This window comes from Nicotiana tomentosiformis, chromosome 4 (assembly GCF_000390325.3).
Source record: "Nicotiana tomentosiformis chromosome 4, ASM39032v3, whole genome shotgun sequence".
NCBI lineage: Eukaryota > Viridiplantae > Streptophyta > Magnoliopsida > Solanales > Solanaceae > Nicotiana > Nicotiana tomentosiformis.
Genome location: NC_090815.1, coordinates 67,509,350 through 67,581,438, shown reverse-complemented (window position 1 = coordinate 67,581,438; position 72,089 = coordinate 67,509,350).

Genomic DNA, 72,089 nt, shown 5'->3' with positions numbered 1-72,089 from the left:
AGTCAAGAGATATCAAAGATGTCCAGATATCGGCCAAAAGATCTGTTTCCCATAAGCTAGGTTATGTATTTGTGGGTTTGGAATGGAGAAAATGTGAAATGCCAAGTCTGTCCAGAGCTGAAACCCGTTGACCGCACCTGCAGAAATAATCATCGCAGGTGTGACTCCGTAAAAACAGACTTTCATTCGCAGATGCGAATCTTGTGGAGAATTGCCTACTCCGCAGAAGCAGACATGTCGCCGCAGAAGTGGCTTCGCAAATGTGGACATTAACCGCAGAAGCTGTTCTGCAGAAGCAGATTCTTGGTTGCAGGTGCACTTCCAGAGCAATTTCTCCTATTCTGCAGACGCGGCCTTCTCTCGCAGTTGCGGGCCCGCAGAAGCGGGCACCCTTCCGCAGATGCGGTTTCACCGAAGCAATTTTGCACTTCTTTCCTTCTTTTTTGCTCAATTCAATTTCAATTGACTTCAATTCTCTTCAAGACTCATTGTACCTGAATATCTAGCAATGCACACCATAAATCACCTCATTTTTTAATTAAAGGACACAAAAACTAAAGAAAAGAGACTAAAATAAATGGTAAAATTACCACTCATCAACACTCCCAACTTAAAGCTTTTGCTTGTCCTCAAGCAAATCAAAACCAAATACTCAATGAGGCTCTATCATTTAAATCTCAATTAGCATCTCTATCATCTTCAAATCACATTTCCAATTAAGCACAATACTTATGGTTTTGGTTGGTACAAATAATTAGGCTCAAGCATGTGAATTTCAACCAAACAACTCTCTCATTTAAAACAATTTCAAGAATGCAATGGAGTTTCAATATAATCAAGTGACAACAACCAAGCTTCAAGAAGTGACTCATAAGCACTGGTCTACTACATATGCTCAATTTACTCAATTCGGAATCTATCAATGTCACCAATCCATCATAATCCATGTTCCCTCACAAGAAAGAAAGTTCCAAAATCACCATATTTACAATAACAGCACAAAGGGCAAATGCACAAAGAAACCCACTCTCAACAAAGAATTTCAAGTGTTACAAAATATCATGCCATAAGCTTGCCCTTATTTTAATTCTCCGCCTATTCAAGAACATTCGGTTGGAGATCCCATAAGGACTTTTTAAGCTTTTAATGTAGGCTTAGGGAAGGGTAGGATAAGCATTTGGGATACAAGTGACTACACCCTCCTTGAACACTACTCACATTTGTCTTTCTTTTTGCACTTTGCTTCTTTTTAAACCACATAGCCCTTATTGATATCTAGTTACCAACATAGAACCATCTTAAAGTACCTCTCTAATTTTCTCAAGACTCCATCTTTTTTTTATATAACTATTTTCTTTTGGAGCTTGAGCATCTTAATATAAACAACTTTGAGGTATATGTTTCTAAACACAATGTATATCTTCATCATTTCCCAATTAATACCAACACCCTCAACTTAGGCTTTTAGCCTCATTCTTAAGATTCAAGGAGGGACGGGTTCAAAATAGAGAATTATTTCACAAAAGGGTAAAGGTTTGTAATAAGGTAGCTAAAGAAAAGGTTAAATGCTCAAATGGAGTTAACTAGTGATAATATTTATGCAATGGTAGGCTCGAAAGGCTAAAGAGGCTTTTTTAAAGATAACAAAGAATGCCTAAGGTCATCCCTCCAACCAAACATAATTAACATTAGCATTGAAAGACCAACCGGCACTAAAATATTATGCATATATAGCTACAAAATCTTAGCTATAGATTTAAAAATTATGGCTAGTACCTAACAATAACCACAAAAATTAAAATTTCATGGCTATTTACAAATTTATAAAATTTCTTAGCCACAAAAATTAAATTGGCAAAGCTAATTCCTCATTTTTTCTATAATTGCTAACAATCGTAGCAATAATTACCTAAATAGCTACAAATTTATTGCTACAATAAAATTTCGTAGCTAATCATAATTGTTTACTACATGATAAAAGTACTGTAGCAATAGTAATCTTTTAGCCATAATAAATTATTTGAAGCAAAAATTAGTTGCTAAATACGTATTTTTGCTTCAAGTTATCAAAACTTTGTGGCAATAGTTAAATGATATAGCCATGGAGTTATTGCTATAACATAATTTTGTAGCTAATATTAATTTTAACTATGAGTTAAAACTTATCATAGCAATAGTAACCTTTTAGCCACAACAAGTTATCTAAAATAAAATATTATAGCTAAACAAATATTTTTTTGCTTCAAGCACTAAATTACCGTGGTAACAATTGGTTTAATAGCTACCGTTATTTGCATAATAAGATGATATAGCCACAAATGTATTTTTGAGATAAAATTCCGCATCTAATTATTATTTTTTGCTACAAGTTAAAACTTCCTATAGCAATAGTAATCTTTTAGCTACATAAAATTACTTAAAACAAAATCGTGTAGCTAAATGAATATTTTTGCTTCAAATTACCCACACAACAAAAATAATTAGCTTAACAATTACATAGATAGAACATAATATTTAATTATCTATCACTAACATTATTGTTCATGTAAATTTTTATATAATTTTCATATATCTAGATACATTTAGAATTAGTAATTTAATATAGTTAATATCTAAGTTCATTGGAAAAGTAATTATATTATATTTCTTATTAATTAAGTGTATTTTATAATTTCCAATTATAAATAAAAATAATGAAAGTATATCTAACTAATGATGAAATAATCAATTATATAGTAGAATTTAAACAACCATAATGTTGTAACACTTACATTCTATAGCAAATTATTTATATTAATCTATACAATAATAGATTATAATGATATGGTCCATTACTATCTCAATAACTTATTAATTATCATAAATTAAATTATATACTAAATCTAAAAATTGAGATTATAATATGATTTGAAAGGGAAGACCTCTCTTATGACGATTATTTTATATTTTGTAATACTTACATAATTTTAATACTTTTTATTTTAACTAGTGTATCACAATTAAAAACAAATAAAGTATTACTTGTAAGCTTCAAATATAATTAAAAAATAATGGAATTATATCTAATTAATGTGTGAATAACTAATTATATAGTAGAATTTAAATGACTATAAGCTTGTACCACTTAAATTGTATAGTAAATTATATATATTTAATCTAGACAATAAATTACTTTATAATGATATGGTCATTTACTATTTTAATAACTTATTGATGATCATAAATCAAATTATACATCAAATATAAGAATTGAGAATTTAATATGATTCGGAAGGGGATCATGTCTCTCTTGTGACTAGTATTTTATATTTTATTACATAATTTTGATATTATTAATTTTATTTGAAAAAGGTAAAGAATTCAATATCATTGATATAAGAGTGAAAAACAAAACTAACTAGTATATTATAATTCAATAATTACTTGTGAGTTTCAAATATAATCAAATAAGTATGCAATAATATTTAATTAAATTTTAATATATGAACACAGAAGATTTTAAAAGCTATATGCTTGTATTTGTATGTTTCTACGTTGACCACTAATTATATTCAATTTAAATAAGTTTAAAAGTTATTGATTTAATGGTCTAATATTATTTTAATAATTTAATAATTATCATTAATATAATTAAAAAACTAAAAATTAAGAAGCTAATATAATTGAAATATGATGATATAACAAATCTAAAAAAATCACATAGGACAGAAAAAATTGTAAAGATTATTTTTTTATGCAAATAGTTGTTTTTTTCTATCGTCCTTAATGTAAATTCTATATTTTTTATGCGTAGGTAATTTTCTTACACATTTGTTTTGTTATTTAATTTATTTGCATTTATAGATTTGCCTACATCACCGGAAAAGTAGTACACTTTGTATTTTGATTTGAGTAAGAAGTAAAAAAAAAGAAGCAACAATAGTAGTATATAAGAAAAAGTAAAGCAATACCAAAGACAAACCAAAACCTAACTTCATATCCTTCCCCTCTCAGCCGCCACCCCTTCCTCCCGTTTTTCCATTTCTTCTACCATTTAAATTGATGCCTTTTCTATTCCGAGTTATATTCATATCTCTATATTTTAAGGTTTTTGAATCTCATTATATTTATTTGACTTAGATTTTTGAGTTAAATTTTGCAGGTTATCCCAAATTAGGGATCGAGTGGCGACATTTTCAATTACATGATCAATTACTTAGAATTTTTTCTTTTTTGATGTGGAACTCCCTAGAATTTATAGATTAAAGATAAAATATCTAACCCAATGTACATAGTTTGTATTATTTAATTTGATAAATTTTTTAAATTTGAGTTCATCTTATTGTCTAGCCTCCCATTAGCTAGTTTTTATTCTTCAGATTTTATTGTGTCTCTTGTAGAATAGTTGTATATTGAGGATGCATCAACTTTAGATATATAATTGTATATTTTAGAATTAACTTTTCGAATTATTCATGTTACTTTGTATGAAATAAGTGATATCTAGAGCTTATTATGTTTCTAGTTTTAATAAAACAAACTATGTATGGATATGGAATATTAAAAAAAATTAAAAATATTTAGTGAGGTAAAAAAATAGCAACACATTTGCGATGGAAACATTTATTGTCACTAATAAATTAATTTTTCATCACTAATTAAAATATAATAGAAAATCTAGTCTGAATAAAATATATATAAAAATTTAATCATGGATATTGGTAATGATTTATAGCTACAAAATTTTGAATTCGTAGCTAAACATAAATACTACACTCCGTGGCTAATATGTGAGCACAACTACATATTAAATATTTTGTGGCAAAACATATTACATTTTTTGCCACAATATATCCCTTTGTGGCTAGTATAAAAGATTGCTACAAAGTTATTTTTTTGGAGCAAAATAATAAACTCATTAGCTACAAACATAAATTTTTCGTGGCAATAGTTTTATCAATATAGCCACGTCATAAATTTTCTTGTAGCAATATGTATTAATCCTTAGCCATGAAACGTTAAAATTTGTAGCTAACTTTTAGTTACGCTATATTTTGCTACGCGTGCTACGAGACAAAATATTGTAGCTAAAGTGTTTAGCCACGGAAGTTTTTATATTTAGCTACGATATACTTTGTAGCTATATATGCATAATGTTGTAGTGCGGGCAAGTTCTAGATGATAAAAGTAAACAAAATAATTATTTTTAATAAAAACTAACACACATGGCACATGAACTAATCAAGAAGGATCAATTTCACTTCTTATGAAGAACAATTAGAGCAATATCATTCCAACTAATGGGCAAAGAGTCATAGAATGATCCAAAACGTTATCACAAAAATTATTCTTCCCCATGCAACTTACTTTTTTCAATTTACATCCAAAATTTGGAGGGGTATTTGTAACGATACGACCGGTCATTTTGAGCTCTAGCGCGTCGTTCAGCGGGTTGAGACCCTGAGAACCTTCACTTCAGGTATTATGACTTGTACGCGTGGTCGGAATTTAATTTCGGGAAGTTCGGAGTTGATTTGGAAAGAAAATTTTAATTTCGGAAGCCTTAAGTTGGAGAAATGGACTAAAGTGTGATTTTTGAGTAGAAAACCTCGGAATCGAGATTTGAAGGTTTCAACAGGTTCGTATGATAATTTTGGACTTAGGCGTATGTCCGGATCGGGTTTTGGATGACCCGGGAGCGTTTCGGCGCCTATTGTGGAAGGTTGGCATTTTGGAAGAATTTAATAAATTTGAGTAGAAGTGCACTTCAATGATATCGACGTCCGTTTGGGATTCTGAGTCTGGGAATAGCTCCGTATGGTGATTCTGGTATTGGGAGCGCGTCCGGATGTGGATTTGGAGGTCCGTAGGTCATTTTGGGCGAAAGTTGGAAATTTGGATTATTTTAAGAAGTTTCACCGGGAGTGAACTTTTTGATATCGGGGTCGGATTCCGATTCCGATTTCGGAAGTTGAAGTAGGTCCGTAATGTCAATTAGGACTTGTGTACAAAATTTGAGGTCAATCGGATGTGATTTGATAGGTTTCGGCATCGAAGGTAGAAGTTTGAAACTTCAAAGTTTATTAGGTTTGAATTAGAGGATGATTCATAGTTTCGATATTGTTTGATGTGATTTGAAGGCTCGACTGAGTTCGTAATGTGTTTTGAGACGTGTTGGTATAATTAGTTGAGGTCCCGAGGGCCTCGGGTGGAATCCGAATAATAAACGGATCGAGTTGGGAGTTGGAAGAAGGGCTGAGGGCTGCTGTCTTATGGTGTAACCGCACCTGCGAGGTTAGGGCCGCAGGTGCGGAGCCGAAGAAGCGGCCATGAGGGTCACAGAAGCGGCTTAGGCCGGGGAAGGCTGGGACTGCAGATGCGGTCGAATTCCACAGAAGCGGGACCACACCTGCGCACGTGGAACCGCATGAGCGAAGGCGCAGAAGCGGATGGGGGCCGCAGATGCGGAGTTGAGGAGTATGAAAGAGGACCACATAAGTGGTTATGTGGCCGCACCCGCGGAACCCCAGAAGCGGTCAAGGGACCGCAGGTGCGAGAGGTCGCTGGGTAGATTGTTTTAAAGAGCGAGATTTGACTCTTCTTCTCTCATTTTTTATTTGGTTGGGCGAGTTTTGGAGAGCTTCAAGGGGAGATTTTCATCATCTATGTCAAGGTAAGTGATTCCTACCAATTGCAAGTTAAATACTTGGATTATATAAGGATTTAGACTTGAACATTTGTAGAAATTTGGGATTTTGAAGAAAAACCTAATAATTGGTATTTTTGGATTTGACCACGAATTTGGGCATGAAATTGAGAATAAATTATATATTTAAGCTCGTAATGCTATGGGTAGTATTTATCTTCAAAAATATTTGGAATCCGGGCATGTGGGCCCAAGGGTAATTTTTATTGACTTTTCAAGCGGAGTTAGAAATTGTTGTAAATTGAATTATAATAAGTATTAAAGCATATATTTATGGGTTTACACATTTATTGACTAGTTTTGGAGCGTTGGACATCGGTTCGAGTTGTTGGAAGGGCTTGGGAGCCGGTTATGAAATTTCGAAGCGAGGTATGTCTCTTTTCTAACCTTCTAAGAGGGAATCTACCCCATAGGTGAACTTAATTAATATGTGTTGTTATTTTTGAGGGGCTACGTACGCTCGAAGTGACGAGAGTCCGTACATAGCTACTATTCCTGTTTGTGTCCAAGTAGTTTTCGGTTTACACCATGTCTGTGGACATCGTTATTTGATTATATTTTTTAACTGTATCAAATGGAACTGAGTTGAGGATTTTCAAGGATTTAAAAGCTTCGCGTCGAATTGTATTTATTTGAAAAAAATCAAGAAAGGGTTATGATTTATTAATAAATTTATATTTGACCGCGTCGCATGTATGATTCGCGAGCGGGGTAATAGATGCATCTATGGTTCGCGCTGTTCGAGCCTCAGCAGTGCACAATTTACATTTAGTTTGGATCGGGCCGAATGTCCTCGGTGGTATTCGTGTGTGATAATAGAACTGGAAGTTCCTTTTGTAATTGGTATAAATTCATTATTTGAAAGATTATTTGTTTTAAATGAAGGAAGTGATTTGGGTCCTTAAATAGGGTGATGAATTGTTCAGTTATTTCTTGTTCTGAGTTTTATTGTTATTTATTCATGCTTAATTAGAATTTTATATTATCATATTGTTGGCCCTTAGTAAGTTTCGAAGTCGACTCTTCGTCACTACTTCTTCGGGCTTAGGCGGGATACATACTAGGTACGCGTTGATTTACGTACTCATACTACATTTGCTGCACATTTTTGTGCAGGTGTGTGTGTGTATATATATATATATATGTCTAGAGGCCTTGTGGGCGCAGAGGCACGTTTATTGCAGGGACTTAGGTGAGCTGCACTCTTTACTACGATCGGCAGCCAGCAGAGTCTCATTCAGAGCATTTATATTTCTCCTGTCCAAATTTGTATTCCAGGAATCGTTTTCCTCAGTCCATCCACATTAAGAACACATAGACGATCCTGGAGTCACAGGACACCATCCGCACCAATAGTAACTTCCTTGGAGCCACCTCGTAGTATCATTTCTCGAAGAACCAATAAGTGTGGGTCATCAAACTGGCAATCCTTGATCTGCTCAAATAGTGAAGACTGGGCTGCAACACATGCAAGAACTCGGCTAGGCTCTGAAATATCCAACCTCACAAGTCTTTTAGCCAAGGATTGAATATCCAAAGCTAATGGTCTCTCCTCTGCTGAAATGATAGCCAGACTACCCATACTCTCCGCCTTTCTACTCAAGGCATCGGCAACCACATTTTCTTTACCCAGATGATACAGGATAGTAATATCATAATATTTTAATAACTCAAGCCATCTGCGCTGCCTCAAATTTAGGTCTCTCTGCTTGAACAAATGCTGCAAACTGCGATGATCAGTGTAAACTTCATAAGAAACCCCATAAATATAATGCCTCCAAATCTTAAGAGCGTGAACAATTGCAGCTAACTCCAAATCATGTACCGGGTAATTCTTCTCGTAGGTTTTCAGCTGACGTGAGGCATATGCAATAACTTGCCCCTCCTGCATTAATACACAACCCAAACCAATGTGTGAAATATCACAATACACTAAATACATCCCCGAACCGAAAGGCAACACTAACACTGGTGTTGTAGTCAATGCTGTCTTGAGCTTCTGAAAGCTCACCTCACAATCATCAGATCATCAGAACGGAGGGTTAGTTTGGTCAAAGATGCTGCAATATATGAGAAGCCCTCCACGAACTGACGATAATAACCTGTTAATCCTAGGAAACTCCTGATCTCAGTCGCCGAAGTGGGACGATGCCAATTCTGAACTGCCTCGATCTTTTTGGGATCAACTTTAATGACCTCGCCAGATACAATATGCCCCAAGAATGCTACAAAATTTAGCCAAAACTCACATTTGGAGAACTTAGCATAAAGCTTTTGTTCCCGCATATGGGTTGTCTTATATTGAAACGCTTAAAAATATTATTAGTTACTTTGTAAATTCCATCTTTTGCTATTTAATTAAAGGAAATTATGATTTCGATATACTAAAATGAGAACCAATTTAAGTATTTATTTTTGGCTTGCCTGATAGTTGTGTCTGGCGCCCTCACGACCTTTAATGGATTTTGGGTCGTGACAATATGGTATTAGAGCACTAGGTTCACTTAGGTCTCACGAGTCATGAGCGAGTCTAGTAGAGTCTTGCGGATCGGTATGGAGACGTTTGTACTTATCTTCGAGAGGCTACCAGGTTGACAGGGGCACTTCCCTTCTTGATTCCTCATCATGCGATTTAATTCCTTTGAGGCTTATGCCTTCATTTCCTTCCTATTCAATCTTATGCGATGCGAAGCACTTGTTAAAAATTAGGAATCGAGGAATTTTAATGGCACTACTGACGTGGAGCGGGATGTTTCTCCCTGCGTATTCGATTGGGCTAATGTCGTCGCCTTGTGGAAGTATGCTCTGTCATTTCAGCTCAGTAGCTATATTTCTGATGGTTTTGGGGCTATGCACCAATTGCTAGGATGTTCATGAGTTATTATCGCACGGTATTAAAGTAATTGTAGGATACTTGTCTACATGTAAGGGCTGTGAATGAATTGAAAGGAGGTTTTCTCAATGCGTGATTCAGAGGTTCAGTGTTTTATTTCCAGCGGAGGGAAAGGCAATCGGACTAAGAATGTTCAGGTTGGATTGACGGAGTAACGAGACTTGGTATTTCGAGCATGGTGGAATTTTCATCTGTGATATGGTGTCGTCGCCCTAGATTGAATGTGTTAAGTTCACCGATGTTATGGTCTTTATCAATTTGCCTTCGGGGCAGGGTAGTGTGAAATAGTGCCGGAGAAGCGGCTGTCAGATGTCGCAGTGTGTTGTGGTTCAGAATCGAATCGGTAATCCTAATGTTGATGGCTCAAGGAAGATGATATCTGGGGAGGTTTACAGTTGGCAGCGATCTGTTGGTTCGGGTACTACAAAGATGAATTTTGAGTTAGGGCAACAACTGGGCAGCGAAGGATGAGGAAGGACATGTGGGAGCTGTCTTGTGGTGGTTAAACTTCTAGAAGGTCAAGTGTAAGGAAACATAAGTCGAGTAGTCGCTTAAAAGAGAGGGTTTGACCAAAATGGGAGAGTGGCAGAGTATCATACGGGTTCTGTGGTAGGATAGCCACACGCATTGGGGGAAGCTAGAGTGATTTGGGACTCATGGTGGATAGTGACTAAGTCTACGAACTTAGTTTGGAATATTGGCTACTATACGAAGAAGGGTTGGATACAACGGAAAAAAGTTGCATGATATGAATAAGGATACAACATGCCTTTGGATTAAAATGTATCATCGCACATTTAGTTGATGTCAATAGGGAGTGAACGGGCTTGTACGGCTGGTGAATGAGCAAAAACTTAGGATGGTTTAAGGATTTCATAATAATTGTACTCGGTGCAGCGTTGTTGGAAGATGCCGGCATGGAATTTCCACAGGTGGTTTATTTCTGGTGAGCAGGTTAACTGTTGCGCGATGTTGATTAAACGTCTACGAAGAAATTTACTGGCTATCTAGTAAGAGGTCGAATATGTAAGTGTGGCTAATGATTCAAGGTGTTCATGAAATGGTTAACATGAAGATTTTGAGGAATTTGGCGGGTCGATTGCGCAAGGTCATGACAGTAAGGAAGAAGGAATCTTGGTAGGTTTCAGAGTTATGCAATGGTAGCTTCAAGCTAAGTGGGAGAGCCCCACCGCCTATGGTTGGATTGCATGGTTATCTACTTGTGAGGTTTCTGGTTATCGGCATGTTGGTGGGTTATTACGACTAAAGAAAGAGAACATGAGTGGTGATTTGAGTTAAGGATTTGAGGAATGTGTGCTACAATTGGTCTTATCGATTCATGTTCACGCTTTAGGAAGACTCGGAGTTTATGCTTTGTGTAGAGGTGAGTTACAAGGAACGTGATTCAGCCGGGTGCTTCTTTGAGAGGGTGTTCATGTGCCAGCAGGGCCTTAGAGTTTGATCATAATTGGGAACAAGTCAGAGTGGATGACTCTCAACAATAGTTCTAGTGGGTTCAAAGTGCGGTGCCTAAGGATTTCGAGCCAGTAGTATGATTAAGTATCGAGCTGTTGTAGTGGAGTATGAAAGATACTTGGAATGTTTTATGTTATCATTGGGTATGCAGTGCCGTATTGGAGGAAGGTGAAGAAGTAACTTCGGATTCGCGAAAGGGCCTTGCAGAACGGGTGTACCAGTTGGCGATGCTATTGTTCGCTTAAGGAGAACATGAAATGGTTCATAGGTATTGAGACAATGTGGTCTCGTGAAGTGGGGTCACTTAGGATGAGTGCAGATTTAGTTCGTTACATTTGAATAGAGCTATTATTATTATTATTATTTCTAAGTCAAGTAGAGAATAAATTGGAAGAAGCGGGGTTGGTTAGTAATGGTTGAATTAGCATGATTGTGGCAGCGATCAGTTTCTTTAGCGTGAAGTTTTATAGGTGGTTGTGGCGGTACGTGCGAGGCTTGACGACCTCCGTAATTTGATTTATTCGAAGGTATTCAGTTATTATGGCCTGTTATGTGTAGATGGAGCCCGGAGGAATTATGGTGGTTTAATCCACCACTCGAGGTTTGTACTTTCTACGGTTATAAGAATTCAGTCACGTGGGGTAATGGTTCTCCTGAAATGAGTTAAGTGAGAAGTTTCTACATGATGAAGTGTGTACTCTATTGGTGGTTTGGGATTTATGATGAAATTCTGGTACTCTTGCGTATTGGTATGTTAGGTGCAGTGAGCGGCATGGGGATTGGAAGTTGAGGATCAAGGTTGCAGTTGATGTTGACAAGAATGTCATGAGCTCGGATGAGCGAGAAAGAATTTAGATGTTTAGAGTAAGCTGGTATTGTCTTTAGCTTCACTTGAGATCGGTGTCCTGTGTGTGAGGCTTTGTGTACTGATTGCGGATTCTTGATTTGCTTTATAGCATTAAAGTGGCCGGCTGTATGGAGGTGCAGACTTGTTACCTGGTATGGAAGGTCGTGAGAGTGCATCTCAAGAGAAGATTGTGTAAGTGTGACATGTAGTCACCTGATTGATTAAAGATTTAAAACTAAGTATGAAGATTGTGGTACCATCGGTAATGTGAGAATTTATGCCTGAAGGGCGCTTGGTTCGTTTGATTTTGAGTCGTGGAATTTAGTTCCGAATCCGATGGTGTTTCTTGTGTGCCATGGGAAAAAGGGCTATTCTAGATCCTTGAAAGGCTATTAGCCCAGTGCGGTACGATCAAAATCGGCTTGAGGTCCGTGGATGTATCTAAATGTGAATGTGGGCTCTATATCAAGCCGGATGTGTTCATTTCAGCATAGTGTTATTTTCAGAGGGTTCTTCGGACCGTGGATGTTATTTCTATTGTCGGCCCTTCCGTGTAGTCTTTATTGTGCCATGTGGGTTGTGAGACTGTTTGAATATTCGCACTCGTATTAAGATCCTGTATAGTTTGTGGTATTATGTGAGTAGGATGACTCTCGAGATGCAGATCATATATCACACCTTAGTTGTGCTTGAGCTTTATAGCATATGACGCTACTCGTCTCCTCAGGATTTGTATTATGCACTTAGCGTGCTTGTGGTTGATATTCGGGCATTTCATGAGTACGAGCATTACGGCTCGAGGTATGTTTTCCTTAGATTATTATGTGTGGACCGGGTGGCACGCCGCCACGCGTATCATGATTAGATCAGGTTTCACGCTGCAACGGTATCATGTGTGGATCGGGTTGCATACCGCAACAGTGTGTTATTGAGTACAGTTCCCCATATCTATCCGTATGTGTTTTGTTTCTCATTTTTTGAGGAAGGTTCATAACATCCTTTCGGTTGTTTAAATTAGTTACGTGGGTTGAGTAGTCCTTTCCAGAGTCCGTTTTTCCTTATGTACCACATTCGAGATTGTGGATTGTTAGCACATGGTGGCATCATATGAGACCTTTGGTAGTGTTCGTGGTGGCTTATTGCCATAACGACTTATACTAGGTGAGACAAGATTATTGGACCTGGGATCAGTGCGATCAGATTTTATGTAAGGCATATTGAAGAGTAAATATTGTTATTCAATCCAGAATGAGGTAATGGTTCTTGTCGGGGGGAGAGACCCCATGAATTGTGGTTCGACAGGTGGTTATGAGTTTCTACACATTTCTTCTGTCTCGGCAGTATTGCGAGAGTGGGAAACGGGACTTATATGTTTTGCGAGGTACGTTGTAGGCATCAGACTCGTGGGATTTCGACTATCGTTGTCAGAGAATGTTATTATGGTTGTGTGGGTTACACGGTGCATGGTATGAATTCAGTAAAGGTATGCAATCATGTATTGGTGCATCGTGTAGTGATTGAAACTGTGTTCATATGTTGGGAGCAGGCATAGTAGAGAATTTCGGATCTTGGAATTTGGCTCTAAGTCTTATTTGCCTAAATTAAGGGGAGGATCTTCAGATTTGCTCGAGCTAATGTGCTCAACTAGGTTGTGGTAGCACGAGTAGGTGCACGAGGTATTGAACATGGATTTCAGACAACTCCAGGGCAGTTCTTAGCACGTTCGAGGACGAACGTATGTTTAAGTGGGAGAGAATGTAACGACCCGACAGGTCATTTTGAACTCTAGCGCATCGTTCAGTGGGTTGAGGCCCCAAGCAGCTTCACTTCAGGTATTATGACTTGTACGCGTGGTCGGAATTTAATTTCGGGAAGTTCGGAGTTGATTTGGAAAGAAAATTCTAATTTCGGAAGCCTTAAGTTGGAGAAATTGACTAAAGTGTGATTTTTGAGTAGATGACCTCGGAATCAGGATTTGAAGGTTCCAACAGGTTTTGTATGATGATTTTGGACTTAGGCGTATGTCCGGATCGGGTTTTGGATGACCCGGGAGCGTTTCAGCGCCTATTGTGGAAGGTTGGCATTTTGGAAGAATTTAATAAATTTGAGTTAAAGTTCACTTCAATGATATCGACGTATGTTTGGGATTCTGAGTCTGGGAATAGCTCCGTATGATGATTCTGGTATTGGGAGCGCGTCCGGATGTGGATTTGGAGGTCCGTAGGTCATTTTGGGCGAAAGTTGGAAATTTGGATTATTTTAAGAAGTTTCACCGTCAGTGGACTTTTTGATATCGGGGTCGGATTCCAATTCCGGAAGTTGGAGTAGGTCCGTAATGTCAATTAGGACTTGTGTGCAAAATTTGAGGTCAATCAGACGTGATTTGATAGGTTTCGGCATCGAAGGTAGAAGTTTGAAATTCAAAGTTTATTAGATTTGAATTGGAGGATGATTCGTAGTTTCGATGTTGTTTGATGTGATTTGAAGGCTCGACTGAGTTCGTAATGTATTTTGGGACGTGTTGGTATAATTAGTTGAGGTCCCGAGGGCCTCGGGTGGAATCCGGATAATAAACAGATCGAGTTGAGAGTTGGAAGAAGGGCTGAGGGCTGCTGTCTTATGGTGTAACCGCACCTGCGAGGTTAGGGCCGCAGGTGCGGAGCCGCAGAAGTGGCCATGAGGGTCGCAGAAGCGGCTTAGGCCGGGGAAGGCTGGGACTGCAGATGCGGTCGAATTCCGCAGAAGTCGGACCACACCTGCGCACGTGGAACTGCATGAGCGAAGGCGCAGAAGCAGATGGGGGCCGCAGATGTGGAGTTGAGGGTTATGAAGGAGGACCGCATAAGTGGTTATGTGGCCGCACCCGCAGAACCGCAGAAGCGGTCAAGGGACGGCAGGTGCGAGAGGTCGCTGGGCAGATTGTTTTAAAGAGCGAGATTTGGCTCTTCTTTTCTCATTTTTCATTTGGTTGGGCGAGTTTTGGAGAGGTTCAAGGGGAGATTTTCATCATCTATGTCAAGGTAAGTGATTCCCACCTATTGCAAGTTAAATACTTGGATTATATAAGGATTTAGACTTGAAAATTTGTAGAAATTTGGGATTTTGAAGAAAAACCTAATAATTGGTATTTTTGGATTTGACCACGAATTTGGGCATGAAATTGAGAATAAATTACATATTTAAGCTCGTAATGCTATGGGTAGTGTTTATCTTCAAAAATATTCGGAATCCGGGCATGTGGGCCCAAAGGTGATTTTTATTGACTTTTCAAGCGGAGTTAGAAATTGTTGTAAATTGAATTATAATAAGTATTAAAGCATATATTTATGGGTTTACACATTTATTGACTAGTTTTGGAGCGTTGGACATCGGTTCGAGTTGTTGGAAGGGCTTGGGAGCCGGTTATGAAATTTCGAAGCGAGGTATGTCTCTTTTCTAACCTTCTAAGAGGGAATCTACCCCATAGGTGAACTTAATTAATATGTGTTGTTATTTTTGAGGGGCTACGTACGCTCGAAGTGACGAGAGTCCGTACATAGCTACTATTCCTGTTTGTGTCCAAGTAGTTTTCGGTTTACACCATGTCTGTGGACATCGTTATTTGATTATATTTTTTAACTGTATCAAATGGAACTGAGTTGAGGATTTTCAAGGATTTAAAAGCTTCGCGTCGAATTGTATTTATTTGAAAAAATCAAGAAAGGGTTATGATTTATTGATAAATTTATATTTGACCGCGTCGCATGTATGATTCGCGAGCGGGGTAATAGATGCATCTATGGTTCGCGCTGTTTGACCCTCGGCAGTGCACAATTTACATTTATTTTGGATCAGGTCGAATGTCCTCGGTGGTATTCGTGTCTGATAATAGAACTGGAAGTTCCTTTTATAATTGGTATAAATTCATTATTTGAAAGATTATTTGTTTTAAATGAAGGAAGTGATTTGGGTCCTTAAATAGGGTGATGAATCGTTCAGTTATTTCTTGTTCTGAGTTTTATTGTTATATATTCATACTTAATTAGAATTTCATATTATCATATTGTTGGCCCTTAGTAAGTTTCGAAGTCGACCCCTCGTCACTACTTCTTCGGGCTTAGGCGGGATACATACTGGGTACGTGTTGATTTATGTACTCATACTACATTTGCTGCTCATTTTTGTGCAGGTGTGTATATATATATATATATATATATATATATATATATATATATATATATATATATATATATGTCTAGAAGACTTGTGGGTGCAGAGGCGCGATTATTGCGGGGACTTAGGTGAGCTGCACTCTCTACTACGATCCGCAGCCAGCAGAGTCTCCTTCAGAGCATTTATATTTCTCCTGTCCAAATTTGTATTCCGGACGGATGTTGTATTTTATTGTACTTCCTTGTGGATGCTCATGCACTTGTGACACTGGGTTTTGGGGGTGATTATGGGTTATCTTGTATTGAAACGGTTAAAAATGTTATTAGTTACTTTGTTAATTCCATCTTTTGCTATTTAATTGAAGGAAATTATGATTTCGATACACTAAAATGAGAACCAAATTAAGTATTTATTTTTGGCTTGGCTGACAGTGGTGTCTGGCGCCCTCACGACCTTTAATGGATTTTGGGTCGTGACAATATTCTTAATTCACACATCAATTACAAGAGAATAACTTTATTAGTACCAAACAATCCAAAAGTCTCCACATAACAAAACAAGACTAATTCCCTTAAGAAAGTTGTCACGCCATCCATCATAGTGAAAAGTCACCCGGTTCAACACAAAACTATTTCTCGGGAAAGAGCCATAGCATAAATAAAATCCAAGGAAATTTATTAAAAAGTATATTACTACTAAAGAGATTAAAATAATATAAACTAAAAACTACAAAATAAAATAAAATAACTAAAAACTACTAAAGAAAAAAAAAATAACAAAAGCAACTAATACTAAAGGAATAAAAATAACATAAACTAAAAACTATTAAAGAAAATAAATAAATAAATAAAGAAAAATAAAATAGAATAACAAAAGCGATTAATCCGCAAATGTATCACCAATCACAAACTACGCTCGGCAAAGGCACATGATAAACAATAGTAGAACAAACTCGGCAAGGGCACACAGTATCCATACAAAAGTATAAGACCGGCAAGGGCACAAGTCAAGCATCAATGTACAAATAAAGTATACTCCCTAAAGCCACCCCCAACTAAGAACACTGCAGTGTCCTCAGTGCACAATATCAAGATAAAATAAGAGTAGTTTGAGGGTTTCCCCGAGGTCTGCATCAGACTAGCAGACTGCGGGAAAAAGCTAATCACTGCCGTGTAGAACTCTCGGCCTCATCATCATTGGTATCATCAGTATCAGCATCAACAACATTCGACAAGAAGGAATACTCTTCACTATCATCTTTGTCCTCGACCAGTATCTTCCTGTTTGGCTGCTCACATTTGAAGATGGCCTTGATGCCTCTCCACATCTTTATCATGAACTTGCCCTTCTTCTTATTTCTCTCTTTCTCCTTATCATGCCACTCTCAATGGGTGAAAGGACTTGTCCGCCGGTATCAAATGATCTCCATCCCATTCCTCAACCTGCGCACACCGGCACAACTCTGTAATCAATGTCGTGCCACCTTGAAGCACATACTCCTTCAGCTCCTGAATGATGTAGTGACCGACATTCACTGGAACGCCATCAAGGATGCAAGCAATTATTAGGGCCCTAGTAGATGTGACATCAGATATGTTCCCACAAGGAGACACTCTGCTCGCAATGACATACAACCACATTTTTGCTTCAGCCGTGAAATCACCACATTTGATGTCTGTTTTCTTTTTAGCCCAAGTCACTATTTGACCTATTGGACAAAGCTTTGAGACTAGTCAATCACCATTGTCGCATGTGTCTCTTTCTCGCATTAGCTCGAGCGGATGATTTTGAAGCCCATAGACATCATTTATCTCTTAAACTCAAAATTTCATAATCTTTCCCCTTATTGTAAGTTCATGGTTTTGGATATGTGTACGCTTTAAGTTTCCATAAAATTCCCCCACCCATTCCTTATTGGCCATGCATGGTGTGGGGATGAAGCAGGTCCAGTCGCCTGAAACTAGCCGGCCATGGAAATCCGGTAGGAGCTCGACCACTTTGCCATCGACAATTCCTTTATCAAATTTGAGTTTCTTTGTGAGGAGATCGTCATAGTACCGGTTTTGACAATCAGAAGAGATGAATCTGTTGACATCATAGTTCAAATTCTCAGTCACTTCTTCAATTTCATGATCAAGCGCAACATTGTCGTTCATGTTTGGGTCCATTTTAACTCAAAGTACCTTAAACAAATCAAAACAAAGATAGTGGGGCATTATAATCATGTTGAGCAATGCAATTAGGCCATAGAATCAAGCCAAACGGGCTCAGCAAGCCAAAGTTGCATAGCTACTGTTTTTGCAAAAACTGCCCAGTCACCGCATCTACGGAAAAACCATCACAGGTGCGGTTCCGCTTCTGCGGAATTTTCTTCGCTTCTGCAAATATTCACAGTTGACCAAACATTGCATCTGTGGAAAAGGCATTGCAGGTGCGAGGCCGCATCTGCGACATTATTTTGGCTTTTGCGATGTTCATCAGGGGTTTCGAAAACCCATCAACTGTCAATTTATTTCACTTTTGAACATGATTTTAACATACAATTTGTACTCAAGACTTCTAAATTAGTTCACTAGATGATTATACGACTTGATTAAACCTCATTTTAAGGCACTTCGTAACCAAAATTCTCTTGGATAAATTAGCGAACATTTAACAAGCAAAGAGAAGTCATTCTTCTTTAAACAAATTAGGTACTCAGATTTCCCCAAACGTTTTTCAACATCAACAACACACACCACTACACTCAACCAATTTCCTTACCCCTAATATTAACACTAATAAAAAAAAAGGGGAATTAGGGGATACAACCATGGAAACTCAGAAATGAAGAAGAATAAGAGGATGAAAAGAGAAGTAGAGTGGAGATAAAGATTTACTTGAGTTGTCTTGTGTGAGAGCAATAGAGTGCACGAGCAGTGGAGATGAATGAGAGAGATGAGAAGAGTTAGATTTTGGGGAAGAAGGGTTTTGAATTTTACCTGCTGAAGAACATATTGTCTCCTTAAACTTACCCGACAATCGCATCCGCGCACTTTTAGACAGCTTCTGCGACCATGCTTCTGCGGCATATGAACCGCTTCAGCAAAGTTACAGCATCTGCGGTGTCCTGGGCGCTTCTGCGAAGTTGCGTTTGCCCAAATATTTATGCAGGTGCGGTTGCACTAGAGTTCTGCTAGGCAGAACTGGGCAGCCACTGTGTTTGTCTTGTTCCAGCACCCCAAACACCTCAATTCAACTCAAAATAATCTGAAACTTTGCAGATTAGTCAAAAATAACATAATAAGCTATTCCAAAAAATAAAATTTCAAAAACAACTAAAAATTTGAAAACAATGGGTTGTCTCCTACCAAGCACCGCATTTACCGTCGTGGCACGACGCAAATCAACTTTACCACTTTTCTCTCCACTTAGAGGATATGAACTGGGAACCTAACTTGGAATCACGTTTGTGACCACGAGCAACATGGGATGGTATGTAGATGATCAAGCCACATGCCATTTGCTTCATTTTGCATTTCTTGGCTTTCATGTGAGGAATGTCATTTTGCCTTCTTGTACCTTCAAATTATAAGATGTATGGCCCTTGCTTCTCCTCTTTGTAATCCCTCATTGACTCGTATAATTCAATTCCCATATCATCACACAATTCTAATGTTGAGAAATGCTTGGAATGTGACATCAAGCCTCCAAATTGCAATTCTTTCCTGATTTTGACCTCCTCTTGGTCCCCCGAGCTGGAGTCAAATTCAACCATGTTTTCAACTATACTGGTTGACTCTAATTCTATTTTTTTCTTGGCATCACCGACAAGTATGAAGTCGGTTGGTAGATGTTCAATTCTTGCTTACTCAAAATAAAGCTCACTTTCTTCCTCGAAGTTGGACTCTTCTTGCCCTCTTTCCACACTCTCAAGTTTGTAAGGCCCCAGAAACATTTCTCTAATGATTTAATATTTTAAAGTACGCCAACGATATTTGGGAATAGCGTGTTAGAGTATTATAGGAGACCCATGGGATAGAACCACATTATTTTGAAATGAAAAGTATATGTTTAAGGTGTGTTGAAACATACTAAGGAGTTTTGTGAATGGAAAGAATTCGTGTGGAAAAAGTAGGATACATTAAGTGGAAAAGATGTCTCAATTCGCATAATATCCTACTTCAAACATATTCTGCTACCAAACTATAATGACTTATGAGGTGATCTACCTATTAAATTAAAGCTCTTTGAGTCTAGTTTCTAACGATTCAAACCGTTTGTCATTCGGACATTCCTACAAGAAGTTATGATCAAATACACAAAGGCTGGCCTGTAGCTCGCGGGGCTGGTGTGAGACCAGGCTTTAGCCTGGCGAGGCCAGGGGTAATACCAGGCTTTAGCCTGGCGAGGCCAGCCAAAAGCCAGGCTTATTCAGGCTTTAGCCTAGCGAGGCCAGGTCTGTAGCCTGGTCCGGAATTTCCGAAATATCCATTCTTTTATTGTTATAACCCGACCCAACTTCGATAAATAAGCCTTGAAGCTCATTTTGGAGCAAAAATCTGATATTGTTAGAGAGAAGTGAGAGTGTTCTAGAGAGAGGAAGAAGCTCAAGTGCTTTGTTCATCAAGATTTTGTCCAAGCCCTGAAATCCAACAAGAAATCCCTCAAGTTCTTTATCTAAGAGGTAAGGTTCCATACCCTAGTTTTCAATTTTGAATTTGGGTAAAGGATGGTTGATTTGGAGTATGATTCTTGGGTGAGAGAGTATTATTTATACATTCATGTACCAATAAGTATTTATGGGGAGATTGTTGAGCTCAAATGGGTAAAGATTGGGTTGTGAAGTGAAAGAAATCTTGTGGAAGAATCTTGTAACCAATTTGCACATATATTGTTAGATAAAATGCTCAAATGAGCTGAGACCAAGAATATCTTCCTAATAATGGTTCAATTTTGTTATGTCTCAAAATAGATTGGGATTGCTAGAATTTTCAGAACGTTATAGTAATTTAAGGAAAGCTCAAAGCAAGGTATGTTGGCTAAACTTTCTCTCTTGGAATCGAATTCCATGATGCTCCCGTAAGTTCCAAGTATGTTTGTCTCAAGTTCCTTATTCTATGTTCCGAGTTGTTCCCAATAAATTCGATTGTCCCGAATAAGCAAAGTGATGAGAATTGTGTAATCAAAACTTGTCCCGAATGTTCCTATCACATTATGTTACCCTTTGGGAATGTGTTCAAGAATGATATGTGTATTAAAATGCTATGTCTTTGAGTCATGTTCCAAATGAATGTTATGAGGCCATATTGTGTGAGAAAATCTTAATATTCCTAAGACTTTTAATTGCTCATAGGTGTACCTAAAGTATTGATTTGTAAATGTCTTATTGTTGATAATCTATAAAGATGGTTGGAAGTGAAATACGTGAATTGGGGATATAGAGTGTGGCCAACGTGCCAAGAATTTAAGTTATGATTGTGGCTAGTAGTGCAAATGATTTGAGAGGATGTGATAAAGAATATGAAATGAGACTCGACTCAATTGTTTAAAAAGGGCTTCGAAAATAGAATTTCCTAAAAGCTTTTGTACTCAATTCATGCCCATAAGTGGCTGCTTTAGCTAATGCTTTGCTTTATAAATATATTCAGGGTGATTTGAGTTCTATATACTCATGTGTTGAAATTGTACATTGTCATTTCTGGGGAAGAGTATTGCAAGAATAAATGGTGTATTGATTGTTTATGATTTTGATGTGTGTTTCAATTGCTGGTTGGTATGCCTCATTCTTTGGGAAGAAACCATGTGTGTTTGAAGTTTCCATTTCAAATGGATTTAAAGTATATGATTTCCGAAATATTCTACATGTTGATATTTGATGGTGATCTTTGAAATTGAAAGGTGTGAAAGTGTGGAATATGCAATACGGCCATTGTGCCATGAAAGAAGAATCTTGTGTATGGCCAAGAGAGCCAATGAAATAATATATTTAAATGACTTTGATTGCTAAATCCCTAAGAGTCATGAACGTAGATAATGACCTTAAGAGGTCAAGGGAGTGAACAATAAGATGCAAGGGATATGTCCATTGATAAATGACGATAAACCTTAAGAAAAGGAATTGGGCCCATGTGCCATTGAAATCGACTTATTGATTTACCATGCATGCGCTAATGTAATGAGTTGTGTTTCTCCATGATGAGCATGAACATGAACATGCCATATTCCAATAATATGAGTAATTACGATGTTAAATGTAATGACAAACTATGTTGCTTTATGTTTATAAATGGTATTGTGATTATGATATACCTCCACCCGAATGTATTGGGGTGAGGCGGTAGGACCGCTTTGTGTAGGGATTTTAGTATTGTGAAATACACATCCACCCGCATATAATGGGGTGAGGCGGTAGGACTGCTTTGTGTAGGGATTGTGGTATTGTAGAATACACCTCCATCCGCATATATTGGGGTGAGGCGGTAGGACCTCTTTGTGTAGGGATTGTGGTATTGTGGAATACACCTCCACCCACATGTATTGGGGTGAGGCGGTAGGACCGCTTTGTGTAGGGATTGTGGTATTGTGGAATACACCTCCACCCGCATGTATTGGGGTGAGGCGGTAGGACCGCTTTGTGTAGGGATTGTGGTATTGTGGAATACACCTCCACCCGCATATATTTGGGTGAGGCGGTAGGACCGCTTTGTGTAGGGATTGTGGTATTGCGGAATACACCTCCACCCGCATATATTGGAGTAAGGCGGTAGGGCCGCTTTGTGTTGGGATTCTGGTATTGTGATACACCTCCACCCGCATATATTGGGGTGAGGCGGTAGGGCCGCTTTGTGTTGGGATTCTGGTATTGTGATATACTTCCACCTGTATATATTAGGGTGAGGTGGTAGGGCCGCTATGTGTTGGGATTCTGGTATTGTGATACACCTCCACCCGCATATATTGGGGTGAGGCGGTAGGGCCGCTTTGTGTTGGGATTCTGGTATTGTGATATACTTCCACCTGCATATATTAGGGTGAGGCGGTAGGGCCGCTATTTGTTGTGATTCTGGTATTGTGATACACCTCCACTTGCATATATTGGGGTGAGGCGGTAGGGCCACTTTGTGTTGGGATTCTGGTATTGTGATATACTTCCACCTGTATATATTAGGGTGAGGCGGTAGGGCCGCTTTGTGTTGGGATTCTGGTATTGTGATATACTTCCACCTGCATATAGTGGGGTGAGGCGGTAGGGCCACGTTGTGTTGGGATTCTGGTATTGTGATATACTTCCACCCGCTTATATTGGGGTGAGGCGATATAGCCACTTTGTGTTGGGATTGTTGTATCGTGATACACTTCCACCTGCATTTCTTGGGGTGAGGCGGTATGACCGCTTTGTGTAAAGATTGTGGTATCGTGATACACCTCCACCCGTTTATGTTGGGGTGAGGCGACATTGCCGATTTGTGTGAAGGTGGTTATAGAGGATCCCCGACTGAGTATCTATAAATGTTAATGGAAGCTCTAAATAAATTTTCTTGTCGTTGATGGCTATCTAAGCCCATTTATTGTTGCTATGATTCATCGTATTCATGTCGAATTTCTAAGCCTTTGAATTTGTGCACTTGTATTGTGTAAGAGAACACTGTGAACGGTGTGTGGGACGCATATGTGTACAATATGATATGTGAACACTAGTATTGTGAACATCGGTATTTTGAACACTGGTATTGTGAACATTGGTATTGTGAATAGTGATATTGTGAATAGTGGTATATCAGTGTTAATTATCTCCCAAACAAAATCGTATATGAAGTTCATATTTTGGAAAATTATCATGTTTTTAACTAGACATTTGGATATTGTGGATTGTGACTATTTGTTTCTATGTGTTGCTTTTTTTTTATATGGGCATTTATTTTGAAAGAGAATTTTTAGCTATACATACTAGTACTATTCGACAGTGCTAACGTCCCTTTTGCCGGGGGCGCTGCATCTTTTAATGGATGCAGGTATGCTTCTACAGGATGATATGGACCTTTGATTGGGATCTTCTTCACTACTCAGCTTATGGTGAGCCCGCTACAATTCTAGTGGGTATTTGGGTCTAGTTCGTTTTATGTATATAGGTATCCATTGTCATAGAAGCTACATGTACACTGTGGGTCATGTAATTAAAGATTTGAGTTTTGTCATGTATTTATGTTCACAGTATTTACAGCTATTTATAGAGATGTGTAACCACCACTAGAAAGAAAATATGGGCCATTGAGCCAAGTGTATTTAATATGAAAGTCAAGATTTTATTATGTTATGGTAAATCATGTATGAGTAATGATGAGAGGTTAATGTAAATTAGGCTTGCTCGACTGGGTTTACTCGGTTGAGCGCCGGTCGCGCTCCACAATTTTGGGGCATGACAAAGTTGGTGGCCATAGTGAGCCTCAAACAATATTTTCATTTAATCTTCCAAAGTGCGGATATTCTCATCATTTTGAGTCAAAACGTGTTTCAAGTCCTCGAGTGCCAAGTTGCGCTTCTCCTCATTTTCAAGAATGACATCCAACATGAGCATCATCCTCTCATTTTGAGCATTTGAGAGTTCTTCTTGGTTTTGATCAAGTGCCAAAGAAGGATTTTCGGCTTCAAACTCTAAGGAAGGTTCTTGACTATAATTCACATTCGAGGCTTTTTGGACCTCTAAAGCTTCAAGCATTTCTCCCATTTGTGAGTTCAACCTTTTAAGCGCCAAATTATTTTGGAGACTATTTTTCAAAAGCTTCTCCAAGGCATTTTGCTCTTTGTTTCCTCCTTCAAGTAGACATTTCATCATGAATTTGAACTCTCCATTTTGACCATGCACAATCTCTTCCACTTCCATATCCCTATACTTGTCATCACAAAATGTAGAATCATCTTAGCGGGGGATCGTGGAAGGGAAGGATAAATAAGAACAATTATCCCAATGACCACCACACTTATCACAAATACTCCACTCATGGGTTTGAGATTATGCACACAATCCGCCCCCGAGAGAATTTAAATAATTTTGCCACGAGTGTGGTCCTCCAAAATAAGGACAAGGGTCATCAAAGTATAAACAACTACCATCCGGCCAGTATTCATTATGCGATGCCATTTTTCAAAACAACGTAAATATGCCAAATTGTTCCCTGGCAACGGCGCTAATTTTGATGAAGTCAAAATCCACTACTAAAAAGTAAATGGACACGGTCGCATGCAATATAATTTACCCAACTATGAGTCGCGGTCGAATCCCATAGAGAACAGTATGTAGGCGATTAGGCGTGTACGAGAATTATCACATATTATGCTAAGCTAAACACTTAGAAAGGTTATGAGAAAATTTTTATAACTAATTACGAAAATATAAACTAACCTAGAAAGCAAGTAAAATGATCAATGGCTACAAGCATGGATGCAATGGGAATTGCACCCAATTAACGATCCAATATATTTCATGATTTTACAAATATGAGCGAGTTTATGTTAATTAGCCTCGGCTAATAATTCTATATTAGCTTCTTACAAAGACTAACACGACTTCCTATTTGAATTATCTCTAAAACAATTATGAGATTAAGCACACCCGAATATGACTACAAGTAGTTCAATCCTATCCCTCGGTAGAATATATAAAATAAGGGTTAACGCCTCAAGTTCTTGTTAATTAATCTTTCCCAACCCCAAATTATCTTTTCCAAAATTAATTCGAAGTTAATGGTCGAGTCCTAGGGTTAGCTAATCCCTTTGGAAAATTAAAGAACAAGAATAATTAAAGAAACAATAACTCACTTCATAATAAATAAAAATCGTTCAATACATAAGCACAACAAGATATTTAATCCACACTTTAAATATGAATATTCTCATAAACAAGATTCAAGTGTTGGAAAAAATACTACACACTTAGATATACAATACAAAGCAAGGAAATGAATGAATGAACATAAGTGGGTAAGAAATTCTCAACCAAAGGCTTCAAATCTTCATGACCCAAGTGTGTGTGCAAGAACCCTAGCTCCAAAACTTGTCTTCTCTAGTCAAGAGATGTCAAAGATGTCCAGGGATCGACCAAACGATCTGCTTCCCATATGCTAGGTCATGTATTTGTGGGTTTGGAATGGAGAAAGCGTGAAATGCCAAGTCTGTCCAGAGCTAAAGCCCGTTGACCGCACTTGCAGAAACAATCATCGCAGTTGCTACTCCGCAGAAGCGAACATGTCGCCGCAGAAGCGGCTTCGCAAATGTAGACATCAACCGCATAAGTGGATTATTGGTCACATGTGCGCTTCCAGTGCAATTTCTCCTATTCTGCAGACGCGGCATTTTCTCGCAGGTGCGGGCCCGCAGAAGCGGGCACCCTTCCGCATATGTGTTTCACTGAAGCAATTTTGCACTTCTTTCTTTCTTTTTTGCTCAATTACACTCAATTGGCTTCAATTATCTTCAAGACTTATTGCACCTAAAAATCTTGCAATGCACACCATAAATCACTTCATTTTATAATTAAAGGACACAAAAACTAAGGAAAAGAGACTAAAATAAATGGTAAAATCACCACTCATCAGGTGTGGGCCCCATTGAGGACAAGATGCGGGAAGCGAGGCTTAGGTGGTTTGGACATGTGAGGAGGAGGAGCACAGATATCCCGGTGGGGAGGTGTGAGAGGTTGAAAATAGAGGGCCTACAGAGAGGTTGAGGTAGGCCGAAGAAGAAGTGGGGAGAGGTGATTAGGCAAGACATGACGCAGCTTCAACTGACCGAGGACATGACTCATGATAGGAAGGAGTGGAGGTCGAGGATTAAGGTAGTAGAGTAGGTGGTAGATTGTTCATACCAATAGGATTAGTACGCACTCTCGCATTCTATTGGTAGTTGGTTTCTATGAATACCCGTCATTTTCTTTCATTTTGATCATCTTATTATCGTGTTGTTTCTATGCTACTGTAACATGGCTTTTTGGTGTTGCCCCTCATTGTCTATCTTTTTAATTAATGTGGTGCTCATGTTTTTCTGAGCCGAGGGTCTATTGGAAACAACCTCTCTACCTTCACAAGGTAGGGGTAAGGTCTGCATCCACAATACCCTTCCCAGATCCCATGATGTGGGATAATACTAGGTATATTGTTGTTGTTGTTGTTATTGTTGATATTCTTGTACACCTTGTGGTTGATCCATGGGCTATTGTTGTAGAAGTATTGATATTGTTGATTATTGGCAAGTTGTGCCATATGTGCACTTATGGTACGAGTTGTTATTGTGATGTGATATCGATGCGCATGCGGCGGTATAATGTCACGACCCAACGTTCCCTCTGTATGATGTCGTGATGGCACCAAGTCTTAGGGACTAGGTAAGCCTAACATTTACTGAAATAATAATAATATTTAACTAATATCTGACAAATATGAAATAGAAATCCCAATACGAATTTACAATCCCAAAACCCGGTAGTACAAGTCATAAGCCCTACTAAGTTTGCTAGAAAATAAATCTCTAAATACAACTGTTTCGAAATAGAGATAAAATAATGCAAGTACAATATCAGAAGGTGACTCCGAAGCCTTCGAATGCAGCAGCAGGTTTACCTTGAGTCTCCACAGTAGGATCCGTACAGCTAGCTAGCGATCGACTAACTCTGAAATATCTATATCTACACAAAAATGTGCAGAAGTGTGTACACCACAGCGGTACCCAGTAAGTATCAAGACTAACCTCAGTAGAGTAGTGACAAGGGACAGTCAAGACACCTACTGAACTAAATAACCCGGACAAGTATAGGTGTAAAACTAACAGAGTACGATATCTCTACAAACTACGCATGATGACAACAATAAAACGGTACTTGAAATAGGAAATAGAGGCAACAATTAATAGCAAGGCACAATAAGTAATAACACGGTAGAGTAAGGTGAACATAGTTTAAATCCAGTGAAAACAATTATGGGAAAGGCAAGTAGCAACTCGATAAGAATAACTGCTATCACATCAGGTTTATCCAATAATCTCCATGAGGTACCAAACCTCAAAATAATCACAATGCACGGGTCCTAATTCGAAAACCCTAATCATTTGGCACCGTGTGCCCACATGTCAACTGGTAACTGCACGGACGACTCACGTGCCAATAGAACAATTCTCACATAAAAGGCAAGTGGACGAGGGTTCGTATGAATGATCAATAACATCATGATCCATCTTCTTAAACAGATAGGGGTGATTAATTACGTGTATGCTTGTGCAAGTGTTCTATCACAATTTAGGCCAAAGAGTAAGACTAGAGAAAATGTACGGCACATAAGAAATAATCCCCACAATTTGCACAAGGTAAAGTTCACACAAGTTAGGCATGCCACTACACAAATATCAACAACAACAATTCCCCCAGGCCATCTCAAATCATCACCAATCGATCCCCAAAATAGCCCACTTTGTCTCGCCACGTACGCAATAATAAAGTAAATACCCGCCTTGTCTCGCCGCACGTGCATAATACTATTCCCACCTTGTCTCGCCACATATGCAAACCCACATATATAACCTGCCTTGTCACGCTGCATGTGCAAATATCAATAGTAACAATAGCACGGCAGAAACCTCGTGCAACACCCGACAAAACCTCCTAACAATAACACGTGCTAAGATGACAACATCATAATAGCCCTCGGCTCAACAAACTGAGTACACCATCAACAACAACAACAATACACGGGAAACGGCAAGTAAATCAACTCAAGAGCTTTCGAACACAAGGAAACGGTAGAACGAGCTCACAAGGGATAAACACAATAGAGAATACTAGCCAATATAAGAATAGCTCAACGAGGGAGAAATAATATGTAACTACGATTCCACAAAGTACAATTTGACAACAAGGAGGATAACGCGAGTAAATAATTCCAAATAAGGATGAGGTAGCTATGATAAAGGATAACTAACTTCATTTAGGGTGGAGCAATCACCAAAGAGATACACAAGAGTCGAAGAGGTTACAACTTCAGTTAAGGCACACAAGAGTCAAATAGGCAATAAATGTGGAACATGAAGCAATTAATTCCAATTAAGACACGTAGGGGTGAAACTATTAGATAGGAAATTTAACATATCAAAAACAACTTCATATCTAATGAACATAAGAACCTAAGAATCCTAAACGATCAACTTTCCACAAATAAGCCCGGGCACGTACTCGTCACCTCGTGTACACGGGCTTCGCATGACACAATTAGCATAAAAGACTCAAATCCTAAGGGGTAATTCCCCCACACAAAGTTAGGCAAGATACTTACCTCAAATCTCAATCAAACAATCGATAAGGATGCCTTTTCCTCGATTTTTCAACTCTAAATGGCCCAAATCTAGCCAAAAAAATTTACATATCATGAATACAACTGCAAGAAACTAATTTAAATCATAAATCTATGACATTAGCAAAGAATCAAAAAATCGCCCCAAAAAGTCAACCCGGGCCCACGTCTTGGAATAGGGTAAAAGTTGCAAAATACGAGCACCTATTCGATATCTAGTTCACCCATACCAAAATTACCAAACTCCGACACCAAGTCGCCACTCAGATCCCCAAATTAAACTCTCCAAATCTCTAGCCTCAAACTCCCAATTTCCACCTTAAACACACACAATCTAGGTGGAAAAATCAATGGGGAACCAAGATTATTGATCAAAAATAAACACAAGGGACTTACCTCAAGAAATCACGCGAAAATTCTCTCAAAAATCGCCAAGACCCGTGCTCAAAATGTCCAAAAATGATAAAATCACGAACCCTTGGTTTAATATAGTCTGCCCAGGCTTTTTGCTTATGCAAAAACGTAACCGCTTCTACGGCGTCACATAAGCGACCACTTACCCGCATCTGCGGCTTCTTCCGCTCCTGCGTCACCTCACTCCGCATATGCGGACTCGCTTCTGCGAGCCTCCAAGCCACTTCTGCGGTCCCAGCTCCCTTGCCAAATTTCGCTTCTGTGGTGCCCTTGCTCGCTTCTGCGAGCTCTCTTCTACGGGGGCATGACTGCATCTGCGGTCTTAGATGGGCAATCCCAATTACGCTTCTGCGGCTCTATGGCAGCTTTTGCGGTGCTGCACCTGAGGCTCAAAATGCGCAGGTGCGATTACACCAGACACAGCAAAGCTCAGCTATGCTCCAAGTCCAATTTTTGTCTGTTAACCACCCGGAATCCACCTGAGGCCCCTGGGACCTCAACCAAAAATACCAACCAGTCCTAAAACATCATACGGACTTAGTCGAGCCTTTAAATTACATCAAATAAGGCTAAAAATATGAATTGCACATCGATTGAAGCCTATTGAACTTTAACACTTCAAACTTCTGCATCCAACACCAAACCTATCAAAATAAGTCCGGTTGACCTTAAATTTTGCACACAAGTCTTAATTTACATTACGGACCTACTCCAACTCCCAGAATCGGAATCCGACCCCAATATCAAAAAAGTTCACTCCCGGTCAAATTTTCCAAAAATCATCCAACTTTCCAACTTTCGCCAATTGACGCTAAAATGACCTACAGACCTCCAATTCAACATTCGAACATGCTCCTAAGACCAAAGTCACCATACGAAGATGTTGAAATCTTCAAAACACCATTTCAAAGTCATTTTCTCAAAGTCAAAACTCCGGTCGACTCTTACCACTTAAGCTTCCAAAACTAGGATCCTTCTTTCGAATTGACCCCGAATCATCTGAAGACCGAACTCAATCACACACGTAGTCATAACACATAATACAGAGCTGCTCGGGACCTTATGCCGCCAAACGGTATGTAGTTTCTCAAAACGAACGGCCGGTTCGTTACATCCTCCCCCTCTTAAACAAACATTTGTCCTCGAATGTGCGAAGAATTGTTTAGAAGTCCTCAATCACTGAATGTATTCATCCTACATACACCCGCGAGTGATCCCACGTCACCCCAATCCATATAGGCCCGACAACACCATTTCAACGGACATTTGTCCCTTCCGCCAATACCAATAAGCCTTAGAACCAAATTTCTCATCAGCCTATCATTCCCAAAAGACCCAATTCCCGCATCAACACACGCTACCCACCTTAACCAGTTGTGACAACTTATGCCTATGCCCACAGGGCACAACCAAACGACGTAACACATCACATATATGCCCTTAACAACAACCCTAGTCACAGCAGCTGCCCATAACCAAGTCCAACACCAGCAATTAGCCTCACTTCCGTTAGAACCCTGTTTCAAATCTTCACAACACTGTCAACGATGCAATAAACATGAAGACCTCACAATTATTTTCATGAATTAACAAATTACATCTAACGCCACCTGGCACACACCTCGCAAGCTAAAACCCTTTAAGTTCGGCATGAATACAACTAAATATGCAAGGAAGGACACATAAGAGAAATATCAAACAAGCCCGACAGGAACAACTCCCTATCAGTGCCATCCTACGAATCAACCCCACAATGAAGAATCAAAACATGTGAACAAATGACAAGGATCTCATCCTTAACACTAAATCACAAGTAGGATACACATCATACTAACCGAAACCTTCCACTAATTCGATTCCGCCAACAAAATCACAACACATACTAAACTCTCACACCGGTAGAGCATCTAAATCACAAGTCGTAACCCATCATCCCGAATTTACATCAAAACTACCGAAATGAGGAACACAAAGTCACCCCTAGTCTCATAATTCTCCAAAATGAATAAAAGCAAATGGTAGACACGGGCTACCACTATAGAATATTCCAACAGGAGTAAACATATAAGCAAAGCACTAAATCATAAGACTCACCCATAGGTGAAGTAAAAATAGGAGGACTCACCCCGATAAGCAGAACCGAAACACAATACGAATAATGCTCCTCTATAACAAATTGAAACCATACTTGTACTACATGATTTGGTGCAGATGCCTCAAACCTACTATAGGAATCACATCAACGGGTCGGGCCTCCCCCTCTTGGGCACCCTCTACTCATCTGACATGTACCCCAAGCTGGCAGTGCAAGGATATCAGTAGCCGAAACCAAACTAATAGCCTGAATACCCCGTTGTGACACACATGTCTGGAGTCTGGGACACTCTCTCACCATGTGGCTGGTATCTCCACACTCAAAGCAACCTCTCTGCTGACATGGCTATGGAAATTGTGCGGTATGGGTACTCTGAGACCCATGGGTACCTGAAACACCATGCAAAGCCTGAAGTGCAAACTGAACTGGCTTGCCCTCAAAACCTCTACCATGCTTCACCCTGCCTCCAAAATAAGGACTAGTAGATCTCTCCGGTTTGCGAGACCTCCTAGCCTCCTTGTCCTCTCTCTCCTGACCCCACCTGTCCTCTCTCTCCCGGCCCCGTCGGTCCTCTCTCTCCTGATCCCACATGCCCTTGAATCGGTGGGCGATCCCCACTACTAGCTGAAACGGAACATCTGACTCCAACTCCCGAGCCATGCTGAACCGGATATCATATCTGAGCCCCTCAATGAATCTACAGACTTGCACTCTAACTGTAGAGACCAAAGCAGGTGCATGCCTGGACAAATCATTGAATCTGACGGCATACTCTGACACGGACATAGTGCCCTGGCGTAGCTGCTCAAACTCCACGCGTCATGCATCTCTGAGACTCTGGGGGACATACTTCCTCAAGAACATATATGAGAACCGAGTCCAAGTGAGTAAAGCTTCCTCGGCCGGACTACTCAACTCGTATGCTCGCCACCACTGATAGGCCGCTCCTCTAAGCTGGAACGTAGTAAAAGAAACCCCACTCATCTCCATAATACCCATAGTGTAGAGGATGCAGTGACACTCTTCTAGAAAACCCTGTGCACCATATGAAGCCAAGCCACTGAAAGTAGGAGGGTTATACTTCTTGAACCTTGCAAGTCTAAGCTGTTCTTCCTCAGATGCTGCGGCCCCAACCATGGATTGAACTGGGACTACAAGCTGAGTCGCCATAACACCTGGAACCTGACCAATGTGGAATCGCTGCTCTGGAGTACGGGCGGCGGGAGTCTGAGTTCCTCCCCCGGTCTGTGAAGTAGCTGGTGCAACCAGAATCAACCCCGCCTGAGCCAATGTACCAAACATGCTCAGGAACTATGCTAAAGTCTCTTGGAGTCCAGGGGTAATAGCAGGCGCCTCTGGTACCTGTCCCCCAACCAGAGCTACTAGCGGCTCCATAACTGCTTCTCTGGTAGGTGACCTAGCTGCGGTACGTGCTCCTCTTCGGCCTCTGCCTCTACCTCTGTCCCTAGCGACACCTGCTCCGAGGGCGGCGTCATCAGTATCTGCAGCTCGTGTCCTCACCATCTGTGAGAGAATAGAATGATAAAAAAACTCAAACTCCGGGATCAATAAACTCGCACGATAGGAATGAAGGAAGTGGAACTGTCGTAATAGTTCTGTAGCTTCTTGAAGATAAGTACAGACGTTTCCGTATCGATCTGCAAGACTCTACTAAACTCGCTTATGACTCGTAGGACCTATGAACCTAGAGCTTTGATACCAACTTGTCACGACCCAAAGATCCCTCCGTATGATGTCGTGATCGCACCTAGTCTTAGGGACTAGGTAAATCCTAACATTTACTGAAATAATAACAATATTTAACTAACATCTGACAAATACGAAATAGAAATCCCAATACGAATTTACAATCCCAAAACCCGGTAGTACAAGTCATAAGCTCTACTAAGTTTGCTAGAAAATAAACCTCTAAATACAACTGTTTCAAAATAGAGATAAAACAGTGCAAGTACAATATCAGAAGGTGACTCCGATGCCTGCGAATGCAGCAGCATGTTTGCCTTGAGTCTCCACAGCAGGATCCGTACAACTAGCTAGCGATCGACTGACTCCAAAATATCTGTATCTGCACAAAAATATACAAAAGTGTAGTATGAGTACACTACATCAGTACCTAGTAAGTATCAAGACTAATCTAAGTGGAGTAGTGAAGAGGGATAGTCAAGACACCTACTGGACTAAATAACGTGCACAAGTATAGGTATAAAACTAACAAAGTATGATATCTCTACAAACTACGCACGATGACAACAATAACACGGTGCTTGCAATAGGAAATAGAGGCAACAATTAACAGCGAGGCACAACAAGTAATAACACGGTAGAGTAACCTGAACACAATTTAAATTCGGTGAAAACAATTAAGGGAAAGACAAGTAGCAACTCGATAAGTATAACCTCTATTACACCAGCTTCATCTAATAATCTCCATGAGGTACCAAACCTCAAAATAATCATAATTCACGGGTCCCAATTCGGAAACCCTAATCACTTGGCACCCTGTGCCCTCATTTCAACTAGTAACTGCACGCACGGCTCATGTGCTAATAGAACAATTCTCACATAGAAGGCAAATGGACGAGGGAACATATGAATGATCAATAACATCATAATCCATCTTCTTAAATAGATAGGGGTGATTAATTACGTGTATGCTTGTGCAAGTGTTCTATCACAATTTAGGCCAAAGAGTAAGAGTAGAGGAAATGTACGACACATAAGAAACAATCCCCACAATTTGCACAAGGGAAAGCTCACACAAGTTAGGCATGCCACTACGCAAATATCAACAACAATAATGCCCCCACGCCATCTCAAGTCATCACCAATCAATCCCCGACATAGCCCACCTTGTCTCGCCACGTGCCCAATAATAAAGTAAATGCCCGCCTTGTCTCACCGCACGCGCATAATAGTATTCCCACTTTGTCTCGCCACATGCGAAAACCCACATATATAACCTGCCTTGTCATGCCGCATGTGCAAATATCAATAGTAATAATAGCACGATAGAACCTCGTACAACACGCGACAAAACCTCCCAACAATAACACGTGCTAAGATCACAACACCATAATAGCCCTCAGCTCAACAAACTGAGTACACAATCAACAACAACAACAATACACGGGAAACGACAAGTAAATCAACTCAAGAGCTTTCGAACACAAGGAAACGGTAGAACGAGCTCACAAGGGATAAACACAATAAAGAATACTAGCCACAATAAGAATAGCTCAACAAGTGAGAAATAATATGTAACCACGATTCCATAAAGTATAATTCGACAACAAGGAGGATAATGCGAGTCAATAATTCCAAATATGGATGAGGCAGCTATGATAAAGGATAACTAACTACATTTAGGGTGGAGCAATCACGAAAGAGATACACAAATTTCAATTAAGGATAAGCAATTAGGAAAAAGATAGCATGTCAGTCGAAGAGGTTACAACTTCAGTTAAGGCACACAAGAGTCAAATAGGCAATAAAAGTGGAGCATGAAGCAATTAATTCCAATTAAGACATGTAGGGGTGAAACTAGTAGATGGGAAATTTAACATATCAAAAACAACTTCATATCTAATGAACATAAAAACCTAAGAATCCTAAGCGGTCAACTTTCCACAAATAAGCCCGGGCACGTACTCGTCACCTCGCGTACACGAGCTTCACATGACACAATTAGCATAAAAGACACGAATCCTAAGGGGTAATTCCCCCCCCCCCCCCATAAAGTTAGGCAAGATACTTACCTCAAATCTCGCTCAAACAATCGATAAGGATGCCTTTTCCTCAATTTTCCAACTTCGAATGGCCCAAATCTAGCCAAAAGAATTTACATATCATGAATACAACTACAAGAAACTAATTTAAATTATAAATCTACGACTTTAGCAAAGAATCGAAAAAATTACCCCAAAGAGTCGAACTGGGCCCACATCTCGGAATCAGGTAAATGTCACAAAATAAGAACACCCATTTGATATCGAGTTCACCCATACCAAAGTTACCAAAATACGACACCAAGTCGCCACTCAAATCCCCAAATTAAACTTTCCAAATACCTAGCCTCAAACTCCCAATTTCCACCTTAAACACACACAATCTAGGTGGGAAAATCAATGGGGAACCAAGATTATTGACCCAAAATAAACACAAGGGACTTATCTCAAGAAATCACGGGAAAATTCTCTCAAAATTCGCCAAGACCCGTGCTCAAAATGATAAAATCACGAACCCTTGGTATAATATAGTTTGCCCAGGTTTTTCGCTTCTGTGAAAACTTAACCGCTTCTGCGGCATCGCAGAAGCGACCTCTTACTCGCATCTGCAGCTTCTTCCACTCATGCGTCACCTTACTCCGCATATGCGGACTCGCTTCTGCGAACCTCCAAGCCGCTTCTGCGGTCCCAGCTCCTTTGCCAAATTCCGCTTCTGCAGTGCCCTTGCTCGCTTTTGCGGAAGCACGACCGCATCTTCGATCTCTGCTGGGCAGTCCCAATTACGCTTCTATGGTGCCACACATGCGGCCCAAAATGCGCAGGTGCGATTACAACAGACACAACAAAGCTCAGCTATGCTTTAAGTCCAATTTTTGTCCGTTAACCACCCAGAATCCACCCGAGGCCCCCGGGACCTCAACCAAAAATATCAACCAGTCCTAAAACATCATATGGACTTAGTCGAGTCTTTAAATCACATCAAACAATGGTAAACATACAAATTGCACATCGATTCAAGCCTAATGAACTTTAAAACTTCAAACTTCTACACCCGATGACGAAACCTATCAAAACAAGTCCGATTGACCTCAAATTGACATTATGGACCTACTCTAACTCTCGAAATCGGAATCCGACCCTGATATCAAAAAGTTCACTCCCGGTCAAACTTTCCAAAAATCATCCAACTTTCTAACTTTCGCCAATTAACGTTAAAATGACCTACGGACCTCCAATTCAACATCCGAACACGCTCCTAAGACCAAAATCACCATACGAAGCTGTTGGAATCTTCAAAACACTATTTTAGAGTCGTTTTCTCAAAGTCAAAACTTTGGTCGACTCTTACCACTTAAGCTTCCAAAACTAGGATCCTTCTTCCGAATTGACCCCGAATCATCCGAAGACCAAACTCGATCACACACGTAGGTCATAACACATAATACGGAGTTTCTCGGGACCTTATGCTACCGAACGGGATGTACTTTCTCTAAACGACCGGCCGGATCGTTACATATAAGGATAGGGGTTAATGTGCATGCGGCGGCATAAGGTGGGACTTATGTGCGTGTTGCTTGTAAGGGAATTACTTGAAGCCACGCGGCGTCATAAGCTGGGCTAAAGTGCGTATAACTATTTCGGGAAATATGTTTTCAAAACTATTTAAATGTGAGGCTCACACGGCGATATAAGGAAAAATTGTGATTGAAATTGCGAAATGTGGATACGAGGCGATACTTTGGTTGTGATTCTTGTTGTATACGAGGCAACACTTCATTTTTGATTCTTGTTGTTTATCTCATGTTGTAAAGAGTTATTGGTGAAACACTTCTTGTTGCATTTATTCTTCCTTGTCTTATCAGTTTGGATCCGTATTTGACTATGATGGTTCTCTTTAATTTCTTCCTTTATGTTATCTCTATGCTTAAAATTCTGGCATTAGTCTATGTTACTAACTTGTTTCGTATCGGTTATTTCTCTGCTTTCCATTACTTCTCGTTATTATGTTTTCATTCTATTTATTATGTCCTAGTAGGTGTCTTGACCTCGCCTCGTCACTACTCGACCAAAGTTAGGTTTGATACTTACTAGGTAACGTTGTGGTGTACTCATACTACACTTTTGCACATCTTTTTATGTAGATCCAGTTACGTCTGCTCATGCTGGACATTAGTGTTTGATTATAGTTGTTTGCCGGGGACTTCAAGGTATACCTCCTCGGTGTTCGCAAGCCTCGGGGTCACCTTCCGTTATCCTTATAGTATTGTTGTTTCCTTTATTAAACAGTGTTGTAGTAGGTGTTTTGGAATATTCTGTAGAAGTTTATGACTCAGTCTCACCATGTTTTGGGAGCATTGTAGTTGTGTTTCAGTTATCGAGATATTTTTGAGAATTGTTAGTTTATATCATGTCTTAGCTTTTTTTTTCTGTGATAATCTCTCATTGTTAGGCTTACCTAGTCTTAGAGACTAGGTTCCATCATGACATCCTAAGGAAGGGAATTGGGGTCTTGACAACAATATGTATGAGCGCTTTTAAAGTCAATTCGTTAATCACATATTTTTTAAAGGTAGGTACTCTTAGCAATTGTATCCCCATACAATATTTTTAAATAGCTCTATGTCAAATAGTCCCCTGGTAGTCAGGTCGATCTTATTGGCATAGTTGAGCTCAACCATTATGATAGCGAATAACTTATTAAATCTTATACTCCCTGGGTAGTCCATGCGCCTACTGTAAAATTAAATAATTCTTTTAATCTATGAATCTAATGCAATAAATAATTTTAACATATTCTCGAACTATAAGTCTCATGGTTGTCAGGCCGCTCCTTAAAAATAAGAAATAAATAAAATTATTGTTTTGATGGATAGCTTTACAATAAAATATATTATATTATATGTTTTAAGAACTCATGTTTTAGTAAGACGGAATTGTTACTAAAACAACTTTTAATAACACGATGATCAAATCTTTTATAGCACGTGAATTTAGTTCAAGTTGTTTACATGCTTAGTATTAAATTAATTTACTTCACATGTAATAAATAATTCAAAATTATGTAACGAACAAGCACGTGACACACAACCGAAATTCAACATTCTTCTAACATGTTTATCATAAATATCACATACATCACATAAAAATGGTTCATGCCGGAATATTATTATTAATTAATATCTCATGAACTAATAACAATTAAAGTAACAATAGAATCCAATAACCTATTATAGATTATCGTCGTATCTAATACAAAATTTCAAATTCAAGTTACAAACTAACTTCGTAGTTTAACTTATATGAATATATATTTTATTCATAATAAAATAATATTAATCCATATGTATTCAAACAATTTGACTATTGCACAAGGCACAAGTATTATGGTTTGAAATCTTCAGATATAATCTTAAAATATTTCATAAATAAATTTTAGACATGAAAAACCAAAGCTCTGATACCACTATAGGAATACAAATAGGTGTTCGTAACATGCAGAGGAAGAGCAAAACAATTCTAGGCAGACCTTTTCGTATTTAAATTTATTTATATGTCAAAGATCAAATCTAAGACGTACCTGGTTGTAGCGACCCGACCGGTCATTTTGAGTACTTTAGCCCCGTTCCCCCTAGTTGATGCTTTACTTATGTGTATTTGAGATTTTTTGACTTACCGGGGTGGTTGGTTTGGTTTCGGTGAAGATTCAGAATGAATTGGGACACTTAGTCCCAAGGTTAGAAGCTTAAGTTAAAAGAGTAGACCGGAGTTTTATTTTTGTGTAGACGACTCAGGAATAGTGCTTTGATAATTCCAATAGCTTCGTATGGTGATTTTGGACCTATGCGTACAACCAGATTTGGATTTGGAGGTTCCTAGGTTAGTTTGGTGCTTTTTGGCGAATGTTGGAAAGTTTATGGTTTGGAAGGTTGATAAGTATGACCGAGAGTTGACTATGTTAATATCAGGTTTGGATTTTGGTTCCGGTAGTAGGAATAGGTCCGTTGTGACATTTGGGCATTGCGTGCAAAATTTGAGGTCATTCCGAGGTGTTTAGGCATGTACAACATAAGTTTTGAGTTGTTGGAAAGTTCACTAGTTTTCTTAGGCTTGAATTGGAGTGCAACTCATTGTTTTGATATTGTTTTGTGTGATTTGAGTCTTTGAGTAAGTCTGTGTTATGTTTGGGGACTGGTTGGTGTGATCGGATGGGGTCCCGGGTGCCTCAGGTATGTTTCAGATGGGTTTGAGACTATATCTCCATGTTTTGACAATGTTGATTCCTGATGTCTGGATTTCTTCTTCGTGATCACAGAAGGGTATTGGCAATTACGTAGTGTATTTTTAAAGGAAGGCGGGTTGTTCTTCATGATCCCTATGATTTGGGATGCAGTGGCCTTCGCAATCGCATGAGGGACGTCGCGTTCGCGTAGAAGGGAGGCCAGCCGGGGGCGTCTGGCTGTAAGCCTTCCCGATCGCGAAGCAATGCCCATGCTCATGTAGTGTCAGGGTGCGTTATGCTTCACGTTCGTGACCTTGACCTTGCGTTCGCATAGGGTATTTTGGAGGAGCTGAAGTTTTTTCTTCGCAATCGCAAGGATGTGTCCGCGATCGCTAAGGGTATGCCTGGGCATAATGTTTTAAATACTCTATTTCGAGGGTTTGGATTATTATATCACATTTTGAGTTGGAGAGCTCAGTTTTGGGTGCTTCTGGAGGGGATTTTCACGATTTGGATTGGGGTAAGTATTTTTGACTCGGATTTGTTTATATTCCATGATTTCATCCTTGTTCATATCATTTAATTGGTGAAATTAAGTGAAGAGATTGGGGATTTTAGTAAAAGAATTTCTAACTGCAATTTGATGATTTGAAGGTCGATATAATGTCGCGATCAGATGAAATTAGCATGGTTGGACTCGTATTTGAATGTGTGATCAGAATTTGTGAGTTTTGTCAGGTGATGATATTAAATTGTTTGTGACTCGATTCGAGTCATTCATAGGTCAATTCCGTAGGAAGGACGTTTTGGATATTGAGTCCTGCATTTTGAGGTAAGTAACATAGCTAAACTTGGATTTGAGGTAATTATCCCTGGGAACTATGTTATTTGTGATGTGTTAGGGTGACACACATGCTAGGTGACGGGCGTGCGTGTGTGCACTAGAGTATGCATGATCTGAGTGGACTTTTAACTATTATCGGACTTGTTTTGCTATCACGCCTTGTTATATCCATGATTCCCCTACTTGTTTGATTATCTGAGCTATGATTCATGTTAGAAATCACATTTAGGCTTTGTGATTAATTGGTAGAGATATAATGGGGCTATTTTTGTTATTTTGAACTATCTGTTTTAACTTTTGTTATACACCAAGTCATGATTTTTCATTGCATATCATATCTCAGTCTCTGTACATCATTCATTGTTACATCGCATGTTGTTGTTTTCATAGACGTGTGGTACTGTTTGGGCCGAGTGATATGAGATTGTGAGCCCTTGAGACTTGAGAGGTTGATGACTGAGGTGGGCCTTAGAGGCGTGTTGAGAGTGATATTTGGAACGGGTTGCACACCGTAAAAGGCCATATTAGCTTTACTGTTATTTAGATCGGGTTGCACGCCACAACAAGCCATATTGGCTTTTGATTAGCGCTTGGGCAGGATTTTCCCCTCTGGAGTCTGGCATGCTAGCAATGAGCGCATGCACAATGATATATACACGTGCTTTGGTGAGGGGCATTGATGCCAGACACCCATACAGTGCTGAGTGATTGTGTGTGTGATGAAGTGGGCATTTGGATCAGGCACCTTGAGTGTGCTGAGAGTGAGAGTACTTGAGGATATCATTGTTAAATCATTAACATGATATGTAGGCATAAATATGTATTTTCCTCATGCTAGCTGATAAATGAAATGCTCTTATTTGTATTGGGCTTTAAGTGTTATACTTTGAAAGCATATCTAAATTCTTGAATTGTGAATGAGCTGAACATGATATCATTGAGTTATTTACTTATACCGTCTTCTTTATATCCTGAGCAATTATTGGTTATTGATATTGGTCTATAACTATTTCTTTTGAGCTCGTCACTACTTTCAGCCCAAGATTGTGTTTCTTACTTATTGAGTAGATGGGGTTGGTTGTACTCATATTATACTCTGCACTTTATGTGCAGATCCCGACACTTTTGGACGTGGTGATTGCTAGAGTTGTGTTGGTCCCCGTTGTTATTGGGACACTAAAAGGCAGCTGCTATGTTGTCCGCAGACCTTGAAGTTCTATTTCATTTATTTCTGTTATTACTATTCTATTTTTCAGACAGTGTATTGAGGATTTCACCTTGGATTTTGATATTCAGTAGTGCTCATGTACTCGTTGACACCAGATCATTAGGATGGTTGTAGCAATAATGCTGTCATTTTCATAAGTTATTTCATGATATTTGTGGTGTTGAGTTTATTAAACCATGTTTATTCAAATACATTATTATGGTGTGATTGTTGGCTTGCTTTGCAAGTAGTGTTAGGCCGTCACGGCTTCGGTGGGAGTTTGGTCGTGACAACTTGGTATCAGAGCACTAGGTTGCTTAGGTCTCACGGGTCATGATCAAGTTTAGTAGAGTCTTGCGGATCAGTACGGAGACATCTGTACTTATCTTCGAGAGGCTACATGGCTGTTAGGAGAACTCTCCGTTCTTGATTCCTCGTCGTGCGGATTTGTTAATTTCGAATTCTAAACCTATATTCTTCTATTCTTTCACAGATGGCGAAGACACGTTCAGCTGATCAGGCATCGGTACCAATAGTAAGGGCCTCGAGAGGCCAGGGTCAAGGTAGAGGCCGAGTTGGGGCTTGCACTGCAGTGAGGGTAGCAACTGAGGAGCCACCAGCTTCTCCAGTGGAGGAGCAGGTGCCAGATACCATTGAGCCGGTGGGACCAGCTCAGACACCGGTGCTATCTGGTCTCTAGGAGGCATTAGCTCAAAGTATAAGTGTTTGTACAAGCTTAGCTCATGCAGTTTCGATGCCACTAGCACCAACAACCTCACATGCTGGAGGAGGAGCCCAAACTCTTGCATTCCGTACTCAAAAGAAGTTAACTCAAGGTCATTAGACACCAGGGGTATTACCAGTGCAACTAGTTGTTGCTACTCGGGCCGAGGTTGTCCATCTATTACTGATGAGGAGCAGAGGATATTGGAGTAATTTAGGAAGCTTGATCCACCCGAGTTCAACGCGAGTGTCAGAGGATGCTTCGGATTTTCTAGACTGTTGTCATCAGATTCTTTGCACAACGGGTATTGTGGATATCAGTGGAGTTGCTTTCAGTACTTTTCAGCTACAAGGGGTAGCCTAAAGATGGTGGCGAGATTATGAGTTAGGAAGGCCGGCTGGCGCAACACCACTTACGTGGCATGATTTCTCAATTCTCTTCTTAGAGAAGTTAGTTCTAGAGACTCGTAGAGAGCAGTTGCTTACACAATTTTAGCAGCTACGCTAGGGGGATATGACTGTGACTCAGTATGAGAGGAGATTTACAGATTTGGCCCAACATGCCATATGGTTGGTTCCCACGGAGAGAAAGAGAAGTCAGGAGGTTCATTGATGGCCTCAACTATGGTCTACGTTACAGTTTGGCTCGAGAGGCCGAGATGAATGCTACGTTTGACCAAGTGGTCGAGATTGCTAGGCGCTTGGAGAAGGTTTAAGACTTGCGCATGAGGTGTGAGAGGGCAAGAGGCTCTGCAGTTCAGATGGTTTTAGTGGCACCTCATCTGCAGGCCAGTCACATCACAACAGAGGTCGTCTTTTTAGGCCCTCTAAGATGGCTCGTCAGGTTCCTTGTGGTTCATTAGCTAGCCACGATTCTTACAACACTCGTCTGATTCAGCCATCCTTTAGTGCACTCTTAGCTCAAAGCTCGTACTGTACTCCATCAGTTTAGGGTTTGTTAGAACCGGGTTCTACCAGTGGTTATTCTATTTTTCGGGGTCCGATTCAGGCCCCACGTGCAGTAGGTATTGCACCCATCTTATTTACGGTCTTGTGTAGCAGAGTGGTCAGGCTATGATTCCCGCACCAGTTGCCAACGTAACGTATCTTTCTTATTATTTCATCATATACACGTGACATACAGGCCTAACAGGCCAACATGATCATTTATAAACTCAAAACACAGGCCGACAAGGCCGTACAATCTTTCACGTACACGACATGTCTACAAGCCTCTAAGAGTACATAATTGTCATATAGATGCCGAGAGGGAAATCTTATTAAGCTCTGTATATGTTCACAAAATGAGGCCTAGGGATTGGCTAAAAGCTAGAGGAAAAAAGAGAGAAGAGTCGCATAGGAGCACTTACAAAGTCAGAGTCGTACAGGCTACATGACAGGAGGTAGCAAAAGTTACGAGATTGGAAGAATTCCGACCACAGACCGTGGTGTGAGAAAGAGGCCTAAAGGGGGGAATGCCCGGGCCTTTGGATTTATTCAAAGAACAGTTGCCTAAATGGAAAGAAGAGTATTAAAGTATTCCCAAGAGCTATGGGTTATGAGAATGATAAGTGTATCAGTCAACATTCTAGGAAGAATGTTCCAAAGGGGGGGAATGATGTTACACCCCATATTTTCATATGTGAAAGTACGCCATAAATAAATTGTTGAAAGCTCGAAAATGAGATACTACATCCCGCATTTTTGTACGTTAAAGTTTCATCATAAATTAATCGACGTAAGTTCGGGAATGAGATTATTTTGAAATTTTAAGCATTCTGCTATTTCAAACAAGTGACGAGTAAATTCGTGAAGGTGAGAGGGTAAGCAAATCGAAGGAAATGAATTTAGTCAAAGTTTGATATTTTGGGATAAAATATTGCCCGAGTTAAAATACCCGGCATTTATGGACTAGTACCATACAAGGTACCGCATGGCCATGATAGTGAGGTGTATAAGGTATGCTAAAAATGAGCAATATTTTAAGTAATTTGGGATAATTCTTAATTATAAGGATTATTGATTAATGGAGAAATTAACTAGTTAATTAAAATTAGAGGATAATTAATTAATAAAATTGGGATAAGCTTAACCTCTCCCCAACGTGGCAGCACCCCTCTTTCCCAATTTATGACTATTGAAAGTAATTTAAAGGTGTCACATTTGGAAAAGCTATGTGACACCAAGCTTAATCATGTGGGGCCTACCTCAAAGTGAGGATTATATTTGGAATCACTTAAGAATGGATTCAAGAAAAGTAACATTTTTGCTAATGAGTTTCAGCCAATTCTTTACATAGTAATGATATTTCATATCTCATAAGAAAGAGCTTCGATAAAGAGGATTTTCAAAACAACAACGTTATTGCTAAGCAATTAAGGAAAAGCTTCAGCCAAGATTATCTTTGCATAGCAACGTTATTTGCTTTGGGTATTTCATACGAATTGTTTCCTATTTCGATCTCGGTGTTACGAGTTTTGTCGCAATTAACGGGTGTTAGAGGGATTGTCAAGAGAATCGACTTAGGTATGTTAAGGCTATACCTTCTTTCTTTTTGGCATTATCTATACGACATGAACGAAATGAGCAAATGCACAATTTCCATAGATCACTCTATTCATAGAAATATTAGGGGTGTCTATATTCTTGATTACCCATGTGATTTGTTATTATATCGTTTGTTCATGGGTCTCAGAAAAATAGGTATTTGATAAAATTTATCTGACAGGCATATTATTTTTATTACCTTCCGAGAAAATCTTATTAACGTATTTCTTAAGGCATATTATTTTTATGACATTTCGAGAAAATATTATTAACGTATTTCTTATGCATTTCATGCATTTATATATATACATTGACCCATGACCAGACAGCGTTATATACGCGTATATATGTATATTATATGTATATGGAATATGGAAAAAGATTATGGCGTTATATACAAACCACCACCTGATCAGTTGGTACACGTTAATGATTTGTCCACATTTGCCGAAATGATATGATGAGATGCCCTCAGAGGCTTGATGATGTTATGAACGCATATACCTATGCATGGTATGACATTTATACGCATATGCATGACATTAAAAAAATGAAATGATTCATAGAGCTATGCAGACATACATGTCGAGTCTTTTACTCCATGTTTCTCTCATGTCTATTATTTACTGATTTTCATTCCTTACATACTCGGTACATTATTTGTACTGGAATCTCTTTTTCCTGTGTACGCTGCATTCCATGCCCGCAGTTCTCGATAGACAGGTCGAGAGTCCTCCAAGTAAGAGATCGGCTCAGCATAAGATATTGGTGCACTCCATTTGCTCCAGAGTTGCTTGTTTGGTTAGTATGATTTAGATGTGTATGGTTTGGTATGGCGGAGCTCTCTCATGTACCTCCATAAAACCTCAATAGATCTCACTATTCCAATTGACAATACAAAGTCGTAATTCTACTGATTGAAACCTACAAGCTCTAATTTCCAAACTTTTTCCTAGTATAAGTGCACTATGTCACTATGTGTGTGAATTTAATAGATCACATAATTTTTTTTTACCTTTTACTTGTGATGACCCAAAAGGTTATCTTATATTTTAGACCTCGATTCTGCGCTCTTAAGCCTTAAAAACCTCATTTTTACCCTTCTCGATTTACGTGCGCAGTCCGGGCATGTTTCCGGAAAGCTTTTATGTTGAAAACTAATAAAAATAAGAATTTTCATCTTAAAAGTTGATCTTAGATGTCTTCGGTCAACATTTTTAGTAAAAGGGCCCGGATCCATATTTTGACTGTTCTAGTGGATCTGTATCGAATTATGGGACCTGGGCGTATGTCCGGAATAGAATTCGGAGGTCCCTAGCTTAAGTTATGAATTTTTGATGAAAATTAAATGTCTGGAAATTAATTATTTTTAAGAATTGATTGATGTTTAGCATTGTGAGTACCGGGATGGTATTTTTGTTCCGGAGCCCGGTACAGGTTCATTATGATATTTAAGACTTGCCTGTGAAATTTGGTGAGAAACGGAGTTGATTTGACGTGATTCGGACGTCCAGTTGAGAAAATAAAAATTTTAATGTGTTCTTGAGAATTTCATTTGATTTTGTGCTACATTCGTAGTTCTAGGTGTTATTTTGGTGATTTGATCGCGTGAGAAAGTTCGTATGATGTTTTTAGACTTGTGTGCATGTTTGGTTTATATCCCCGAGGGCTCGGGTGAGTTTCGGATAGGCCACGAGATTGTTTGAACATAGAAAAATCTCGTATTTTTGCTGTATCTGATGTCTGCAATACTGTGCTTCGCGATCGCGTAGTCACTCTCGCGATCGCGAAGGGGAAACTAGGCTGGGGGAAGATTTACTCTACGTGAACGCGAGACCATGTTCGCGAACGCGGAGCATTGGGGGGAGTTGCTCCACTCGAATGCGACAGGTCGAACGCGAACGCATAGCTCTAGCTATGCTAGGCAGGGGACCTGGGGAAGCTCTACGCGAATGCGAAGGTAAGGCGGGCTACGCCTTCGCGAACGCATAAACCCTCTCACGATCGCATAATTCCTCTGGAGGCTACTCTTCGCGAACGTAGCAGTGTTCACGCGATCGCGATGAACATTGTCGCCCAGTGCATAAAACAGAATCAAACACGAGTTTAAGCCATTTCTTCAACATATTTCAAGAACCAAACGGGTAAAGGTGATTCTCAAGAGTCATTTTCTTCCCCAAAGTGTTGGTAAGTGATTCTAAACCATTTTCTTTCAATTACCCATTACATTTTATGAATTATCAACCAAAAATCTAGAGTTTTCATGGTAGAATTAGGGGTTAGGGTAGAAACTAGGGATTTCAGAAATTTGAGGATTTAGACCTCAATTTGAGGTCGGATTACAAAACCAATTATATATTCGGGTTCGGGGGTGAATGGGTCAATGTATTTTGGTCCGAACCTCGGGTTTTGACCAAGCGGGTCCGGGGTCGATTTTTCGACATTTTGGAGAAAATTTTGGAAAATTTAATTTATGCAATATAATGAATTCCTTTAGCAGTATTTGATATTATTGAGTCATTTTTGAATAGATACGAGAGGTTTAGAGGTGAATTATAAAGAAAAAGCTGTGATTGAGAATTAAGTGGCCTTCGAAAAATGTAGTGTTGTGTCTAACCCTGACTTGAGGGAATTAGGAACCTTAGATTATTTGCTAAGTGAAATTCAAGTGAGCGGCGTATATGTGAGGTGATAAGTACTTATGCGCCGCCAATTTACCAGTTTTACATGTTTCTTCTTTTTTTCTTATATTGTCTCTTTCCTATGCCTAATTGCTACATGTTTACACTAGTGTTGTTAAATTGATCGTCATTATCATGCTTACGGATTTTCTGTTGGTAATCGAGTATTTATTTAAAAGTTGAGATTTATATTGTGGAACCCAATGTTAAAGTAAGTTTGTAATTGTTATTCTATCTTCCTGTTGTTATTTATGCATCACATTATGGTAAGGAAGAGTGTTAACGCACGAAGGGTGATGTCGTGCCATATTGTGAGTGTTAATGCACGAAGGGTGATACCGTGTCATATTGTGAGTGTTAATGCACGAAGGGTGATGTCGTGCCATACTGTGATTGTTAATGCACGAAGGGCTATGCCATGCCATACTGTGAGTGTAAATGCACAAAGGGTGATGCTGTACCATGATATGAGAGTTAATGCACGAAGGGTGATGCCATGCCGTTTCTATTGATTTTATGGTGAGATTGAGAGTAAAATCACGAAGGGTGATGCCATGCATTTTTACTTTATTGTATTCAGTATTCTTGTTGATTCATGCTATATTGAATGCTCCGGTTATCATTCTGTTGTAGTTCTTTAACTCGTTTTCCCCTTAGTATGTTCCCCTCCCGACATTTCCTATTTAGTTCTTCATTTATGTTATTTGTATATACAATGTTAAATTGTACAAGTTGATTTGTAGGTGCCTTGCCTTAGCCTCGTCATTTCTTTGTTGAGGTTAGGCTCGACACTTACCAGTACATGAGGTTGGTTGTACTGATACTGCACTCCATAATTTCTGTGCAGATTTTGGTACCGGCTAAGGTTGATCGAGATTTTGCTATTGGACCAATATCTGGAGACTCAAGGTAGATCTGTCGGCGTTCACAGACCTTGAAGTCCCCATCTATCTTTTATGTCCTACGGTTTTCTTTGATTCAGACAGTTGTATTTCTTTTAGACTATTACTTGTAGTAAATTCTAGAATGCTCGTGAATTGTGACTCCAGATCCGGGTGGTAGTGACTAATACAGTTTTATAATATTTCGCACTTATTATATTTCATCTTAGTTAATTATTGTTATTTACTGAATGGAAATAAGGAATTTGCTTTAATGATTCTCTAAAGTTGGCTTGCCTAGCAAGTGAAATGAATATGTTAAAGTGGATGTCCATTTAATACTCTTAGACATCCCTATTCCATGAACCATTTGAGTTCATGTACTTAGTTAATTCATCACTTAATATTTGTAACCTTTAGGTGTATTCTTGTAACTTTTAATGTATCTTATATCCTATAAATATGGTATTCTTTATCCTACGAAGTACACAGAAGAAACATACTTGAATAAGATAACTTCTACATTCTCCTCAAATACATCTTGTCTCTGTTAGTATATTGTTCTATTTTGCTCTCATTTCTTAATACGTTATCAGCACGAGGTTCTAACCAACTGAGGTTATCTGCTTAATCAGAATTTTATGTTCTTCCTAAAAGATGTAGTCAGTTTCTTTTCCGATTCCGTTTTCACTATGTCGAATTTGTCAAAGTTTGAATTTATGGCACTTGACATCTCTGGGAATAACTATTTTCCATGGGTATTTGATGCTGAAATTCACCTTGACGCTAAAGGTCTTGGTGACACTATTAAAGAAGGAAATGAAGCATCAAGTCAGGATAAGGCGAAAGCCATGATTTTCCTTCGCCATCATCTCGATGAAGGGTTAAAAAGTAAATATTTAACTTTGAAAGATCCATTTCAATTATGGACCAGTTTGAAGGAACGGTATGACCACCTAAAGGTCACGGTATTGCCAAGAGCTCGTCGTGAGTGGATGCAGTTACGCCTACAAGATTATAAGAACATAAGTGAATATAATTCTGTTATATATAATTTCCCAACTAAAATTATGTGGGAAACCTATGAATGATGAGGACATGCTGGAAAAGACTCTTTCCACTTTTCATGCCTCAAATATGGTGTTACAGCAGCAATACCATAAAAAGGGCTTTAGGAAATATTCTGAGTTAATTTCATGCCTTTTGGTGGCTGAACAACATAATGCCCTTTTAATAAAAAATCATGAAGCCCACCCCACTGGATCAGCTCAATTTCCAGAAGCGAATCTGGGAACGATAGATCCAAAATCTGAAAAAAAATAAAATAATTATCGTGGCCGTATAAATATATGTGGGTGTGGTAAGGGGCGAAATAATAATCGCCATGTTGGTGGTCGTTATAAATAAGAGAACAATAAGGGTTCTCAGAATAATCCTTCAAAAGGCAAAGGTAATGTTTGCCACCGATGTGGTATGAAAAATTATTGGGCACGAATTTGTCGTACACCTAAATATTTTGTCAAACTTTATCAAGCATCTATAAAAGGGAAACAAAATAAAGTTGAGACTCACTTGACTTTTCAAAATGATGTTGAGGCGTGCCCTATGAATAATCATGATAAAGTTAAAGCAAACCTTACCTATAAAGATGATATTTTTGAAGGCCTTGCAGATATTACTCATTTAGAAGCTGGAGACTTCTTTGAGCATCATAACTGAAGACTTATTATTGAGAAAAATTATAAGAATAAATGTATTTCTTTTTATGAAGTTCATATTTTGAATAAAACTTTTTATGTTGTCAGTATTTAATTTCATAAATGTAGTTTCTTTTGTTCTTAAATTTTTCAATATTACTTATGATGTATTTTTTTTCTTGAAGAATATGAAAACATTCCAGTCTTCAGTTGGCCGTATGAATAATAAAGAAGAAATATGTCTTCTGGATAGTGCTACGACGTACACCATATTAAAAGATAAGAGATATTTCTCTTATTTAATTATGAAAGAAGACAATATCATAATAATATCTGGTAGTACAAAATTAATTGAGGGCTCTGGAAGAGCGACTGTATTACTACCAGGAGGAACTATATTGGCTGTTAATGATGCATTATATTGTAGTAGGTCTCAGAGAAACTTGTTGAGTTTCAAAGATATTCGCCAAAATGGCTATCATATTGAGACCACTAATGAAGGAAATGTTGAATACATTTATATTACTACAATAAAAGCGGAAAAGAAGTATGTGCTTGAAAAGCTTCCCGCATTTTCCTCCGGATTATACTACACTAATATTAATGTAGTTGAATCATATGCCATAGTAAACAAGGAGTTTACTAATGATTTTATTATTTGGCATGACCGGTTGGGCCATCCCGGTTATAATATGATGCGCAAAATAATTGAGAATTCACATGGTCATTCATTGAAGAACCAGAAGATTCTCCAAACTAAAGAATTCTCTTGTGCTGCACGTTCTCAAGGAAAACTGATTATTAGACCATCAGTAATTAAAGTTGGAGTTGAATCTCCTGCATTTTTGAAACTTATACAGGGTGATATATGTGGGCCCATACACCCTCCATATGGACCATTCAGATATTATATGGTTTTGATAGATGCATCTACAAGATGGTCACATGTGTGCTTGTTATCAACCCGCAATTTGGCCTTTGCGAGGTTACTAGCTCAATTAATAAGATTAAGAGCACAATTTCCAGATTATGCAATTAAAACACTTTGTCTTGATAATGCTGGTGAATTTACGTCCCAGGCCTTTAATGATTATTGCATATCAACTGGGATAACAATTGAGCATCCAGTTGCTCATGTTCATACTCGAAATGGTCTAGCAGAATCATTGATCAAACACCTCCAATTAATTGCTAGACCAATGCTTATGAGAACAAAACTTTCCATTTCGGCATGGGGCCATGCTATTTTGCATGCAGCAGCTCTTGTGCGGATCAGACTCACAAGTTATCATAAAGTCTCCCCAATACAATTGGCTTTTGGTCAGGAGCCAAATATTTTCCATCTTAGAATATTTGGATGTGCAGTATATGTTCCAATTGCTCCACCACAACGCACAAAGATGGGACCCCAAAGAAGATTGGGGATATATTTTGGATATGAATCTCCTTCTATTATAAAATATTTGGAACCTATAACTGGAGATTTATTTACGGGAAGATTTACTGATTGTCATTTTGATGAATCAGTATACCCAATATAAGGGGGAGAAAATAAGCAGCTGCAAAAGAAGATAGATTGGAATGCATTATCACTATCTCATTTAGATCCTCAAATAAATCAATGTGAACACGAGGTTCAAAAGATAATTTATTTGCAAAATATTGCAAATCAACTACCTTATGCATTCACTAACCTACCAAGGGTGACTAAGTCACATATTCCAGCTGCTAATGCTCCTATACGAATTGATGTCCCGGTTGGACAATCTATAAATACAAATGAGTCTAAGCCACGCTTGAAACGTGGTAGACCAATTAGTTCCAAAGATAAAAATCCTCGAAAGCGAAAAGAAGCAAATGATCTAGGAGATCATAATATGGAGGTAATTGCTCAAAAAGAGTCCTATGACATAACAAATGATAAGACCTCAGAGGAGGTCCAGGTACCTGACAATAATATAAATAAAGAGATCTCAATAAGTCATGTCTCTACGGCAAAAAGGTGAAACCGAAATAATATTATTGTCGATAACATTTTTGCTTATAATGTTGCTATTGAAATAATGCAACAAGATGAGGATCTTGAACCAAGATCTGTCGATGAATGTAGAACAGAGAAATGAATGGCAAAAATATAAAGACGCTATCCAGGCAGAATTAGCGTCACTTGAAAAACGTGAAGTATTCGGACGTATAGTCCGAACACCTGAAGGAATAAAGCCAGTGGGATACAAATGGATTTTTGTGCGAAAACGAAATGATAAAAATGAAGTCGTTAGATATAAAGCACGACTTGTGGCACAAGGATTTTTGCAAAGACCTGGCATTGATTATATGGAGACATATTCTCCTGTGGTGGATGCAATCACTTTCTGGTATCTTATAAATTTGGCAGTCCATGAAAAACTTGATAGGCGTCTAATGGATGTTGTCACAGCCTATTTGTATGGCACATTAGACAACGAAATTTATATGAAAATCCCTGAAGGGCTAAAAGTTCCTGAAACTAATAAAAGTTTTCAGGAAACTTGTTCAATAAAGCTTAAAAAATCCTTATATGGATTGAAACAATCAGTGCGAATATGGTATAATCGCCTGAGTGAGTATTTGCTGAAAGAAGGCTATAAGAATGATCCAATTTGTCCTTGTGTATTAATAAGAAGGTCTGGATCTGAATTTGTTATAATCGCTGTGTATGTTGATGATCTAAATATCATTGGAACTCCTAGGGAACTTCCAAAAGCAGTAGACTGTTTGAAGAAAGAGTTTGAAATGAAAGATCTTGGAAAGACAAAATTTTGTCTTGGTCTACAAATTGAGCATATGAAAGATGGAATTTTTGTCCATCAATCAACTTATACCGAAAAGATCCTAAAGCGTTTTTATATGGATAAAGCACATCCATTGAGTACCCCAATGGTTGTGAAATCACTTGATATAAATAAAGATCCATTTCGACCTCATGAAAATGATGGAGAGTTTCTTGGTGATGAAACTCCATATCTTAGTGCAATTGGGGTACTAATGTATCTTGCAAATAATACTCGACCAAATATAACTTTTGCAGTAAGTTTATTAGCAAGATTTAGTTCCTTTCCAACAACAAGACACTGAAATGGAGTTAAGCATATTTTTAGATACCTCCGAGGGACTATTGATATGGGATTATTTTATTCTTATGAATTCGATTTACAGTTGATTTGTTATGCAGATGCAGGTTATTTGTCTAACCCACATAAAGTCCGATCTCAAACAGGCTATTTATTTACTTGTGGGGGTACAGCTATTTCATGGCATTCAACAAAATAAACTTTAGTTGTTGCATCTTCCAATCATGCAGAGATAATAGCTATTCATGAAGCTAGTCGAGAATGTGTATGGTTGAGATCAGTGACTCAACATATTCAACAATTGTGTGGTCTTTCTTTAAAAACAAAGATTCCAACGATATTGTATGAAGACAATGCTGCTTGAATAGCTCAACTTAAAAGAAAGATATATCAAAGGAGACAGAACAAAGCACATTTTACCAAAGTTCTTTTTCACACACGATCTTCAGCAAAATGGTGAGATAGATGTTCAACAAATCCGTTCAAGTGACAATCTAGCAGATTTATTCACTAAGGCATTGCCAACATCAACATTTGAGAAGCTAATACATAATATTGGAATGCGTCATCTCCGAGATATCAAATAAAGTTTTCATCAGGGGGAGTATAATACGCGATGCACTCTTTTTTCCTTAACCAAGATTTTGTCCCAATTGGGTTTTCCTGGTAAGGTTTTTAATGAGGCAGTACTCAATGCGTATTACAAGATATGTGTACTCTTTTTCCTTCACTAGGCTTTTTCCCACTGGATTTTCCTATTAAGGTTTTAACGAGGCACATTATCTTTTAGATGGACATCCAAGGGGAGTGTTATGAATATGTTAAAGTGGATGTCTATTGAATACTCTTAGACATCCCTATTCCTTGAACCATTTGAGTTCATGTACTTAGTTAATTCATCAATTAATATTTATAATCTTTAGGTGTATTCTTGTAACTTTTCATGTTTCTTAACAACAATAACAATAACAACCCAGTATAATCTCACTAGTGGGGTCTGGGGAGGGTAGTGTGTACGCAGACCTTACCCCTACCATGAGGTAGAGAGGTTGTTTCCAATAGACCCTCGGCATCCTTCCCTCCAAGAACTACCCACCTTGCTCTTGGGGTGACTCGAACTCACAACCTCTTGGATGGAAGTGGAGGTTGCTTATCATCAGAGCAACCCCTCTTGTCAAATAGGGTATTCCTATCCTATAAATAGGGTATAAATAACTTTTCATGTATCTTATATCCTATAAATAGGGTATTCTTTATCCTATGAAGTACGCAGAAGAAACATACTTGAATAAGATAACTTCTACATTCTTCTCATATACATCTTGTCTCTGTTAGTATATTGTTCTATTTTGCTCTCATTTCTTAATATTTTTAATATTCACACACTATATGATACTTCTTTGTTATCACTAATAAATGATAGACGGTATTACTTCCTCTTCGAAAATTTTATCAATCGTTAATCGAAAAAATGTTAATCTTTTCATCATATCCTTTCCCAGGCAAGTTTATAGAGCATATATATATATATATATATATATATATATATATATATATATATATATATATATATATATATATATATATATATATATATATATATATATATATATATATATATATATATATATATATATAGTTAGCAATTATGTATTTATATTGTTACTATTGTAATTTATTATTTGGATGCGTTTGATGAAAATAGTTCTAATTGTTAATATCCTTATAAAGGACAAAGTACAGTCAAACATGATCAAAGTATTGAACAAAATACAATGTATAAAAGTTTCTGCTAGCTTATAAACAATCATTTGAAAATTAACAATGCTTAAATTGAATTAAGTTACCAAACATGTATAACATTAGGTTTAAAAGGATTTAATGACTTTAGGTTTAATTATTGGGTGAAAATCATTTACATCTTTCAAGTTTACTCTAAAAATCAAACTCATCCTCCAACTTTGAATAATTAATTATCATTTTCGTCCTTTCATCCTACGTAATGCCTATTTCATCCTTTGACATTTTCAACTCCCCATATACATAATACTTTTTTTATGTTATCTATATATTTTTTAATGCGAGTATTTATTCATAATTTTAATAATATTATATATTATTATATAATTTAATCTAAGTTCTCTAACATTATAAATATAATAACCATATTATGAATTTATTACAAAAATGTACTGCTAGTTTATTTTTATTATTATTATTTTAATGTTATGTATATTAAAATGCATAAAATGTATGTCGGGGTGTGTGTAAAAGAGAGATTCTAAGTTCCACTATTTATATTATTCTCCATGTGTATATAAACTTTTGAGTTTTGATTGTTATTATTAGATTTTTTTTAAATTATAATTAAAGTTCATGTAAATTGTAAATAGATAATATTTGCAAATTTATTATAAGATTTTACCTTTATTTTTTGCCCATTATTGTTTTATTACCTGCATTGTTTAATTTATAAAATGTTCACTCTCTTTTATTTTCAATTTTGTTATTAGATTAAGTTTTGATTGCTATTAATAAAATTACTGATACGAGTAAATTATTTATTGTAGTTTTTTTTATTTTCTCATTTATTTCACTACTGTATGTCATTAACTTATGTGCTTAATACTACTTTTCACTTTTTTTAGTTTCGAAAAGTTTCCTATAGGTAATAAGCCGAAAACATAAATTAAAATAAAAAAATATTATTATATTAAAGAATAAAAATAAGAGATAAAAATTGTAGAAGGTAAAATAGGCATTTAAAGAAGTCATCTTTTGTTACACCTTGTGCTTCCCAATGTGACGTATAATGAATATGAAACTTGTTAATCATGATTTAAATGAGTTTAAAGTCATAATATGGCTATATATGATGTTTGGATAAAAAATATAAAGTTTGGGAAAAATCGGATTTAAGTTGCGGAAAAACCGATTAAGGGTTTGCCTTATAACGAAGCTTTTTGAGAAATAAATTTTGTGTTCTATATGAGGTCTTTTGGGGATATATTATATACCAAATTTAAGGTCTTAGAATGTATTTTCCAACACACTTAACGGTTCATTCATACGACACCCGGATAAAAAGATATAAGCGTCGGAAGATGGGCCAATACTAGCACCTCTTTGACTTTTCAAAAGTTGATATATAGGTATTAACTCGTCTCTCTCTCTCTCTCTCTCTCTCTCTCTATCTCTCTCTCTCTCTCTCTCTCTCTCTCTCTCTCTCTCTCTCTTATTTTTTACTTAGAACCCAACCAGAGAACACCATAAAACCTATCCTTGAGCTCTTTAATAGGGTTTCAAAGAATACTAATATCCCGGGTACGAAATCAAGAAGCGATAACATCAAAACGATCCCTACGATGTAAGTATCATTATACTGCCTCCCTTTTATCTTTGTAGTTCGAGTTTTGTAAGGTACTTCATAGTTAAGAAATACCTAATTTCTGTATTTAAGTGTTTAAATATCAAGGAAGTTTGAAATTGACTTTCTAATAGGTAGAACTCACGGGACGGTAATCGGAAGCCGTGAGTTCGATTTATTTTCCACTTTTAGTGGACTGTTTTGTATTCCACTCATGATGGCCTATTATGCTGCAAATATATGGAGTTTGTAAGGATAAAAGGGCATGGAGAAATGCCACATGTGGTAGGGTAGTAGGTTGGTCGCTTGTCGTTGCAGTTTCAGGCAAATTGATAACTTGTTGATTGGGTGTGTTATCGTATATTTGGGATTTTTGTTGTATTGAAGGTTCCAAATTGAAATTTGGTTGGTTTTGAGTTACTGATTGTATTGTGTTTGTATCTCGCCTATAGTAGGCTTGAGGGAGCAGTAAAATCAGGGAAAATGCTGCCCGTTTTATTTTAGAATCGAGTTATCGTTTGAGATACGTAACATATCAGCACCATCTAAGTCGTACATGTATTTCTTTGTTATAGGTTTGGCGCACTAGTTATCATAAGCTTGTGGTTGAGTTGCATTGATGACTTGAGGTATGTTAAGGCTATCCCTTCCTTCCTTTTGGCATGATCCATATGATATAACGAAACGAGCAAGCACACAACTTTCATAAATGATTCTATTCTTTGAAGTACTAGGGTTGCCTATGTTCTGTATTCCCCATATGTCTTACTATCATATCGTCTGTTCATTGGTCTCATGACATTCCGAGAGATCTTATTAACTTACTTTATTATGCGTTGCATCCATTTATACATGTATAACGACCCATGACCGGATGACGTTATATACGCGTATAATATATGTATATGGGGTATGGGGAAAGGTTATGACATTATATACGCACCACCACCTGATCAGCTGGTATACATTTATGATTTCGCCCACAGAGGCTGAGATGATATGATGGGATACCCTCAGAGGCTTGATGATTATATGCATGTATATACCTATGCATGATATAATATTTATATGCATATGCATGATATTATAAATGTTTCATGATTCACATATCTATTCAGACTTACAGGTTGAGTCCTTTACTCCATGTTTATTTCATGTCTGTTATATACTAATTTTTATGCCTTACATACTCGGTACATTATTCGTACTGACGCCCCTATTGCCTGGGGGCCTGTGTTTCATGCCCGCAGGTGCAGGTAGACAGGTTGATGGTCCCCCATCTTAGGATCTCTGCTCAGCGAGAGTTGGTGTGCTCCGTTTGATCCAGAGATTCTATTGCGTTTTGGTACGATACTTTTGTATACATAAAGGTATAACGGGGCCCAGTCCCATCCTTTATGCATTTGTACACTCTGTTAGAGGTCTGTAGACAGCCATGTATAGTTGGATAGTATATGTCCTTGTCGGCTCGCCCTACCATATTCCGTATATATATATATATATATATATATATATATATGTGTCTTTTGGGCATGTTTTCCCACATATGTTGTTCATATAAATCATTAGTTTATTTCCAGATGTTATGCATGACCTACACTTATTTCATGTTTATATCTTAGACGAATGCTTAGGGGTGTTCGATAGGTAAAACTCAGGCACTCGTCACGGCCCATCGGCTTGGGTCGTGACAAAAGTGGTATCAAAGCAGTTCCATCCTAGGGTTGTCTACAGACCGTGTCTCGTAGAGTCTTGTTTGTGAGTTTGTTGTGCGCCACACTTAAAAACAGGAGGCTGCAGGACATATGGGATATTATCCTCCCTTCTAATCTTAGATCGTGTGATATGAGTATTTATTTTGCTAATGATATGTTATGTTTTTAGCGATGCCCACGAAGGCTACAGCCGCCCAGAAGGGCAAGTCCGTGGCTGATGAGACTACAAGTCGAGTGCCACGAGTTACCAGGGCTCGGGGAGAGTTACCATCTCTGACTTCACATACCTTGCCCTCTCCAGAGGAGATCCGAGGGGCACCAACTCCAGTACCCCCAGCTCCTCATCCAGATGCACCGGGTCAGGAGATGAGAGATGCTATTCAGCTATTGACTCGATTAGTGGCCGCATAGGCTCGGCGCCATGAGGTAGGTATTAGTAATACAGATAGGGCCATTAGTTCGAGGGTTCATGATTTCATTAATTTGGACCCTCCGATATTCACTGGAGCAGATCCAAACGAGGACCCTCGGGTATTTATCGATAGGATGTAGAGGACTTTGAGGGTAATGAAGGCCACTGTGACTGAGTCAATTGAGCTAGCTTCCTATAGACTTTGGAATGTTGCAATTAATTGATATGTGTCTTGCGAGTTGTCCAGAGGTGAGTATGCCCTTCTAGCAGTATGGCAGGAGTTTACTGAGGCTTTTCTTGGTCATTATTTGCTACTAGAGCTTAGACGTGCCAGAGTTGATAGGTTCTTGACCCTTCGGCAGGGTAATATGAGTGTTCGGGAGTACAACCTTCAATTTGATTCTTTGTCTAGGTATACTCCCACTATTGTAGCTAAGATGGAGGATCAGGTTCACCCGTTCGTGATTGGGTTGGAGCCGTACCTTCTTAATGACTGTATGTCGGTCTCACTTCATCCAAGCATTGATATTTCTTGTATTCAGGCATACGCTCAGGGTGTAGAGGAGCGTAAGCAGAAGTAGAGGGCCGATCGTGATCATGATAGGGGCAAGAGTAAGAGAGCGAGATATTCAGGTCCTTCTGGTGAGTTTCGAAGTGGTCAGAGACAGCAGTACCCTAGGTATCCAGCCCATCCATCGGCTAGTGCACCCCCTTAGTTTGCCGGTAGGAGATCTGATCGTTCCACCAATCTAGGGCCCAGTCAGAGTTTCAGGGCCTGTAGTTCTCAGTATAGGGGTGAGTCAAGTCAGATGAGGCCATCCTTGCCACGATGTGCTCAGTGTGGTAAGCAGCATGTCGGGCAGTGCCTCGTGAGGTTAGGTGTTAGTTATACTTGTGGTTATCCAGGCCACGTTATGAGAGATTGTCCGATGAGAGGTAGTACAGGTATAGTTTAGCCAGTGGGATCTGTAGCTGGTTCGTCATCATCAGTACGCCCCCCTGGGCAAGGTTCACAGGCACTAGCCGGTCGTGGTAGAGGTAGAAGTGGAGCATCTTGCTCGAGAAGTCCTCAGAACCACGTTTATGCATTAGCGGGTCGACAGGATTAGGATTCGTCACCTGATGTTGTTACAGGTATATTATCAGTCTCCTCATATGATGTATATGCATTGATTGATCCAGGTTCCACCTTATCGTATGTCACTCTGTTGGTTGCTAGCAAGTTTGGGATAGAACCTGAGATGATTAAACCTTTTGAGGTGTCTACACCTGTTGGAGATCCAGTGATAGCTAGACGGGTATATAGAGATTGTATAGTAGTAGTTCTTAGTCGTTCTATAGTAGCAGACCTGATTGAGCTAGATATGGTAGAATTTGATGTTATAATGGGTATGAATTGTTTGGCTTCTTGTTATGCTAACGTTGATTGTAGATCAACAATGGTTTGGTTCCAGTTTTCAGGGAGCTAGTTCTAAAGTGGAAAGGTAATACTGCACCGCCGAGAGGTAGGTTTATTTCCTATCTCAAGGCAAGGAAGGTAATCAGAAAGGGCTATATTTATCACTTAGTTCAGGTACAGGATGTGAAAGCAGAGTCACCGACCCTTCAATCTATCCCAGTGGTTAATGCGTTTCTCGATGTTTTTCCTGATGAGCTTCCAGGCCTTCTGCTAGAGCGGGAGATTGAGTTTGCTATTGACACATTACCAGATACTCAGTCGATTTCTATTCCTCCTTATAGATTGGCACTTGCAGAGCTGAGAGAGTTGAAAGAACAACTGAGGGATTTACTTGAGAAAGGCTTTATAAGACCCAGTACATCACCGTGGGGAGCACTTGTGTTATTTGTGAGAAAGAAAGATGGTTCCTTGTGGATGTGTATTGATTATAGACAGTTGAATAAGGTGACGATCAAGAATATGTACTCGCTCCCGAATATTGATGATTTATTTGATCAGTGGCAGGGTGCCAGGTGTTTCTCGAAGATAGACTTGAGGTCGGGGTACCATCAGGTAATAGTTAGAGAAAAGGATATTCCGAAGACAGCATTCAGGACCAGATACGGGCACTTTGAGTTTCGTATTATGTCATTCAGTTTAACCAATGCCCTAGCGGTATTCATGGACTTGATGAACCGTGTGTTCAGACCCTTTCTAGATCTGTTCGTGATTGTATTTATAGATGATATTTTGGTTTATTCTCGTTCAGAGGTTGAGCATGCAGATCATTTGCATACTGTGCTAAGAGTTCTACAAGAAAGGAAGTTGTACGCAAAATTCTCTAAATGTGAATTCTGGTTGAATTCTGTAGCTTTCCTTTGACATATTATTTTAGATGAGGGTATTCGTGTTGATACACAAAAGATTGAGGCTGTGAAGACTTGGCCTAGATCCACAAAACCGACGGAGGTTCGTAGCTTCATGGGTTTGGCAGGTTATTACAGGAGATTTGTAGATGGTTTTTCTTCTCTTTCAGCACCATTGACAAAGTTGACTCAGAAGGCAAATAAGATTCAGTGAAATGATGCTTGTGAGTGTAGTTTCCAGGCATTGAAGGACAGATTGACTTCAGCACCTGTTCTGCCACTCCCATAGGGGACCTATGGTTATTCTATCTATTGTGATGCTTCGGGCATTGCATTGGGTTGTGTACTGATGCAACATGGTAAAGTTGTAGCTTATGCTTCTAGACAGCTAAGAAAGCACGAGGAGAATTACCCGACCAATGATTTAGAGTTAGCCGCGGTGATTCATGCACTAAAGATGTGGATGCACTATTTGTATGGTATTCATGTTGATACCTATATGGATCATAAGAGCCTTCAATATATCTTCAAGCAAAAGGAAATGAATTTATGTTAGAGGCAATGATTGGATCTACTGAAAGACTATGATGTTGATATTTTTTATAATCCAGGGAAGGCGAATGTAGTAGCCGACGCCCTCAGCCGTAGATCTATGGGTAGCCTATCATATTTACAGCCAGAGAAGAGTGAGATAGCCCATGTGATTCATCAGCTAGCTAATCTTAGAGTTCGATTACTAGATTCAGGTCATACCGGAGTTACTATTCTGGACACGACAACATCCTCTTTAGTAACTGAAGTGAAGGAACGTCAGTATGAGGATCCTGTTCTAGCTCATTATAGAGATACAACACCTCAAAAGGAGAAGACACCATTTGAGATTACAGGAGATGGAGTCCTCAAATATCGAGGTCGATTATGTATTCCTAATGTGGCAGGGCTGCGCCAGTAGGTTATGGGAGAAACTCACTATTCCCATTATTTTGTTACTTCAGGAGCGACAAAAATATATTTTGATATCAGGGAAATATACTGGTGAAACGAAATGAAGAAGCATATAGCAGAGTTTGTTGCTCAGTGCCCTAATTGTCAGCAGGTTAAGATTGAGCATCAGAAACCCGGTGGATTATTGCAGGCTATAGTGATTCCGACTTGGAAATGAGATGTAATTAATATGGATTTTATCATAGGCTTACCTCGTACCCATCGTAAGTTTGATTCTATATGGGTTATTGTTGATAGAAATTACAAAAATTAGCCCATTTTCTGCCTGTTAGGACTACATATTCAACGGAGGATTATGCAAGGATTTACATTAAGGAGATAATACGACTTCATGGTGTCCCTATACTATTATCTCAGATAGAGGTGCTCAGTTTACAGCTAATTTCTAGAGGTCCTTCCAAAAAGGATTGGGGATTCAAGTAAGTCTTAATACAACATTTCTTTCCCAGACATACGGTAAGGCTGGGCGTACTATTTAGATGCTGGAGGATATGTTATGGGCTTGTGTGATAGACTTCAGGGGTAGCTGGGATGATCATCTTCCACTTATTGAGTTCGCATATAATAATATCTATCATTCCAGAATTCAGATGGCTCCATACGAAGCTCTCTACGGATGGAAGTGTAGGTCAGCTATCGGATGGTTCGAGGTTGGGAAACTAAGTTAGTAGGACCAGAGTTGGTACAACAGGCAGTTGAGAAGATTAAGCTTATACGGGAAAGGCTATTAGTAGCTCAGAGTCGTCAGAAGTCCTATGCAGATAATCGACGACGAGACTTGAAGTTTCAGGTAGATGACTGGGTATTCCTAAAGGTATCATCGATTAAAGGCGTTATGAGATTCGGTAAGAAAGGACAGCTTAGCCCTCGGTACATTGGACCTTATAAGATCATACGCAGAGTAGGCCAGGTAGCATATGAGTTATACTAGCCTTCTAACTTGGAGTCAGTACATACAGTCTTTCATGTGTCTATGCTCCGTAAGTGTATCAGAGATCCTTTTAGAGACATTCCAATTGACGATGTTTAGGTCACATAGAAACTATCATATGAGGAAGCTCTAATTGCTATACTAGATAGACAGGTTTTGATGACTTGGGAAACTGAATAACACATGAAGTCTAGGTATCCTCACTTGTTTCCTCTTCCGGAGGAGGATCGGACTGACACATCACAGCCTTAGGTACGTATATGGTACTTGATTCTTATGTTAGTTATTGTCATTGGTCGTGTGAGACCATTGGTGTTATTGATGATTATGGCCCTGTGTGGCTTTGTATTGTTGGCTTTTCTGTCTGACAGGTTGGTAGTGGTACCATTACAGAGGAGACACTGGCAAAATTTCAATAAATCTCTAGGAGTTTAACATTCGAGGGCGAATGTTTCTAAGGGGGGAAGATTGTTACATCCTGTGTGTCCCAAGGTGACGTATAATGAATATGAAACTTTTTAATCATGATTTAAATTATTTAAAGTCATAATATGACTATATATGATGTTTGGATAAAAAATATAAAGTTTGGAAAAAATTGGATTTAAGTTGCGAAAAAACCGACTAAGGATTTGCCTTGTAACAGAGCGTTTTGAGAAATAGATTTCGTGTTCTATATGAGATCCTTTTTAGACATATTTTACACCAAATGTAAGGTCTTAGAATTTAGTTTCCAACGCACTTAACCGTTTGTTCATACGACATCCGTGTAAAAGGATATGAGCGTCGGAAGAGGGGCCAATACGAGGGTGCCAAGCTAGCACCTCTTTGACTTTTCAAAATTTGATATATAGGTCTTAACTATTCTCTCTCCCTTTATTTTTACATAGAACCCGACCAGAGAACACCATAAAACCTATCCTTGAGCTCTCTAATAGGGTTTCAAAGAATACTAACATCCCGGGTCTGAAATCGAGAAGCGATAACATCATAGCGATCCCTACGACTTAAGTATCATTATACCGCCTCTCTTTTATCATTGTAGTTTGAGTTTTGTAAGGTACTTCATAGTTAATAAACGTATAATTTTTGTATTAAAGTGTTTAAATATCAAGGAAGGTTGAAATTGGTTTTCTAATAGTTAGAACTCACGGGACGGTGATCGGAAGCCGTGAGTTTGATTTCTTTTCCACTTTTAGTGGACTGTTTTGTAGTCAACTCGTGATGGCCTATTGTGCTGCTGATTTATGGAGTTTGGAAGGATTAAATATCGTGGAGAAATGCCACATGTGGTAGGGTAGTAGGTTGGTCGCTCGTCGTTGTAGTTTCAGGCTAATTGATAACTTGTTGATTGGGTGTGTTATGGTATATTTGGGGTTGTTGTTGTATTGAAGGTTTCGACTTGTAATTAGGTTGGTTTTGAGTTGATGATTTTATTGTGTTTGTATGTCACCTATAGTAGGCTTGAGGGAGTAGTAAAATCATGGGGAAATGCTGCCTGCTTTATTTTAGAATCGAGTTATCATTTGAGATACGTAATATACTAGCACCATCTAGGTCGTACATGTATTTCTTTGTTATTAGGTTGGCGCGCTAGTTATTATAAGCTTGTGGTTAAGTTGCATTGATGACTTGAGGTACGTTAAGACTATCCCTTCCTTCCTTTTAGCATGATCCATATGATACAACAAAACGAGCAAGCACACAACCTTCACAAATGATTCTATTCTTAGAAGTACTAGGGTTGCCTATGTTCTGTATTCCCCATATGTCTTACTATCATATCGTTTGTTCATTGGTCTCATGACATTCCGATAGATCTTATTAACTTACTTTATTATGCGTTGCATCCATTTATACATATATAATGACCCATTGATTTCCTAATAGGTAGAACTCACGGGACGGTGATCGGACGCCGTGAGTTCGATTTATTTTCCACATTTAGTGGACTATTTTGTATTCCACTCATGATGGCCTATTATGCTGCAGATTTATGGAGTTTGTAAGGATAAAAGGGCATGGAGAAATGCCACATGTGGTAGGGTAGTAGGTTGGTCTCTTGTCGTTGCAGTTTCAGGCAAATTGATAACTTGTTGATTGGGTGTGTTATGGTATATTTGGGATTTTTGTTGTATTGAAGGTTCCAAATTGAAATTTGGTTGGTTTTGAGTTACTGATTGTATTGTGTTTGTATCTCGCCTATAGTAGGCTTGAGGGAGCAGTAAAATCAGGGGAAATGCTGCCCGTTTTATTTTAGAATCGAGTTATCGTTTGAGATACGTAACATACCAGCACCATCTAAGTCGTACATGTATTTCTTTGTTATAGGGTTGGCGCGCTAGTTATCATAAGCTTGTGGTTGAGTTGCATTGATGACTTGAGGTATGTTAAGGCTATCCCTTCCTTCCTTTTGGCATGATCCATATGATATAACGAAACGAGCAAGCACACAACTTTCATAAATGATTCTATTCTTAGAAGTACTAGGGTTGCCTATGTTCTGGATTTCCCATATGTCCTACTATCATATCGTCTGTTCATGGGTCTCATGACATTCCGAGAGATCTTATTAACTTACTTCATTATGCATTGCATCCATTTATACAGGTATACTGACCCATGGCCATATAGCATTGTATACGCGTATAGTATATGTATATGGGGCATGAGGAAAGGTTATGGCATTATATACGCACCACCACCTAATCAGCTAGTATATCTTTATGATTTCGCCCACAGAGGTTGAGATGATATAATGGGATGCCCACAGAGGCTTGATGATGTTATGTATGCATATACCTATGCATGATATGGCATTTATACGCATATGCATAACATTATAAATGTTTCATGATTCACAGATCTATTCAAACTTACAGGTTAAGTCCTTTACTCCATGTTTCTTTCATGTCTGTTATATACTAATTTTTATGCCTTACATACTCTATACATTATTCATACTGATGCCTCTATTTCCTGGGGGCCTGCGTTTCATGCCTGCAGGTGCAGGTTGATAGACTGATGGTCCCCCATCTTAGGATCCCTGCTCAGCGAAAGTTGGTGTGCTCTATTTGATCCGTATCTGCTATTGAGTTTTGGTACGATACTTTTGTATACATATGGGTATGACGGGGCCCAGTCTCGTCCTTTATACAGTTGTACAGTGTGTTAGAGGTTTATAGACAGTCATATATAGTTGGATAGTATGTGGCCTTGTCGGCTCGCCCTACCATATTTCGTATATATATATATATATATATACTGTGTTAGAGGTTTGTAGACAGTCATATATAGTTGGATAGTATGTGGCCTTGTCGGCTCACCCTACCATATTTCGTATATATATATATATATATATATATATATATATATATATATGTCTTTTGGGAATGTTTCCCCACGTATGTTGTTCATATGAATCAGTAGTTTATTTTCAGATGTTATGCATGACCTACACTTATTTCATGTTTATATCTTAGACGAATGCTTAGGGTGTTCGATAGGTAGAACTCGGGCACTCGTCACGGCCCATCGGTTTGGGTCGTGACATCCTTGATATGAGGAGCATAATGATAATTGTTCAAAGTTGGAGGATGACTTTGGGGGATGTAAATGATTTTCACCCTTATTTATTTTATTCGCATTGCATAAAGCTTGAATTTTTATTTATCAACATTTTAATTACATTATAATGTATTGAATTATATAAATATAACTTGTAAACATATTGAATTGACTCTTCATCGTATAGGAACTTGTTGTTAAGTCTTGAATTTAAATAGGAAAATATTTGAAAAAGTATACATAACCAAGATGTCCTTTTAACAATATATAAATAATAATAATAATAATAATAATAGTAATTTCATAAAAACTAGAAAAGATATTGAATAATAATATTTTTTTAAAACGGAAAAGAAGGAAACCATTTGAAGTGATTTTACTAAAGGGTGTTTTTCTTCTTTTAGTAATGTATTCGGATAAAATCGAGCCCACTAAGCACCCCGGTTTCCCGGTGAGGCAAACGGAGTAGGGACGTGACCGTAAGGAATCGGAGATAGAGCGATGAGCCCCTCGTATCGGGGCTCGAGCAAAATGCCTACTCTAGGGGGCATCGGGACTGCGTCCTTCGGGTCCGTTCGAGTCCCAAGACTTTGAAGAGCATTACCAAACAACCGCACATGACTAACAAAGGGCCGTGATGCATGTGCCCAACCGGATATCATGGCGTGAATCTCGGCCCGTATCGGCAAAAAATGAGTGATTAGTGAAAAGGAAGACTTTTACCTTTCTTAGGATTGTACTTAGGGTAAAACTGCCCTACTATATAAAGGGAAATTTTATTATTCATTAGAGACCTGATAACACACATATCAAGGTAATTTATTTCCACTCCCTAAATGTTATTCAAAGTTCTTGTTTTTGTTTATAAGTTCTTCATAAGTGTAAGCTCGGAACAGAAGGCAGGTTCCCCGTGAAGCCATTAACTGAACTTAGAATCACTCTTATCATTGCTTTGTCCATTTATCACATCTTTTATTTTCTTACTCTAACGTCATTGATCACTTATATTGAATTAATCCACATATCTTTAAAACATCGTATAAATTCAATTGTTATTTGTTTTTAAGGGTAAACAATTTGGCGCCCACCATGGGGCTAAGGATAATAGTGTTAGTTTGATATAAATTTCCATAACGCATTCTGCTTTACGCTTGTTCTTTGAGATTTTAATTTCAGGTTAAATTAAAAAGGTCAAACTCTCAATCTGCTCACTTGAACGTTGATGCTGAGTTTGGCCACAATGGCGAAAACCACAATGTAGTGCCCAGCAATGAGGTGCCCCCTGTTGACCCCAACAGAGTTCAAATTATGGACCCAATCGATGTCAACTCTCATGTAGCAATCGATGTAAACTTGCCTACCGATCCCGAGAACAACATTCGTAGAGGAGCCCGATGAATAGCCCGGGGTACGCATGCCGGTGAAGATGATGGGATCAATTTACGGGCGATCTTCGAAATGTTACAAGCTCAACAGGAGGCGATAGCCCAGTTACAGAACCAAAGTTGCGCCCCCACCCAAAGAAATGAACCAACCACTGAAAGGCCGGTGAAGTTGAACCCGGGACCAACCCCAAAATAATAAAGATGCTTGAGGAACTGACAAAGCGGATGGAATCGGGGGAAAAGAAGATCGAAGCCAACGATAAAAAAGTGGAGACCTATAACTCCAGGGTTGATCAAATCCCAGGAGAACCCCCGATATTGAAAGGCCTAGATTCCATGAAATTTTTCCAAAAGACTTTCCATTCGAGCGCAACACCGAAACCAATCCTGAAGAAGTTCAGTATGCCCGAAATTCCAAAGTATAACGGAACCACAAATCCAAATGAACGCATGACCTCCTACATGTGTGTCATCAAGGGAAATGATGAAATCAAGTCTGTTTTGCTGAAAACCTTCAAAGAAACCGTGTCTAAAAGAGTAATAATATGGTATCACAACCTACCCCCGAATTCCATTGATTCATTTTCTATGCTTGTAGATTCCTTTGTAAAAGCTCATGCCGGGGCCATCAAGGTCGAGACCAGAAAATCAGACCTCTTTAAAGTGAAACAAAGAGATAACGAAATGCTCAGGGAATTCGTGTCGAGGTTTCAAATGTAATGAATGGACCTGCCTCTGGTTGCGAACGATTGGGCCGTTCAGGCGTTCACTTAAGGACTCAACCCCCAAACTCATTGGCTTCACAGTAGCTGAAACAGAATTTGATAGAGTGTCTAACTTGGGCAGAAGTCCATAACAGGTACCAATCGAAAATCAGAGTCGAAGATGATCAGCTCGGAGCCCCTTCTATGTCCATGTATCACATTAGAACTAAAGACATGTCTAAAAGAGTCGTCGATCATGAACCAAGTCCGAAGAGAGATCGGTATCAACCGTATAGCGGATATCGAAGGGGTAGCGAATCCGGACGCAACCCTGCAAGGAGCAAAAAAAGAAGTGATTGAGGCCACGATAGTCTGGGACTCATGACCAAAAATGGTTTCAACAGGCAACTCGGAGCCAGGGAGGCACCGAGATTATCGGAATACAACTTTAGTGTCGATGCTGTCGGCATCGTATCTACCATCGGACGCATCAAAGATACCATGTGGCCTCAGCCATTGTAGTTCGATCCTCCCCAAAGAGACCCCAACCTGATGTGTAAGTATCATGGCACTCATGGCCACAGGATCAAAGATTGCCAAAAACTAAGAGAAGAAGTGGCCCGGTTATTCAATAACGGGCACCTCGGGGAATTTTCGAGTGACCGAGCCAAAAATTAATTCAGGAATAGGGATTCTAACAAACATGCCGACCAAGAGGAACCTTGGCACGTCATCAACATGATCATCAGTGGAGTCGACATCCCCTATGGGCCAATGCTTTAAGGTGTCAATTACAAGGGAAAAGGAAAAACGAACCCGAGATTACATGCCGGAGGGGACCATCTCTTTCAACAATGAGGACGCTGAAGGCATCATGCAACCACATAATGATGCATTGGTAATATCTATACTCATAAATAAATAACGAGTTAAGCGTGCGTTAATTGATCCAGGTAGCTCGGCCAATATTATCAGATCGAGGGTCGTAGAGCAGCCGGGTCTACAAGACCAAATAGTGCATGCAATCCGGATTTTAAACGGATTCAACATGGCATGTGAAACTACTAAAGGGGAGATAACCCTGCTAGTGAACACTGCTAGAACCATTCAGGAAACAAAGTTCTATGTGATTGAAGGGGATATGAGATATAATGCTCTATTCGAAAGGACGTGGATTCACAACAAGAGGACAATACCCTCGACACTACACCAGGCATTGAATGTCCCCACACGGGGAGGGATCGAGATAGTTTACGGAGAGCAGCTGGTCGCAAAAGAAATGTTCATGGTCGATGAGGTGATCTCGATGTCCGCACTCTCCATATCAAAAAACCCAGAGTCAATTAGGAAGGAAGAAACTAAATAGCAATCACCGACACCGGCCCTGACCGAACTGGAGAAGCAAGAGGAAGGTGAGGATGATGATTACGGAGTTCCTAGCTCGTTCCCGTGATGATTCCGATGCTACCAAATCGACGGTCGAGGTTCCCGATCGGAAGGTATACCTGGGCACGGGGTTAACTCCCGAACTCAGGAAAAACTCATTAATTTCCTTATAACTAACGTGGATTGTTTTTCTTGGTCCCATATAGATATGACAGGTATCCTACCAAAAATAACCTATCATAAGCTAATCTTGGATCCGAAGTTCAACCTGGTTAAATAGAAGAGGAGACCTCAGTCCGAAGTCAAGCATGCATTCATCAAAGACGAGGTATCCAAACTCCTTAGAATAAGTTCCATTCGAGAAGTTAAGTACCCGGATTGGTTGGCTAACATAGTAGTAGTGCCTAGAAAGGGAAATAAATTAAGAATGTGCGTATATTACAATGATTTGAACAAGGCGTGCCCCAAAGATTCTTTTCCTTTGCCTAACATCGATTGCATGATCAATGCACCGGTCGGGCACGAGATATTCAACTTTCTCAACGCCTATTCCGGGTACAACCAAATCCAGATGGATCTGGGAAATCAAGAAAAAATTTCCTTCATCACTAAATTCGGCACCTATTGTTATAATATAATGCCGATCGGACTAAAAAACACCAGTGCCACTAATCAAGGCCTGGTAAACAGGATGTTCGATAAACAAATAGGAAATCAATGGAGGTTTACATTGATGAGATGTTAGTTAAGTCCGTGCGAGCAGAGGAACATTTGAAACATTTGCAGGAAACCTTAAACATACTGAAGAAATATAATATGAAGCTAAACCCGGAGAAATGCACATTTGGGGTCGGGTCCGTGAAGTTCCTTGGATTAATTGTGTCCAACCGAGGGATCGAGATCAATCCCGACAAAATCAAAGCAATAGAAGATATCACTGTGGTGGACAATGTCAAGCCCGCTTAGAGGCTAACCGGGTGCATAGCTGACCTGTGCCGGTTCATATCGCGGTCATCCGATAAGAGCCATCAGTTCTTCACATTATTGAAGAAGAAGAATAACTTTTCGTGGACCCCGGAGTGCCAACAAGCTTTAGAAGAACTTAAACGGTAGCTTTGGAGTCCACCTTTGCTCCATAATCCGAAGGCATATGAGCAGCTATACCTGTACTTAGCCGTATCCGAGATAGCGGTAAGTGGAGTCTTAGTCGAGGAAGAGAAAGGATCGCAATTTCCTATCTATTATTTTAGCAGGACTCTAGGCGAGGCCGAAACAAGGTGCCCTTACCAAGAGAAAATGGTGCTCGCTTTTCTAAGCACCTTCATAAAGTTAAAGCCATATTTTCAATGCCATCCCATATGCATCGTAACCTCTTACCCACTAAGGAACATAATGCACAAACCCGAGCTCTCGAGCCGATTGGCCAAATGGGCCGTAGAAATTAGCGGGTACGATATCGAATATCGACCCCAGATTTCCATCAAATCTCAAATTTTGGCGGACTTCGTGGCCGACTTCACACCGGCCTTAATACCCGAAGTCAAAAAGGAATTGTTGTTAACCTCAGGGACTTCCTCGAGAATTTGGACTCTCTCTACAGATGGTACCTCGAACGCAAAGGGGTTGACTCAGCATCGTGTTGAAGCCACCTACGGGTAACGTAGTTAGGCAATCTATTAGAAAAGTGAAATTGACTAACAACGAGGCTGAGTATGAGGCCATGATTGCAGGTCTCAAATTGGCAAAAAGCCTGGGGACTGAAGTGATCGAAGCTAAGTGCGAC